At 33.4% G+C, this 72089-nt stretch overlaps 5 protein-coding genes and 2 long non-coding RNA genes across 24 annotated transcripts; 5 read left to right on the top strand and 2 right to left on the bottom strand.

Moving 5' to 3' along the window:
* The first annotated feature begins 18396 nt into the window (after nt 1-18396).
* LOC122280851 lies at nt 18397-19833 on the top strand. The gene is made up of 3 exons (XR_006230050.1): nt 18397-18768; nt 18890-18951; nt 19646-19833. It is a non-coding gene; the product is annotated as an uncharacterized LOC122280851 (long non-coding RNA).
* Nucleotides 19834-19956: 123 nt separating this feature from the next.
* Nucleotides 19957-22297, top strand: LOC122280665 (protein FAR1-RELATED SEQUENCE 5-like). The gene is made up of 2 exons (XM_043091642.1): nt 19957-20081; nt 20171-22297. The coding sequence occupies exons 1-2, from the start codon at nt 19992-19994 to the stop codon at nt 22295-22297; spliced, it is 2217 nt and encodes a 738-aa protein (XP_042947576.1). The 5' UTR covers nt 19957-19991.
* Nucleotides 22258-25846, bottom strand: LOC122280666. 8 transcript variants are annotated; one of them, XR_006229992.1, is made up of 4 exons: nt 23790-25846; nt 23074-23662; nt 22854-22996; nt 22258-22760 (listed from the first exon to the last, which is right to left on the bottom strand). XR_006229992.1 is itself a non-coding variant. In XM_043091643.1 (3 exons), the coding sequence occupies exons 1-3, from the start codon at nt 25315-25317 to the stop codon at nt 22497-22499; spliced, it is 861 nt and encodes a 286-aa protein (XP_042947577.1). In that variant the 5' UTR covers nt 25318-25815; the 3' UTR covers nt 22258-22496. The 8 variants fall into 8 exon arrangements, 2 of the variants coding, with proteins under 2 accessions (XP_042947577.1, XP_042947578.1); XR_006229987.1 differs by having other exon boundaries at nt 22854-23662; nt 23790-25845; XR_006229989.1 differs by having other exon boundaries at nt 22854-23662; nt 24067-25845.
* A 1150-nt stretch (nt 25847-26996) lies between these two features.
* LOC122282207 (BSD domain-containing protein 1-like) lies at nt 26997-27745 on the top strand. Its single transcript, XM_043094157.1, has 2 exons — nt 26997-27076; nt 27142-27745. The coding sequence occupies exons 1-2, from the start codon at nt 26997-26999 to the stop codon at nt 27743-27745; spliced, it is 684 nt and encodes a 227-aa protein (XP_042950091.1).
* Nucleotides 27746-33651: 5906 nt separating this feature from the next.
* On the bottom strand, nt 33652-51758 carry LOC122280991 (rust resistance kinase Lr10-like). 7 transcript variants are annotated; one of them, XM_043092164.1, is made up of 3 exons: nt 50995-51756; nt 35004-35036; nt 33652-34910 (listed from the first exon to the last, which is right to left on the bottom strand). In XM_043092164.1, exons 1-3 carry the CDS (start codon nt 51713-51715, stop codon nt 33799-33801), a joined length of 1866 nt encoding a protein of 621 aa, XP_042948098.1. In that variant the 5' UTR covers nt 51716-51756; the 3' UTR covers nt 33652-33798. The 7 variants fall into 7 exon arrangements, with proteins under 7 accessions (XP_042948098.1, XP_042948101.1, XP_042948099.1 ...); XM_043092167.1 differs by having other exon boundaries at nt 33652-34865; XM_043092165.1 differs by lacking the exon at nt 50995-51756 and adding an exon at nt 35997-36755.
* Nucleotides 37545-38452, top strand: LOC122280993. The gene is made up of 2 exons (XR_006230111.1): nt 37545-37924; nt 38137-38452. It is a non-coding gene; the product is annotated as an uncharacterized LOC122280993 (long non-coding RNA).
* On the top strand, nt 40126-67975 carry LOC122280990 (LEAF RUST 10 DISEASE-RESISTANCE LOCUS RECEPTOR-LIKE PROTEIN KINASE-like 2.2). 5 transcript variants are annotated; one of them, XM_043092160.1, is made up of 8 exons: nt 40126-40210; nt 63170-63925; nt 64083-64157; nt 64324-64356; nt 64817-64855; nt 65813-65875; nt 66179-66220; nt 66645-67975. In XM_043092160.1, the coding sequence occupies exons 1-8, from the start codon at nt 40183-40185 to the stop codon at nt 67691-67693; spliced, it is 2085 nt and encodes a 694-aa protein (XP_042948094.1). In that variant the 5' UTR covers nt 40126-40182; the 3' UTR covers nt 67694-67975. The 5 variants fall into 5 exon arrangements, with proteins under 5 accessions (XP_042948094.1, XP_042948093.1, XP_042948095.1 ...); XM_043092159.1 differs by lacking the exon at nt 40126-40210 and having other exon boundaries at nt 62989-63925; XM_043092161.1 differs by lacking the exons at nt 40126-40210; nt 65813-65875 and having other exon boundaries at nt 62989-63925.
* Nucleotides 67976-72089: the final 4114 nt, after the last annotated feature.

Genomic DNA, 72089 nt, shown 5'->3' with positions numbered 1-72089 from the left:
CTTGTAAAACTCTAGAATGGTTGGAGTCCAATTGAAACCCCAAAATCTTGGTTGAAACCAAAACCTAAAGTTGGCCTTCAAACCTTTTTTTATTCGATTTTTAGCATTGTATTTAATTACTTGATTAAATCACTTCCACATGCTATTAATTTCTCAAATTCTTGTTATGACATCATTATCCAACCTTTTTGTTGCCCAGATGACTAACACAAGAGGGGGGGTGAATTGAGTTGTATTAAAAAAATAACAATTATAAATCAAATATATAATATAAAATATAAACAAAATATGAAATAACAATAAATATAAAGAGTAAGGGTAAGAGAGAAGCAAACTCAGTATGTTAACGAGGTTTGGCCCCACTGCCTACGTCCTCGCCTCAAGCTACCCCTTGAGGATTCTCAAATTCACTATTCAACCTCCTTCAGGTGGATATAGAAACCTATTACACCTTTGAACAACACCGCTACAAAGAATCCGTGTAGAACACCCTCTACACTTGTAATCACCTTACACGTGGTGATTCAACTATTCCCTCGAATACTTTCTACACTCACAAGGGTTATACACACCCTTTTACTGATACAAGAGCTGATAGTGGGTAGGTTATCAGAAAACACTCCTCAATGAGTGAAATAAGAACAATACAGCGCAAATTATATCTTTCAAAATGAACAAGGATTAAGGCTCAATGCTTAGAGAAGAGAGAATGAAAGCTTTGAATGAATGTTGTATGCTCTTGGTGTTGTAAATGTGAAGCTCTCAAATGATCTATTTATAGGCATATAAGACTTCATATTCAAATTTAAAAAGATTCACATGTCAAAGACAACATCATTCACTTTTTCAATAAATTCAAATAAAAGGCTCTTCTTTTTCAATTGTCAAAGACAACATTATTTATTTTTCAAAAACTTCAAACCTAATCTTTTACTTTTGGCATATGACAAAAGGAGCACACTTTACTTTTCAAATATTTCAAACCTAATCTTTTACTTTTTGCATATGACAAAAGGAGCACACTTTACTTTTCAAATATTTCAAACCTAATCTTTTTACTTTTTGCATATGACAAAAGGAGCACACTTTACTTTTTAAATATTTCAAACAAAAACATCTACCTCTTGCATAAGTCAAAAAAAGCATTAATCACTTTTGAAAACATTCAAATAAAACATGCACATGTGAAAGATGACAATCAATCATCTTTAATATTTTCAAAGTTCAACCCTTTAATCAAGGCATGCACATGTAAAAGATGACAATCAATCATCTTTCAAAATTTTCAAATTTATTTTTCAAAAATATTCATGCACATGTGGAAAATGTATTTTAATGCTTTATGATAAAATATTAATTTTGAGCATTAATCCTAATTTCGAATTTTGAAGAGATTTACAACATTACTCTATAACTTTAACGTGAACTTGTTCCCTTCTTGCTCATGCTTGTTTCCTTGATGTGCTTGACTCCATTGTGTAGACAACTTGAGATTGAGACTTCTTTATTCTTTGAATTCATTTGTTATCATCAAAATTCATGTGTAGATATATAATTACACAAAACTTGAAACATTGGGTTCAACACTTTTAAATCTTGAAAATTTGATTAGATTAAGAAAATTTAGATTTGGGCTTGATAGTATCTTTAAACCCTAACCAAAACCCCTTTAAACTCCAAATTGAAGCTCATTTGGTTGAGACCACGAATTTGGCCACCTTGGCCAAGCTTATTGAAGAAGTTCCCCCTGGCTCCCCAAACATGGCAGGCCATCCACTACCCTTGGCTGCATCCAATAGTATTTTGATGTAAAGGAGAAATCCACCTTATCAACCTCCATACCTCACAGCTGCTACAGGCAATCCTTACCCCTCACTATTCTCCACTTTATGTCACATAGCCACCTCCAATCAATGATCATTTAAGCCCATACCTCCACCATCCAGAAGTTTGAAGTAGTGCAAGACACATTTCACTTCCTTTCATCACGTCTTCACCCCGTTTTTAGAGAAAAACTCAAAAGAGCTCTCTCAGACAGATTTCTAGGATTTTAAGCATGGAGATTTTTTACCTTTTTAAGTATTTTGGCATGATAACTCCTTCATAAAAGTTGTTCCTCTTTGAGTGTAGTTTCCGTTGATAACTTAATCGTCTCATTTAGTGGTCATTTGATTGGTCAAAAGTATTTTTAACCATAGAAAGGTCTTGATGGGAGTAAAACTGGAAAGTATGTTATGTTTTGAAGTTTTTGACCAAGCTAATGGACATATCTTGGTCCAAAAATTTAATGGAGTGTTGTTAGCATATTTTTATGAATTTTCATTGAGTTTTTATTGCATGAATAAAGCTTTTGATGATAGATTTCCTTATATGTAAAAACTTGAAAATTGGAAGTGAAAAAATAGTTTTTGTTTTGAGAAAGTTTGAGTATTTCATGGTTTAATCTTACTCCAAAGGTTTTGATATTTTTATGTGATGATCCTAAGTCTCTTACTTGCATGTTAGGATGTTAGTTGGAAGATATTTAGTATTAGTTTCAAAGATATTATTTTTCTATGCAAGAGGATTTTGGTTAGGCCTAAGATTTGATTTTTTTGGGTTAGATCCATGTTTTATTAATTTTTAGGCATGTGATTTGAAGTTTGATAGTTGAGTCTTCTTTAGGACAAATTTTGAAATCATTTGATGTTTTAGTTTAAAGATCTCATCTTTTTAAGCCATGGATCAAGAGACTGACCAAAACTAGTTAAGAAAAAAGTTTCTGTTTTTGGGCCAAGTGTAAAACCAAAAACTCCAAGTGTTAGTTTGTGATTTTTGGTGACTTTTGTTTGACAGTTTAAAGTATGTTTGATCTTAGGATGATGTTATAGATATGTTAGAAGTAAGACTTTATTTTTTGAAATTCTTGGAGATGTTTTGATTCAGGGTCAAAGCTTCTGATTCAAGGGTATAAGCTTGTGATTCAAGGGTATGCTATTTGTTAAAAAGTTTGATGTTGATGATTAGATTTTTCTAAATGGGTGTTTTACGTATAGTTTTAAACTTAGGATAGGAAGATCTTTGTTGTAAAATTTTGGTTTAATCATGGGTTTTGAAGTTGGAAGAAATTGCAACCAAAATCAAGAGAAGTGGCCTATGAATGTTTCGGCCATAGTGAGTTTCCTATAGTTTTGAATTATTTTAAATTTTTCTGAGTTGATATTTGAATTTAGAACAAAATTTACATAAGGAATGTAAATTTTGGTAATTTTTGGAATTAAGGTGTGAAATCCTTAAGTTAGGAGTAAAATTGTCATTTTTCAACATGTAGAGGGTAAAATGTTAATTTTACACTAACTTGTCTTTTTTCACATTTATAATTGTTAGTAATTAAATTTCTAATTTTTAGAATACCCTCTTACTTTTTTTCGTGTTTCGCGCTTTATTCTCGTAGAACACGACTATCGAGGTAAGTTAGCTCTTAATTTACAATCAGTTTACTGTGTATGTGTGATGGGTAAGGGAACTACAGTTTATGTCTGTATGTTGTTATATATGCCATGCCATATCATGTCATCACTTGTTTATCTATTACACGAATTATTCTATCACGAAATACTTATGTGTTACATAATATATTTTGTCACATGTTGCTATCTATGGCAAGTATGTCATATTACGTATACCATTTGTTACATGTATCATGTATGTCATGTCACATAATATTCACCGTCACATTTATGTTATGTTATGAAATATTGTTTATTACATGTATGCCATGTTATGTAATATTGTCTGTTATATTTATGTCTCAAAGTATGTCATGTCTGTAATCTTACATTCATATCACATTATGCTACGTCAAGACTTATGTCCTTTCATATTCATGTCACATATCGTCTCGAATACAGTTTGTATATCTTGAAAACAGTCTTGTTAAGTTATTCATGTCAATCTTGACCATAAGCGCTAGGATGGAGTAATATCCTAATAGAACTCATTTTTTCATGCTAGAGTGTCTAAATAGGTGTGAAATTCTCTGAGTTGACAAAGTACAGTCAACAGGTTGCGAAAAGGGCCTAACTAGCAGGTTACCGGAGCACGCCAGGCATTAACGTCGATAAAGTTATACTTTATTTTACGTGTGTCTATAACAATTGTGGCATAAGCAATTCATGGGGCTATAACAACTGTGGAGCATGAAGTATGGGGCCACAATAACTGTGGAGCATACATTACGTGAGACACAGCAATTGTGACAGGTAAAATACTTGGGGCCACAACAATTATGGAGTACATATTAACACACTCACAACTAGTGTAGATACCTGTGTTGTGATGTGATAATCGACAGGGACACACTGCTTAAGGGGATTTGTGTAACACCCGTATGGTCACTATATTAATTAAGTATATTGAACAAGATTCCAAATTTATGTATCTCAAGTTCAAGTCATGTTTCACATTATGTTATGTTCAAGTATATGTTCATGTCAAGCTTCAAGTTCACGTCCATGTTATATTTTAAGTTCACGTCCATATTATGTTTCAAGTTCATATCATGTCAAACAAAGTTTCAGTTTCAGTTCAAGTTATGTCAGCTCATGCCATGTTATGCCAGATCACGTTATGTTTATTATTTCTTGTCATGTTATGTCAAGATACGTTATACTTATTATTTCTTGTCATGTTACGTCTAGTTATGTTACGCTTACTTTTGACTTTAATTGTGCATTCATACATTTACTACCATGCATGCACATTTAATCTGTATGAGAGTTTCCTATTAACTTGCTGATATTTGTTGTCAAATCTCACCGTGGTAGTCCCAACTACCATTCCCCCCAAATGGTAGGCGATGTGTCAAGATCAGAGCAGGGAGCGGACATGGGCAGATTGAAGGAGGTTGACTAAATGTCGCAGACGCAATGCGGAGGTTACAACCTCCATAATTAGGTTTTTGGTCAGTATTTTGGCATCGTTAGTCGAGTTATGCAAGTTACTCGATGAACTAGCCCAATAATATATTTTGGTAATATAATTATGGAGTCCGGTCTCCCATGTTTTGAGATTACAGTTGTCTGAGACCTGTACTGTAATCATGGATGTTCATTTTATTAAGTATGCATGGATTATGTTTTAATTGTTTGAGATATTATAAGTTTGGTGCATAGTATTTCTAAAATAAAAATTATTATCCGCTGTGAATATTGTATAATGCTAGATGCATGTTAGGAACATTGCATCTTATATGTTATAAATGGGGACAGATGTCCGTTCGATCCCAAGAAGAATCTGGGGGCGTCACACGATATCATGACCACTTTAAGAAACTTGAAACGTTGGAAGAGACTGCTCATTCTCCTTTTTAGAAAATGAAGTTAGACAATTGGAGGAAGTATTATGATCTTTTTGCAAGTTCAAATTATCAGGTATTCTAGATTTACATCATATAATTATTTACATTTATATTCATTCTATATTATATATATTGTTGCGCAGATGACTAACACAAGAGGGAGGGTGAATTGAGTTGTATTTAAAAAAAATAACAATTATAAATCAAATATACAATATAAAATATAAACAAAATACGAAACAACAATAAATATAAAGAGTAAGGGTAAGAGAGAAGCAAACTCAGTATGTTAATGAGATTCGGTCTCACTGCTTACGACCTCGCCTCAAGCTACCCTTTGAGGATCCCCAAATTCACTATTCAACCTTCTTCAAGTGGAGATAGAACCTATTATACCTTTGAACAACACCGCTATAAAAAGATTCGTGTAGAACACCCTCTACACTTGCAATCACCTTACACTTGGTGATTCAACTATTCCCTATGTAGAACACTTTCTACACACACAAGGGGTTATACACAACCTTTTACTGATACAAGAGCTAATAGTGGGTAGGTTATCAGAAAACACTACTCAATGAGTGAAATAAGAACAATACAGCACAAACTATATCTCTCTCAAAATAAATAAGGTTTAAGACTCAATGCTTATAGAAGAGAGAATAAAATCTTTAAATGAATGTTGTATGCTCTTGGTGTTGTGAATGTGAAGCTCTCAAATGATCTATTTATAGGCATATGAGACTTTATATTTAAATTTAAAAAGATTCACATGTCAAAAACAACATCATTCACTTTTTCAAAAAATTCAAATAAAAGATTCTTGTTTTTCAATTGTCAAAGACAACATCATTCATTTTTCAAAAATTTCAAACCTAATCTTTTACTTTTGGCATATGACAAAAGAAGCACACTTTACTTTTCAACAATTCAAACATAATATTTTTACTTTTTGCATATGACAAAAGGAGCACACTTTATTTTTCAAATTTTTCAAACAAATCATCTACCTTTTGCATAAGTCAAAAAAAGCATTAATCACTTTTGAAAATATTCATATAAAATATGCACATGTGAAAGATGACAATCAATTATCTTTCAAAATTTTCAAATTTAATTTTCAAAATATTCATGCACATGTGGAAAATTTATTTTAATACTTTATGATAAAATATTAATTTTGAGTCTTAATCCTAATTTCAAATTTTTAAGAGATTTATAATATTACTCTATGACTTTAATGTGAACTCGTTCCCTTCTTGCTCATGCTTGGTTCCTTGATATGCTTAACTCCATTGTATAGACAAATTAAGGTTGAGACTCCTTTATTTTTTGAATTCATTTGTTATCATCAAAATCCATGTGTAGATATATAATTACACGAAACTTGAAACCTTGGGTTCAACAATCTCCCACTTTTTAATGATGACATGGATTTAATAACCTTGATAGAACCTGAAACCTGTATTTAATACTTAAGCTCCCCTGAGAATGTGCGTTAATTTTTCAAGCAAAAGTATAAATATAATTTCAAGCATATAAAACAAGTTTAGCAATTCAAACAATCTTAATGTTCTAGTCTAACATTTCTCCCCCTTTTGGAATCATTAAAAAGGATCCGCACCAAGTAAATGGACTGAAGAAAAAAATGTGTGTTAGTAAAAAAAAAACTGTAGATAGTTGAAAAATTAGAGCCGCTCGTGACCCGACAAGTGTGACTGGAGATTTTAAAAATTGATTGATGTTGTTGAAAAAATGATCATTTTCATCTATTGGATACCAAAAAGAAATCATATTGCTCGTTGACTTAGATAACAACTTGTCTTGTTCATTATGCTATCTCTATAAAATCAATCTTAAACTTCATCCAATTTGCATCAAATTTTCTTCTCATCTCTATAACTCATTTGCATTCCTTAAGCATTATTGCTTTAAACTTTCAATTCTTTTCTCAATGGCTCATTTTTCTAACATTCTTCTAGATTCATCCATGAGGTATTATACACCTCAATCTCTTGTCCTTTCTGCAGCTGCCATTAGTGCCATGTTGCAACAAGAAAATAATAATTTGGCTAATAAATCAGATTCCGATGCTATCTACGACTTGGTGAGTCTCGGAACTCGCTATTCCTCCTCTATAGTTGCTTTTTCCCAGCGGTTACAAATCAGAAACCATGAGCTTGAAAAGCTTAAAGAATAAATTGTTGTACTTCAACGAATCGTTCAAGAGTCTCATACAAGGAAAGGAATCTTTCGGCATAAAAATAAACAGTTGAAATCTCTATTAGATTCTTCATTCTGCTTGCCAGTTCCCATGGATAAGGATGACATGATATTGTATGAAGAGAATGAGCGTCTCAAACATGAGGCTAACAACCTCAAATTTATGTAAAAGCATTTATAAAAATTCTCTCTATTTTTATTGACTCTGGTCTATTTTTTTAAGAGATATTCATAACATGCATCATACCTATTTCTCTTCTAATCATACATAATCTATCTTCTGGTAAAGGTTTTGTAAAAATATCTGCTAACTTATCGTGTGTGTTTGTGAACTCTAGTGCTATATCGCCCTCCTGCACATGTTCTCGAAGAAAATGATATCTTATTTCAATATGCTTAGTTCTAAAATGTTATATTGGATTCTTTGAAAGATTTATGGCACTTGTATTATCATATTTGGTTAGAATGTGATTATACATGAGTTTAAAATCTTCAAGTTGTTGCTTCATGTAAAGAACTTGAGTACAAGAACTACCCGCAGCAACATATTCTGCCTCAGCAGTAGATAACGCAACAGAATTTTACTTTTTACTAAACTAGGAAAATTTTTTGTATGTGAGATAATTGGTTTAGAGATCGGGAGGAGTTGTTATTAGGCATGACACCCATTGTGGAGAAGTATGAGATGCTTGTAAATGGGTAACCTCAAGACCCATGCAGTGTCCACATATGTGAGGAAGTTACAAGTAGTTAATTAACTCTCCACATTTCACAGATTATCAACTTTTAGGGAAGTTAATTAACCACCCTCATAAGGAGACTCTTAGAACAAGGAGTCTTATGTACATTAGTGTGTGGAAAAAGTAAGTTAACATACAAATAAAGACATCTTCTTTCTGTACAATTTCCTAAAGCAGCCATCTTCAACTCTTGATCTTGTAGTCTAGGAGCATTTTGGAAGACTCTAGTAGCCTCCGCAATGACATAAAGGTGCAATCACAATAATTTGACGTAGACTATATAACAAGCAAAGATCAAGGCTTGTGGAAATTCCACTTCACTTGAGGTAATTCTGATTATTAATATTCAAGATTTCATTGAACAAAAAAAAAACCATTTATTTGAGTTCTCTGTGGGGTGACGTTCCTCCATAAAGAGCCTGATGAGGATCCGTGGTGTCAAGGATGCCAGTCGATCAGCAGCACCCCAATTGTTACAAGTGGTCTAGGGCATAATTTTGAATCGAATACACGGTAAGCAAAATATGTCATAGTAGAATAAGGCCTAGTTTGTTTTCACAATCCCTCTCAACTCATTTCATCTCATCTCATCTAATTATTACAATTTTCTCAAATTCTCTTACAAAATATAATAAATAATTCAACTTTTTTCAAATTTTAAAACAAAAATAATATTAAAAAAATATATTCTAACAATCTTTTATTTAACTTTTAACTTTAATCTCAACTTATCTGATTTGCGAAAACAAACCAGGCCTTAATAAAGGTTTAATCAGAGGCTAAACACTACTTGTACCAAAGGTTTAAACTGGTAAAAAGTGCATCAGTAATAATAATAATAATAATATCCATGTGTCATTGTTATTTCCCAAATAATTTTATACACCACAAACTGTTTATCACTTATATCCAAGTACAACGAACTGACGTCACCTGACTAAAAAGTACATATTAATAAAATACAAATAACTATTAACGGAGACGGGCCTCTGTTTTTATGACTCGGGCGGGATAAGTTCTTCTTCCTCAAGAAATTCCTCTTCGGCTACGTCTGTTTCAAGATCTATGGTCCCTGTAAATGAAATTGAAAGTAGGTTAAACATATGTGATAGTACTATTAATGAGAGAAAATGCAAATGAATATACATGCACTATTTCATGTAAAATGTCTTGTAAACGCATATATTTATGCGTGGCCAGGAATCACCCTCCAACAAAAACACATGTATTCATAGTTAACACAAGTATATAAGTAGGGTGAGAAATCACCCTCTGATCAAATCTCATGTATGCATAGTTATTATCAAGGTAAGAAACCATCCTCTTATCAAAACATGTAAAATCCATTATATCTCATCATATAAATTCCGAGTAGGCAACCACTCTATCCGATAATGTCCAAGTTGATTAATCAATTTCAAATCATCCGATACAAGGACTCACTCAACCCGGTCAACATACTTGAAGACAACACACATGATTAACCCAGGAAGTCACTTTACCAGGTCAACCTACTCGAAGACATCATACATGATCCACCCAGAAAATCTCTCTACCTGTTTATAAACTGAGGCCAATACAAAGACATTCCACCCCAATCATAACAGGGACTCTCTCTACCCATATAAAACTCACCTCAATGTGTCGTATGAATGGCACGGGACTCTTCTACCTGTCCACAATGATCAACATATGGTAAGACTCACACACCCACTCGGAAATCACAAACATCACTCATTCGCATCATTCAAACTTATCATCTCAAATCATAGCATAAAGATAGTTCATAAATATAATGAAGAAGATGTATTATTTTCATGTAGAAAATGGGAGAGTTATAGAATATGCAACGCCTATTCTTACAACATACTCACAACCATTTGCTCCAAATTTCTAGTATGGTCTTAGGAGCTAACCTTCCTAAACATTATTTAAAATACTATGGTGGCACTACAAGGAAGCTCAAACACTTTACGATCTTAAAAGTGAAACTTTGTCACTTGCCTAATGCCTTTTATAGCGTGGAATCACCAGTCTCCCTTTTGACGTGCTTCTGAATCCTACTATGCTTGAATAGGAGCCCTTCGATCTCAGTCGTTCATTTGTCCTCTGGATTTGAAGAGTTGTAGAGACCGAGTAACTATTGGGACAAGGCATGTACATTCTTGCGGCTTGCCTGTCCAATCCTACAGTCCTTCCCCTGATAACGATCTCCGACATGGCACCAGGCCATAACTCTGAGATTAGACAATATGGCCTATAGGTGCGTCATTCTTTTTCCTTAGGTTGACTCCAAACGTGACTTCTCTAGGGATTATGAGCCTCTATGTATGAAACTTGTCATTCTGAGTATCTCCTTAATATCCTAGAGAGTCCTCACGTCCGTATCGGTCTCATCTTTGACCGATACTTACCCTTGCCTGTAGCTCGCCCTTTGCTGCAGACCATCCTTTTGCACAACTATTATCATCTTCAGCTATTTGTTATCGCCTTAGTAGGGCCAACTTGATACTTGCTCACAGGTTACAGGATAAAGGTCATTTATCACTTGGTGCGGGATCATGTCAACTAAGGCTTTCTACATAGTGTCACTCACCCTTCGAACTAGCTACACTTTGCATGACCCGCTGCCTCATTGATTCATTCCAATTTACCTGGCATTCTTTGGTTTTGGGTGACTTGGTTCCTCAACAACTATATCATGTCCATAACAATAATTGCCCAGAAAAAAAAAAAAAAAAAAAAATCTCATTAGCTTTGTTTGAGTTTGCGTAATGTATAGGTTGAGGTTGAGGGTTGAGGATTTCCTTGATCCACAATTTGATGGGATTAGAAGGAAACATGCGAATGTTGATAGGCCATTACGATTTCCTAGAAAGAACTTGTGATAAATGACATCTAGGAACAAGTGCTCAAGGGTCTTTAGGGGCAAAGCTACACAAAGGACACAACTTGTTATCCTTGGGCTTACGGATCTGGCAATAGAGATCTCAATAGACCATGCCAATTTCCAATTAACAAATTAGTCTTTCATGGATATGGGCTGCCCACAGGATATTCCAATCTTTAGGCTCTTGTGGGTTGTTGTTTTGAAAGTGATCTTTCTGGACAAGATGGTATGCCAATTTGATGGATAAGTGTCCTCTCTAACTAGATGCCCATTTTAATTCACCTCTAGTAGTGGGCTGGGGAAGAGAATTTTTTGGGACATTTCTTACAGACTCATTGTCAAAGTATTGTTTGGTCTTGGTGTTTTCCCATTGTCTTGGTCCGAGAGAAAGAGTTTCACTACTTTATCCCCAAGATTTTGGATAGCGTGGTCATTCACTGGTACCAAGGGTTTTTCCATACTTTCAATGAGCTTCATCAATGACTCTATACCATGTACCTTTTTGGATTAGATCAATGCATCCTGTAATGCTCCTCCATATCTATGATACTCTTGTTGTTCTATGAGCATTAAGGAATGGCTCCCTTCCCAAAATACTTATGTCTTAAGGCTTGGACCCATAGAAGGTTGGGTTCATTTACTATTTTTCATCCCAGCTTCGCAATATGAACCCCTTGTTAACATCGTATATTCTCTTAAATTTCAGTCCACCTTTATCTTTCAGGAGGTAGATTGTGTCCAAAGACTTGCAAGTAAAGGCTTCTCTTCTTAGAGAAGCCCTACAAGAAAATTCTATAGCATGGAATCAGGTTTGTATACATATGCAATACAATTATCTCAAAGTTTAGAGTAAAAAACTATAAATTACTTGTCAATTAACAAGGACATTCACATTTGGGATTTTTAGAACCTCATATGGTGAAGCATTGTAGGAAAACCATCTTAATTTCTTGTATCAGTCTTCTCTACAAAAAGGATTTTCCAATACATCATACAATACTAGGAAAAAGTAGCCTCACTGTATAAAAATGGCACCTGCATGGTAAATATCAACAATGACGGGTCAAGAATCCCATATAATATATATATATATATATATAGGACCCTGCTACTCTGCCGCCTGTAGCTTACCGCTGCAAGTTACCACACATTATTTTTATTATATTTTTTTAATATATTTAAATATTTTTAAAAAATAAAAAAATACATCAATACACTTAAAATCACTTTCTTAATCATTAAGATAAAAAAAAAAAAAAAAAAAAAAAAAAAAAAAAAAAAAAAAAAATTGTGACCAACTTTTAGGGGGCAAGTGGATAGGGCATAATGGTGTTTTCTATATAAATATATATCTTCTATATATAAAAAGTGGCTATGAAACGGATTTTTGTTGTTTTAATAGTTTTTGTTGTTTTTCCGTTAAAATTAACGCCGTTTGTCTAAATCCGTTAGTCTAAAACAATATTTATTGAGAGCTAGATATTGAGGCCGAGGACACTGAGACACTTTGGGAGCTCGATCGACTCGTCAGCAATTGGAAGAGGATGGTCAGAAAATTCAAGCGCCAAACTCTCATGGGAAACTACTGCAAAAACAATGGGGTAGAGAAATTCAACAAATTCTAGAATATGAGCATTTGTTTAATTTTGATCCAAAATTTTGGGCATTTTATGCTAACTTTGCTTGCTAATTATTGTGTATGTGTAGGAGCTTGTGGTCATGGGTTGGGATTTTTACGAGTTCTATTGGACTTGCTTTTCTTGAATTTGGGTATGTCTAGATAGTTTTGCATTTTAGGTTTTTGGGTTTAGAGGATAACGATATCTGATACCCAAAGTGGTTCAAATTAGTTCCAGAAGGAGAGAGAGAGAGAGAGAGAGAGAGAGAGAGAGAGAGAGAGAGAGAGAGAGAGTGGAGAAGAAAATGTCGACTCCGTCGTCTGGGGAAATGGTGTTTGTGGAGCACACTAAGGGTGTGAATGGCCTCCCAAAGGTCATTCTTCGTTAGGTTCATGGCTGTTCTGCTGAGGAACCATTCAACCGTTCATTCAAACGCGCTCTCTCTCTCTCCCCCTCTCTCTCGAGCTGTTTATTTCCTTTGTTGCATTAATGCATTGGTATTGTATTGTGTGTTTCCGTTAATAATTTCATTTTTCTTGCATTTCAATTTCTGTTTATTTTGTGTTATCTTTGGTGATTCACGCAATACAATACATCAAGATTTCCGACCAGCATTAAATCTATCTATGTATGTATGTTGGATTGATTTCTTTTTCTTCTTCTATTTTGGTAAAAAAAATTGGTTTGGCAAATTTCTCTATCATTGTGTCCATTTGCAAGATGTGCTCATTCTATGTGGGTAACGGATGTGCTTTATACCTGATTTTTGCGAGAGTGTTTGGCAACAAGGCTCCTTTGTGAGTGTTTATATTATATTCTTGCGGTGCCATGCGTCCAATCAACCTATCTTGAATAGATATGGAGATATTATCTGATCTCGAGTTAATAAAAATCTTGCAATACAATCAAAGATTTCCTGAGAGTTTCACATTCTAATCTCTTTTGTTCAAGAAAATGTGTGGAAAATTTGTTATAAATTCTTAAAACTTTTTTACTTGATTGTGAAAGAAACCAGTATCATTTGAAAATAGTAGGCAATAAGTAACTGTAACAACTGTTAACTAGCCCAGTTCAATGACCATAACAAACAAACTAAACTTATAATTTTGGATTGCATTACTGCCTTGATAAAGATTGAAGTTAGGCTTCTTCATTAGTTTCGATTATTAACAAGTATGCTCCTCCTTCTACTGTTGTAGTTTCTGATTCCAGTGACAAATCAAAAGAGAAATCAGGGGATCAGAAGGTAATATGATTCGAATAATATTTATTCAGATAATGTCAGTTCGACATTATTGTATATTTACTATTGTGTTTGAAATGAAAATTTTACAAACATTATGCGGGCTTGCTCAAAATTGTGAAGCTGCTAGAAAGAGCCGATTAAGGAAAAAAGTAGGCCCTCGTGTTATTTTTTCTTGAATATTGTTTCATTTTCATGCTACAGTGTTTTTTTTTTTTTTAACAAATCTGCATATGATGGAAAGCAACTTGCTCTTCTTATAGTATATTGTTTATAATGTTTGCCGCCTTCTCCTTTTTATAGGCATATGTACAACAGCTTGAGAGTAGCTGGCTAAAGCTAACTCAAAGCTAACTCAACTAGAACAAGAGCTGCAGCGAGCCTGCCAGCAGGTTTGAATATGATCATTCTACTATAGGCATAATCTATTCTCTACTTTTAGCTTTTTCCTTTTCAATATGAAGATTTTGGATGTTGACTTTCTTATGGCTTCATTGATTTATACTCGTGTAGGGCATATTTATTTCAAGCTCTGGAGAGCAATCCCATTCAATGAGTGGAAATGGTAGTTACCTTATTTTCTCTTTTTGATATATATGGTTTTTGTGCCTGGAGTTGAAAATTGATCAAAGAATCTTTTTCTGATTGCTTTAGAATCAGCTTCCTTAATATTTTGCATTGCCGTTAAAATATTTTTTGAGGCCCAATTTTACTTGGGCAGCTCAAGTGGTTGCTTATTTTAACTCTCGTGTACAATGTGTATGCGGAGTACACATTTTGAGTTTTTTAATGAAATTTTTGTTACTTATTACAAAAAGTATGCTGAGTTGTGTCCATGCTTATTTCATTTATAGCTCATTCAATTTGCTTTGGCAGACTACATGAGATGAACTCAAGCCTAATTGCAGCTTTATTTCTAGAAGAGTTTCTTAAATAGGTTGTTGGCTTGCCCACTTGAAATAAGGTTTACACGTATGTTCATTTATACTTGGTTTTGCCTTATTGGGTTCCTCCAAAGGAGCAAAGTTGGCAACCTTATTCTATCATTGGCCAAACCATGTTATATGGCATTATTCTCCAAGCATCTATGTTGATTTCAGTTTGTCCAATATTCACGACCTTAATGAGTAATTTAGTGGTGGTCTTTGTGAAGTAGTTTTCTTTTTCAAGTAGTGAATTTTCAGTTTAGCGGCCTCAAGAAGAGAGAGAGAGAGAGAGTCCAAGCCACATATGAGCCTGGAGTGTTTCCGTTCATGCAACCTGAGCTCAATTTATAGGCACCTTATGGTTTCATGTGTAGATATGTGAATTTATACGTGTATATGCTTGTATAAACCTGTTTGTTAACATACAAATGCAACTCAATTAGAGTGCGGCTGCTAGAAGGAAAAGAGGTATTTTCTTGATTAGATTTTTATAGTTGAACTTTTCTGATTGTTTCCTTTTATAATGCTGACAAAGTGATGGATACTGCTTATTTAGACTTAGTTGTGCTATTTATGAGTTTATCATTTTTGTAATAGGTATATTGGTTTGGGGCTCAAGTTACCTCTTGGAAGAATGAGCATGGGGAAGAATTACTTTTTCTTAGTAGTAAGGTATGGCAATGTGTTATATTTGTAAAAAGTTGTTTCTCTACTCATCGTCAATGATATCAACAAGTTAGTTTATTTTAGCAAATTTGACATGCTTTTTGAATTGCTTAAGAATACCAAGATTTTAAGGTGAGCCAGGCTATCTTGTGTTTACAGTGTTAATCCTGATAATATTTCTCTTAAACTAAAGATTTTTTTTTCTTTCTAATTAGCAGTTTTTGGGCTGGAGTGTTCACTCGAAAGGATCAACATGTGCTTTCAGTAGCTCTACATATTGCTAAGATGATCCTGGAAAAGCTTTCTGATATTTTCCTGAGTTCATTTATCAAGGAAGGTGTCCTTTTTGCTATTGATGCATTGTCATTTAATTAACTATTACGTTTCCTTCTTTCCTTTTATTTATTTAATTTTTAATTAAACTTGTATCGAAGATTGTTTACCTTGATGGTGTTGGGTTGATCCAGTATTGGTAAAAGCACAAAACCCCAAGGACAAAGCAAAGCAAATTTATAAATATTTGCTTAAAATGCACTTTTGAGTGATCTTAAAGTACAAAAAAGCATAATGTTTTAAATTTTTAATGAAGAAAATAGAAACTCTCTATTCAAGACCTAGAAAATAAATATTCTAAAGTGTTGATATTGAAAATCATTTGTCTTATGATGCCACATTTTTTCATGTGTTATGCTTTGACCCTACTTCAACACAAAAATATGTGTTGTGCTTTGAACTCAATATAATAGATCGAAATGGCTTTTTAGATGTATTGATATTTTTCTTGCTTATGTTGATATAGATGGATTATTTTTGTAGAAAATCATTTTTTTTTAATTAAAAACTTATATCACCTAACTAAGCAAACGTGTTTTGTACGTTATTCCGACCGTGTATATATATATATATATATATTCCCAACAATGAAAATTGAAGTGGGCACGAACTACTTACCTACAATCACTAATTTTGTCGATGCTCCTGTAAAAGATTTATATACATACAAAAGAATAAACAATATTTAATTATTAAAATCCGAACTATTCGGCTCCTGCTAAAATCAAACCAAAAGGATCATTACTTTTCGGTTATTCAAGCCCAGAAGACTTATAATTTCATCCACCGGCTGGATGAAAATTTCGGTTATAAAATTCTATTTATAATTTTTTAAAAATATTTAAGAATATATTAACAATACATTAAAAATAAGTAAAACTTACACTTGTTCCGACTTAAATTAGTGTAATTATATTTTTTTGTAAATATTTTTTAAAGTTTTGAAAAAATAGCATATTTGGGTACGAAAAAGTTTGGGTACGAAAAAGTTTTGAAAAGAGGGCATCTTGAATTTATTTTCAAGAGAAATAATATTAATTAATTGTGATGTTTAATCATAAATTGATGTATTGTGGTCTTGAGAGATCTTTTTCATTTTTAAGGTGTAATTTAAATAGCGAGATTAGATAAAATGATTTTAAATAAAAATTAAAATTTGAATAAAATATTATTAAAATATTATTTTTTAATATTATTATTATTTTAAATTTTAAAAAAAATTAAATTATTTATTATATTTTATATAAAAATTTAAAAAAATTATAATAATAAAATAATATAAGATAAAATATTTTCTTTTAATTTAAAAAAAATTAAAGGAAATGAGGAGAAAGAGAAGTGAGAGTTATGTTCGACTGGAAAGTACTCCCTTGAGCCGACGTAGGCGTGTATGCTTTAGCAGTCCACTCCTCCTTTTCTTGGTAGGCTCGATTATGTCGGTAGACGTGTACAATAAATAGGTAGGTCGGGCTTAGATTGTGTTTAGTTGTTAAGAATATATTAATATTTTAAATATATTTTTTTATTATTTATTATTTTTTTATTATTATTTATTTATTTAATATTTTTTATTTATTTTTTATTACTACTCACAATATATCTTAATAGTTCTCAACCTCCAAATCCAATCTTATTTCCTTGGTGACCTTGACTGGGAACAACTCTCCCTCGATGACCTTGACTTGGAACAAGCTACCAGTAATTCCCTTGCAAATACATTCAACAAAGACATTTATTATTTTCTAATCAACATAGATATTTATTTATTCGTAATAGGTTGGCACAATCACAAATCAATTTACATGCGCTCAACCCACGCCATAAGGCACGCCTTTGAATTATCCATTACTTTAACTTCTTTATATTCAATGATTCTTTCTTACGTTAGCCAACAGTCAAGGAAGCTGCTCTCTCTCTCTCTCTCTCTCTAAAATGGCAAGAGGAATGAGCTTCCCTGCAGTAGTACTCAGCCCTTTTCGTTCTTTCACTACTCCATCAAACTTGCAGTGTTAAGGATATTTTTTTCAATTATTTTTTATATATATCTAAATATTTTAGAAAAAATTAAAAAAAAAAATACCACTACACCTATAAATACTTTTTTAATTAATAAGTAAAAAATTATAAAAAAAAAATCAATCTATTTTATCCAAAGAAATTATCAATTGAAATAATATTTTCCTCTTTAGAAATAGAGATGAATAAGAGACGTGGCAGATGTTGTCGAGTGAAAAGTCCCCCAAGGCAACGTAAACGTGTATGGCTTAGCACTCAGCATTGTGGTCCTCCTGAGTTTGGCCAGGGGTGTGGGGAGTTGGGCCAAGTCTCCCTCGGTGACCTTGACTTGGAACAAGTTTAAGTAATTTCCTTGCAAACACATTAATCAAAGATATTTATTATTTTCTAATCAATAAAGATATTTATTTATCAATAGTGCTACGTACAACAATTGTGCGTAACCATTGCGCACCCAACGCTGAGGTGGCGTTGTCAGACGGTTTGTATTAAAAAAAAAAAAAAAAAAAAAATTGAGGGAAATCGAAATAGAAAGACATACCCGTACCGTACTGCTTTTCTGCTTTTCACTTCTGGTTCCTTCTTCTGCAAGCCGAATGCATTTTGGAGGTTGTTTTGAATTCTCGTTGACGCAGAACTGGTTGTTTCTGTGTTTTTTTTTTTTTTTTTTCCCTTCATCTCCCCCAAATCTCTTCCTCTACCTGTTGGCCGGTTTGCTCTACACCGACCAAGTCCTCTGCACACGACATTATCCTCTGCTTCATACGGTCTCAGGTAGTGTTTGCTGATTTCTAAGTGAGTAGATATTTGTGTATCAAGTATTTAAGGATATCTAGATTTATATTTTTTTTGTATCCAGCAATCCATTGAATGCATTTGCTTTTGTTTATACTAGATAAAGTCATTAACAGATATAACCGGACGTTGGACCCGACTTCATGAACGAATGGTTCTGAGGTAGTGTTTGTTTCCTACAATATATCTCTATTAAGTTGTCTTAGCCCGAAATAAATATATGTAAAATTTCGTGAAGTTTTAATGTCCATGAAATATTCTCAAAAATACATGTTCTGAATGTGATTTAAATAAGGAAAATTCTGTGGGTAATCATCATTTTTAGGCAAATGATGATTCTTCCACTATTTTTAATTTTTTTTGGTTCAGAATTTGATTGGTCAATAATTCGTTACAGTACAATATAAGTATGAAGAAATAGTTGTTTTAATATTTTTGTCAACTATTCCTAAGTATGAAGAAAAATGATCACTCCCATGTCCAAAAAAATGTACTGGTTAGAGAGATGTTGTATTCCAACCACTATGGTTTTGTTAAATTGGATTGTGATGAGCATTGTTTTACTAGATACTAGACTGGTGATTATATATACTTAGGTATTCCATATAAGATAAAACCAATGCCCATGGTTTCTAAATGTAGCATAGTTCAGATGCTTTTGGCCTAAATCGAGTTGTAATAATCAGTTGGAAAAAAAAAAAACTGAAATATTGGTTCTAACTTATTAAAGTCGTTTTCTTTCTTGATGTTATATATCATGTGAGTAATTTAATTTAATTGAGTTGCTTTTTTGACATATTTTTTGTCATTCTTAAAAGTTATGATTTGTTCTAAAATACAAGTAAATATCATGTAGATGGAGAAAGGGAAAGGGAAAGAGCATGCATCTCCTATAACGCCTCTTGCCACTAATCCATCAATTAATCCATCAACTCAGGTATGAGGAGTTTCTCACCTCTTTCAGTTTTTTTACTCATTATAATGACATGGTTGTTGACATCTTAGGTGATACCGAGACCATTTTTTACATATTTGTCAACACCTCCTACCACAAATGCATCTATCAATCCAGCAACCCAGGTACTTTAAATATTAATTTGACACTAATGTCTATATTTATGACTACATCTTTACTTAATTTTCATTATTGATCTATATGTTAGGTCATACCAATATCAGTTTATCCAGATTTCTCAAGTTATATGCATGGGGGCCATGCACCAATGCCACATGCTCTGTTACCACCTTTCTTACCTTGTCCTAATGCCAACCCATCGTCATGGACTTGTCAGGTGATTAATATATTTTTCGAACTAGGGTGTGTATTTATAAAAATGTTTATATTGATTTAAATATTGGTTTTTATTGTTATAAACTGTAGGAAAACCTTATGCCAGAATTTCAGTCATCAGCTCCCCCCTCTTTGATTGGTACTCCATCTGCAAGCTCCAGCCGTGTTGAAGAAATTCAAGAGCCCACACCTGACTCGAGGGAGGTTGAAATATTCTCTACATCCTCTGAATCCGAAGATAACAATGAGGCCGAGAGGGAAAATACAGTGCATAATGAGGGGGCCGATATCATTGAGGAGCCGAAAGTGGGGATGGTCTTCAAATCTCAAGACGAGTTAGTGGCATATTATAAAGGTTATGGGAAACAATGCGGTTTTGGGATAATGACTCAAAGGAGTCATAGGTTTGAGGATGGGAGCCTCAGATATATCACGCTTTGTTGTTCTCGTGGTGGGAAGGCACGGAACCGTACGACAAATGTTGCGAGGCCGCGTCCGACGTCAAAGACTGACTGTAAGGCAAAGATAAATGCTACGTTCATGGATGGAGTTTTCAAGTTGTTGAGTGTTCACAATTCCCACAATCACAGCGTAAGTCCACAGAAGTCCAGATTCTTTCGCTGTAATAGAGAAGTGAGCGAGTCTGTTAAGAGAGTATTAGATACAAATGATCAAGCTGGCATTAGACTAAACAAGAGTTTTGCAGCACTTGTGCAAGAAGCGGGTGGGTTTGAGAACTTGCCTTTCAGTGAGAAAGATTGCAGAAATTATATTGATAAGGCACGCCACCTTCGACTTGGGAAAGGTGGCGCTGAAGCCCTTCGTCAGTATTTTGCTAGGATGCAGTACAAAAATGATGGATTCTTTTCAGACATCGACCACGATGATGATGGAAGGTTGAAGAATGTCTTCTGGGCAGATGCACGGAGCAGGGCAGCCTATAAATATTGGGGTGATGTTGTGACATTTGACACCACATACCTGACAAATAGGTATGGAATGCCGTTTGCACCGTTTGTTGGTGTAAACCACCATGGTCAGTCAATCCTTCTGGGGGCAGGATTGATTTCTAACGAGGATACGGAAACATTTGCATGGCTGTTTCAGACTTGGCTAAACTGTATGGATGGGGAAGCGCCAAAGGCCATTATCACAGATCAAGATAGAGCTATGAAGAATGCAATTGCTCTTGTCTTCCCCAATACAAGACACAGATATTGTTTGTGGCATATTCTTAAAAAAGTACCTGAGAAACTTGGTTCCCATCATGCATACAAAACTGGGTTGAAAACTAGTTTGATGAAGTGTGTGTATGACTCTCAAACCATTGTGGAATTTGAAAATAGTTGGAATGTGTTAATTACCACTTACAATTTGCAAGAAAATGCTTGGTTGCATAGTTTATATGATGAGCGTGAGTTCTGGGTACCAGTATTCTTGAAAGAAATCTTTTGGGCTGGGATGAGTACAACACAACGAAGCGAGAGCATGAATGCTTTCTTTGATGGCTACGTACACTCAAGGACAAACTTAAAAGAGTTTGTCGATCAATTTGATAATGCATTGAGAAAGAAGATTGAAAATGAAAATGGGGCGGACTTCCATTCATTCCACGTCACAATTCCCGTCGTCTCGATCTCTCCTCTTGAAAAGATATTTCAGAACATATACACAAATGCTAAATTTAGAGAAGTTCAAAAAGAGATAATCGGGATGGTTGGTGTTCTTCCAAGTCTACATCGAAAAGATGGTGTAATCGCAACGTATCATGTAGAAGATGAAGTTGCTGTTGATGATTTCATCAAAGAGGTGACCCAAACAGTGTACTTCAATGAGGCTGAATGTGATGTAAAGTGTTCATGCGCACTGTTTGAAATGAGAGGCATATTGTGTCGACATGTATTGGCTATTATGAGAGTTAACAAAGTGAAAAGAGTGCCAGAAAAATACATATTAGATCGATGGAGAAAGGACATTAAACGGACATACACTCTTATTCGAAGTTCTTATGACTCAGTTGATGCGAGGCCAGAAGTGAGTAGATATTCACGAATCATGAAGGTATGCTACGAGGTTGCCACAAATGCAGCGTCATCTGATAAGAATGCCGAGGATATGATACATAAGTTACATGAAATGAACCTCGGCTACCTCACCAACAAGTTGCCCCTTCAAACTTCTTCCAACGTTGCAGTTACACCTGCTATATATAAATAATCCACAATACATACAAATCTGGACAGCTAATCTGTAACTCCAGGTAGATAATCCAGTTCCCAGCTACATTCAGAAGGTTACAACATACTAAGGTCACTATGGTGACTACATACACATGGATCTAATATATACATGTGATGAGCTTTTGTCCAACTACATTAATATGTATATCAATCACCCATTATCAGACCAGTATTCACTATGGTCGTACGAAGTACATTACAATTAAAATTAAAATCACACAATAGCTACGAAGAAGTGTGCGTTCATGTCGGATGTCTGCTCGTTGCTTTTGAATATCCAGTCGATCATTGTGGACTTCCAACTCCCTCTTCAAAATCTCTTCCTCTCTTCTTCGAAGCTCTTGCTCATTTCTTAACCTCAGAATTTCGATCTTCATACGTTCTATTTCAATTTCCTCACTGATATCTGCCCATTTGAAGTAGTTGCAATGTGGTAATCCCTGATAAAACCAAAAAATTAAGTATGTAAATCAAAGATATCAAACCACATGCTCTGTAAAAAAATACAAACTTTAGTTTATTTAACTTTCCACCTGTTTATTATACTTTGGACACCCAAAGAATGATCGTCCCGGATTTGTCATCGTAGTTGAAGTTCTAAGTGAAGCGGGTTGGCCACAAGTGCATATTGGGTTGTTCACCAAAGTACGGTTACCAAGAGAAGATGAAGAATTTGCTGTTGACATCCTATCAACTAAAATGAGCAATAATAAAAGAGCTGACTTGATTACTTGGGTCAGTTTATTTTCTTACCATTATAACTAGCTGCAGCTGGGAGCTGATTTGATGGAGAAAAGCATTCATGAGAGATCAACAAAAATTATCTACGTTCATGTAAGTGAGTATATATACAGTTATAAGTTGCAGCTTAATGGGCAGCAAAAATATGAGCAAAAAACATACTGAAAAAATCTCAATGTAGGAAGTGTGACAAATTATCACACTTCTCTGGTCTGGTCTTGTTAAGGTCGGGTAAAATCTGCGGTTTTTTTTTTTTTTTTTCGAAACCCGTTTCCAGCCCCTTTGTCAGTAAACATTACATCCCAGGCCATCTTACATTCCATAGCCATCCATAACATAAACAATAAAAAATAAACATGAATATAATGACTACATATATTATGATCCATAGAAAATAATACAGCCCTTTTAAACAAATTCATGAACTAAAAATAAACATGAATATACCATCCAGCCTTTCTCACAAATCCATTCATCTATCCACTACATTACATCCCATAGGCCATCCATAACATAAACAATAAACAATATAGAATGTGTAGACCATAAGCCTTAAGTCACTCATCATCAACATAAATAAAGCTTGATTGGGGATCAAATTCTGGAAAAAAAGGAAAAAAAGATTATTAAATTATATAAAAATAAACATTATGAAATATAAGCTGTACTGTTTATAACAATGGAAGACAAAAACAACAAAACTAAAAATGGGGTCATGATACTCGAACCTCTATCACAACAGAAACCTGTTATGTTTGATGTGGATTGACCAAAATCAAATCTTGTTATGCTATGAATTCAAATTGATAACCCAAATCTCATAATGATGATTACATTAATTGTATCTTATTAATTTGGTTTTGATACCAATTTAATTAATAAGTACAGAACAGAACATTAAGGTAAAGCAATTAATAGGAGTAATTAATTATTAAGAATTCCTGTAATGCATTTATTTTCTAATCCTAACTTATACCATTCAGATTCTAAAGATATAACTTATACCATTCCTGAAATGAATCATGCTATCATTTTCATTCTTAAAGACAAAATGGAGAAGTGGGTAGCTCGCTGTTCATGGCAGAAATAAGTACCCTAGGATATTTACTTAAACCCAATCCAATGCATCTGTCCTCCAAAAGAAGTATGAGTTGTAGAGTATGAAGTAAGCAGCAAGAACCCTTCAATTCAAGAAATCATTCACCCAAATCTTTGTGCAATTACATCCTATAAGAAAAAAAACCCCCCACATCCATTTAGGTCTCTAAATTTAATACTGCAAATTGGCCTTAAATTATTCCCTCTGCCAGGAATATTCCAGCCATTAACCAAAAGAATGTATAAAACAAAGCAATGGGGAAAAATTCAGCAACCCTCCAAAAAGGACGATACTTTCCAAAAACACTTCACATTAATCTTAACCAATAATGGCGAAAATTCAGCAACCATCCAAAAAGAAAAAACCCAACATCCTTTTTAACCAATTCTTATACTAATAATAATATCTCAGGGCATAATAGAAAGGCTGAAGAGGAAAATCGATAAAACTTGAGCTCCTCAGTTACAGATTTTCCATTTTTAGGAAACATTATCAAAGAAAACTAGAAAATGATTAAGATTTTCTTATCACCAGCGCAATTACAGCCCAACAAATCCGAATATAAAAATACACACAACAGAAGGTTATTTGCTAGCAAATGATATTATTAATTTCTGTGTAGGTCTGTATTGGGGTTATGAATCATGATGCACAGGTATGGCCTTGTGAATAAATTATGAGTTGATCTGAAGGGTTTTATGAAAAGGAACATACCTCCGTCTTGGAGAGTCGAGACCCACGCCGAAGTTGATCTTGGAGCTGTGGCCGAAGAGAGATAGTGAGAGTGAGAGAGAGAGAGACCCACGCCACCGTCTGTGAGAGAGAGAGAGAGAGAGAGAGCGAGAGAAATAGAGACCCACGGTGGTGAGAGAGAGGTCGAGAGAGTGAGAGAGAGAGGGGCTAGGTTGAAGACGGAGGGATTTGGGAGAATGGTGCGGAATGGATGAAGAAGAAGAAAAATCTAAACAAAATATATGAAAGGGAAGGGGAAGGGGAAGGGGAAGGAGAAGGGAGGAGAACGAGAAGGAGAAAGGGAAGGGTTCGGGAGGGGGAGAGGAAGGGGAAGGGAGGAGAGAAAGGGTAGGGTTCGGGAGGGGGAGAGGAAGGGGAAGGGAGGAGAGAAGGGGAACGCATATCTGCTTCTTTATTAAACGCATAGTTTTGATTTAATGAATTCAAAATTTTCGCTTACCGCTTATTAAAGTCAAGACTGACTTTTGACTTGCCACGTCAGATTGGTGCGCGATGGTTGCGCGGGGATGGTTACTCACAGCATTAATGTTTTTCAATCTTAATTGATTGGCACAATCACAAGTCAATTTACATACTTTCAAGTTTCAACCCACAAGACACGCCTCTAAATTAACTATTATTTTAACTTACTCCTTTAGGATAAGATTAGTATCTTTCATTTTTTCAAAGATTCTACAAATCCACCAGACCACTGGATGAGGCTAAAGCATTAATTGCAAGCCCGGGGGTGTTGGGGGCGTGCATCTGTACCATAAATTGGTAGGTTGGGCCAAGTCTCCCTCCTGACCTTCACTTGGAACAAGCTGCCAGTAATTTTCTTGCAAACACATTCAATAAAGATATTTATTATTTTCTAATCCACAAAGATATTTATTTATAGAAAAATATAATTACAAACATAATTATACACTAATCTTTACATTAATATAATATGATTAGTCAAAAAATAAATTTTATTAAAAACAGTGTTAATTTAAATTTTAAATATGAATAAATCAATATTGGTACATAAATTAATGTATAACTATGCTTGTATGTAACAAAACTCTTTATTTATTTATCTTAATTGGTTGGCACGATCACAAGTCAATTTCTACTGTCAAGTCTCAACCCACACCACAAGGCACGTCAAGGAAGCTTCTCTCTCTATTTCTGGCAAGAGGAATGAGTCTCCCTGCAGTCCTCTCACTACTGTTTCCGTGTACCGTTTTGAATTATTTATACATCATATATAAACATTTATACCTATATATAAATTAATAATTAATAGAATAAATATCTTTATATATAAAAAGTGGCTATCAAACAGATTTTTCTTATTTTAACAGATTTTAATATTTTCTATTAAAGTTAACGCCATCCATATACTGTAAATAGTAAATACAGCTTCTTAACTCGAGACTCTTTAATTCCTTATAAACCAAAACGGCATGAACCGAATACAAAGAGTTAGATTTTCGACTATTTAGAATTTTCCTCAATTTTTCAACTTCAAGTAGTCAAACGTCTGCTTAAAAAAAAAATGCGAAAACGGAAAGAACCCAGACTCTAAACTGGTTTGCAGAAAACCAGAGAAATTGGTTTGTAGAGAAGCAAATGGAATTCATGTATAAATTTATTTTATACCTTAGTTTTTCTTTCATTTGCTCGTAGTTTTACCAATGCTATTGTTATTGCTGTACAGAACAAGAGTTTGCAAACAAAAGGGCTTAGTTGCAACGTCGAATGATGGTATCTGGAAGCGTGGGTGGCGGCTGAGAGATAGGAGAAACGGAGGGAGAACGAAAATAGAGAGAGATCAGAGGGATGCTCACCGTGACACAGCAGGGTGGTGGCAAGCGGCTGGGTTTCCACACCTGAGTGGGTTTTTGTGATTGGAGAGAGAAGAAAAACATGGGTGGAGTGCTGCGGCGAGAAGATGCAAAGGGAAGCATGGCCACACGGAGCTAAGGTTGTGGCGAACAACTCACGGGCGGCACACCAAGGGAAGAGATAGACAACCGGAATCACAACGGCTTGGAGCTTCGGTGGGTTAATTAACACGGTCGTGCGCAACCTCGAGGAGTCCGGTTTGAAGAAAGAAATGTCGCCTCTCGCGCAGCCAAGGAGCTACCAGCTTCGCTCGTCGTTTGCACCTCCGCCACTCAGGAGTCCTTTGAATCGGTAGGCCATAGACGACGTCGGTAGCTCTGTCTGGAAATCCACGGCCGAGATCATCTCTCAAGTAGGGACGCATTTCTAGCCCCTGACCCAGATTCGGATTCCTCTGAAAATAATGATAACAATAATAGTAGAATTATCAATAATAGCCAGGGTTCATGCTATAGTAGGTTCAATGCGCAGGTGCGCGCAATTCAAGGTGATAAGAATACGTATTTGGAGGAACCAGAGGATTTGGAGAGGTACAATGAGTGGAAATTGGGGTTTGTGTTGGACAAGAAGGGGGAGAAGATTGAGAATCTGATTGGAGAGAATGGGGTAATTGATGAGATTTATGGGAAGGTTATCCCAAGTAGAATTGATAAGGAGAGCTTTTGGGGAAGGTATTTTTATAGGGTGCATAAGCTGAAGCAAGCGGAGGATGCAAGAGCTAAACTTGTGAAACAAGCTATTTCCGAGGAAGAAGAGGAGGATTTGAGTTGGGATTTTGATGACGAAGGTGAAGAGAATAATGCGTCGGATTCAAAGGTTGAATCAAGCGGCCATGACAATCTTGAAGTTGGATCAAAAAAAAAAAAAAAAGATGAGACTGGCGGTGACATTAAGCTGGAAGAGAGATCGAATGAGAAGGGTGTTACAGGGGAAGACACAGCGTGGAATGTGAGAGAGTAAATTAAAGATTAGTTACGTAATAATAAGTAATTAAAGATTAGTTATTATATTTTTCTCTTTCTCCTTAACATATACACGTGTATTAGGTGCATAACACGTGAATCCCTAAGTATAATATATTTGTATTATACGTGTCATTAACTCATATTATTAAGTATTCCAAACTTAAAAATCTCATATAACACAAGTGTTTAATCAAAGGTTTTTTTTTTTTTTTAATTTTATTTACGTAGCTTTCGCTAAATCATATTCCACACGTGGGCTTGCTAGGATGGGCTTGTAACAAGGGCCGTGATCCTTGAACTAATCAAAATAGAGTAAATTCGGCCAATAACTTTAAAATATATTTTCAGATTTATATATATGCTATATATATAAAATATTGTAGTATAAATTTTACAAAAAAAAACTAGATGATTTAACTTTATGTTGACCCTGACCAACTCAACCACCAGTAGCACAAGAATTTCAACGTCGTTTCTATTGATCCTGAACAGGATGACACAAATTGATGAATTATAATACAAACATCAAATGACATATTTTGAATTATCATTTGTGTTGGACTTTTATTAAACTTTTCGCAAATATCTTTGTTAAAATTATGAATGTTATAAATATGTATTGGATTATATGATATTTTGAACTAATGTTTTTATTTTCTCCAATATGCTTTAAATTATTATGTGAAATCAATAGTTTTTATAAAATATATATTATTTTTTACAAATAACCATTTCATAAAATTAAACAAACGTGCTTTGCACGTTACTCCCACCTAGTATATATATAAGTGTGTATTATGTATGTGTATATATATATATATATAAAAAAAATTAAAAATTTCTAAAATGAATATATATTGAAAAAAATCATAAACTTAAGATGAGACTAAAGTTTTGACTGACCATTCCAATTAAGGTACTAGAACGAAATATTTTAGTACCGGTATATTTCAGTATACCATTTCGGAATTAATTATATATTATATATAAATATTTATATGTATATATAAACTAACAACTAATAAAATAAATACATATATATATATATATATATTTGTAAGTGTGTATCATGTATATGTGTATATATATATATATAGAAGAATTGAATATTTATAAAATGAATATATGTTGAAAAAATACAAACTTGAGGTAAAACATAAAAATAAAGAAAAAAATAAAATAATAGATAAATTATTAAAAATAATGATATTTAAAAAAATAGAGAATGAGGGGACATATTTAAAGTTATAAAAAAAATTAAAATTATATAACTATATTTTATATTTCAAAATTAATTAAATACTGTTTGGATTTAAAATTTATAAAAATACTATCTAAGTATAAGAAAATTACAAAAACAGACCAAAACGAAATGGGGGACTGAAACGCTCAATTCTGACGAAAATGGCTGGAATTTGACTGGAATGGCCAAAACGGGATCGAAATGACCGGAATTTAAAGCGAAACGAAATGGGTGGTAAAGTGTACTGGACACTACAACTGAACGACAAATTCCGACCAGAACGGAATAAAATTCAAAACCTTGGCTCAGACACAAAAAAAAAAAAAAAAAATACCACTACACCTATAAATACTTTTTTAATTAATAAGTAAAAAATTATAAAAAAAAAATCAATCTATTTTATCAAAAGAAATTATCAATTGAAATAATATTTTCCTCTTTAGAAATAGAGATGAATAAGAGACGTGGCAGATGTTGTCGAGTGAAAAGTCCCCCAAGGCAACGTAAACGTGTATGGCTTAGCACTCAGCATTGTGGTCCTCCTGAGTTTGGCCAGGGGTGTGGGGAGTTGGGCCAAGTATCCCTCGGTGACCTCGACTTGGAACAAGTTTCCAGTAATTTCCTTGCAAACACATTAATCAAAGATATTTATTATTTTCTAATCAATAAAGATATTTATTTATTTGCCTTAATTGATTGGCACAATCACAAGTCAATTTACATACTTTCAAGTTTCAACCCACAAGACACGTCTCTAAATTATCCATTATTTTAACTTACTCCTTTAGGATAAGATTAGTATCTTTTATTTTTTCAAAGATTCTACAAATCCACTAGACCACTGGATGAGGCTAAAGCATTAATTGCAAGCCTGGCGGGTTGGGGGCGTGCATCTGTACAATAAATTGGTAGGTTGGGCCAAGACTCCCTCGGTTACCTTGACTTGGAACAAGCTGCCAGTAATTTCCTTGCAAACACATTCAATAAAGATATTTATTATTTTCTAATCCACAAAGTTATTTATTTATTTGTCTTAATTGGTTGGCATGATCACAAGTCAATTTCTACTTTCAAGTTTCAACCCACACCACAAGGCACGTCAAGGAAGCTTCTCTCTCTATTTCTGGCAAGAGGGATGAGTCTCCCTGCAGTCCTCTCACTACTGTTTCCGTGTACCGTTTTGAATTATTTATATATCATATATAAACATTTATACCTATATATAAATTAATAATTAATAAAATAAATACATATATATATTTGTAAGTATGTATCATGTATATGTATATATATATATATAGACAAATTGAATATTTATAAAATGAATATATGTTGAAAAAAAATACAAACTTGAGATAATACATAAAAATAAAGAAAAATAATAAAATAATAGATAAATTATTAAAAATAATAATATTTAAAATAAATAAAGAATGAGGGGAGATATTTAAAGTTATAAAAAAATTAAAATTATAGAAATATATTTTATATTTTAGAATTAATTAAATACTGTTTGGATTTAAAATTTATAAAAATGTCATCTAAGTATAAGAAAATTACAAAAACAGTCCAAAACGGAATGGAGACTGAAATGCTCAATTCTAGCCAAAAGGGCTGAAATTTGACCGGAATAGCCAAAACGGGGGCCGTAATGACCAAAATTTGAATCGAAACAAGATGGGTGGTAAAGTGTACCGGACACTATAATGGAATGGCAAATTCCGGTCAGAACGGAACGGAATTCAAAATCTTGGTTGAGACACAAAAATAAAAAATAAAAAATAAAAGTGTTGATGTCGTATTTCGTACGCTTTTGGTTCAAGCCCTTAGCAGCTCGAGTCTTCAATCGTAGCGGCTAAAAACACAAAGAAAGTCTCAAGGACGGTAGCCGTGATGGTGGCTAGAAGACCCTCCGATACCAAAGTTAGGGATGTTTTTCAAGAAGGAAGTTGTGGTAAGAGTATCTAGAGTCTAACCTCTATTCTGGTGTTTGGGAGTCGTTTTGTTTTTATAGCTACGTTTGGGATCAGAGGCCACGCCTTGCTGACACGAGTAGCGTGTTTCTCGCCGATTTCCAAGCCATGCCCATTTAACTCGGTGTGGACCTTTGGAGAAGCATTTAATGCGGCGTGACCTCTATCTCGTCTAACTATCGTAGGCATGATGCATCGGATTGCCTCTCTCCCCCCTGCTTGTTGATAGAGGATTATGTTCTTTGGTCCTGTACGGGCCATCTGTCAATCTTACTCCTTTCGGATCGGGCAGTATGGCAGGGACCCGAGCATCTTTTATTCTTTTCTCTTTGGGCTCGAAAGGCCTCCTTGGGCCAGGGTTTTCCAGGACTGCCTAGGATCCCCTTGTTTGAGCCCATATTCCTGGGCTCTAAGCCTCGGGCAAAACTCCCCCCAACAATTACCTTGTCAATTCCTACGGGACTAGTTTGGTGGGAATTTTCCTAGATTCTCCTTCCGTCGTCCCCTCACCTAGTTGCTCGTTATCATCCTTCTTCTTCAGAACTGCTACTATGCTCTTCCCTTGGTTTCCCCTATGTGTCTTGTTGCGATTGGCCTTCGTCCGATCCCTTTGTCTTTTGAAGTGCAGAGCAACGGTTCCCACTCTCGCCTTTCTGGCAGGTTTCGAGGGTTACCTTCAAGTACTTGATGGCGCACATTATGTTCTATCTGCTTTAATGGCTTCGGGTGGCTCCTGCCACGTTCTCTCCTTGTGCTCTGGGTTTGCAGTCTTTGTGCAGCGTGCAAACTCCCACAATCCCCAAATTCGAACTGTCCTTCCAAGTTTATATAATCCCTAGAAGGTAAGACATTCCACACTACCTTCCCACATTGTCGTGTGTCATCAACTTCTTCCCTCATTTGATGCTTCTCGTATGTGTTTTCCTTCCTTTTACCCTCCAATTGCTCCCAAGAACCCCTCTTGTGTGGCCCCGAAAGGTGCCAATGACTCCAAACCCGCTAGGCCCTCGAGTCCACCTACCACCCTTACGGATGTAGAGTTCACATAGGTTCCCATGGCGGGTTAGGGATACGCAGGCTCCATCCAGGCTTTGGCCCACTTGGAGTCGAAGTATGATAAGCAATCTTCTCGGTTGAAATGTTTCCTTTTCGTGTCGAGTGACAGGTGGGAGTATCCACCTGGATAGGCTGTTCAACAAGATTTTCCTATACGGGCGAACTAAAGGGTCATACAGGCAGAGGCACTCGTGAAATTGTCGGCGACCCAGGAGGAGGTCTGCCGAATTGAGGTCGTGCGAGCTTGGGTGGCTACCCCCCAACTTGAAGTTTTTACGGAGGCACTGCTTAGTTCCGACAGCTTGTAACAGCACCTGTCCCCTCATATTGCGTTGCGCTGCCTGGGAAGTTCCATCCCCCTGGTGCTGACTAGTTGTTTAAAGCATAAGCATCCTACTAGCCAGCCAGCAGAGGAGAAGGGAAAGAAACCCAAGAGCAGCTCGGCAGTTGAGCATGATTTTGATGATGACATAGTTTGCACTCCTAGCACAGTTTTTGGTACCGTACCGTACCGGTCACCAGGCCGGTACAGGTAAGGTACCTGTTTCGTACCGGCTGAAATACCGGCCGGTACCGGCCGTACCGGCCTGTACCGACCGGTATTTCGGTATTTCGGCCTTCATGTTTTTTTTTTTTTTTTTCATTTTTTTAAGTTATAATCTTATTTTTTTACCCCAATTCATATTAGACTATTTATAATTTATATATACATATGTATTCATGTATAATTTATTCATATATAAATTATTATTTTGAAATATAATTTATATATATAATTTATTTATATATCGACTATCCTGAAACGGTACACGAAACGGTACCGGTACCGAAATATTTCGTTCCAATGCCTTGACCGGTACGCCATCCGGTACGGTATTCAAAACATTGACTCCTAGACAATCCATTTTCTTAACCCTTGAGTTGGAATAATATTTCCTATTGGTTCTCTATTAATCAAAACATAAAAGGATGTTGACTTTATGCAATTAACAAGGACATTCACATTTGAGGTTTTTAGAACTTCGTATGTTTAAGTATTGTAGGAAAACCATCTCAATTTCTTGTATCAGTCTTCTCTACAAAAATGATTTTCCAATGCATCGATAAGATAGTAGAAAAAAGTAGCCTCATCCGATAAGTTTGAAAAACATTTTGCAACACAAATCTTAATTATGAAGATTTATTCCAACATTTTTTTAGATCCACAACAATCAAATAATTTAAGTTATTTGATGGTTTGTTCTTGAACTTGCTGATGATGGTAATTTTTTGTACAAATATCAGTGGTAGATAAAACAAGAACTCGTGTGACATTCTCCATTCATCAGGAATGGTTGATTGAATGTTCTTCTTAGTTTCAAAATGAATTTATATCTATTTTGACATGAGGCTGAGTATAGTCTCGTCATCTACAATGGGTTGATTTTATATTTCCTTTTCTTTTCCTTAGGTTTATAATAGAATTTTATATGAAATGTTTCTTCAATAAGAGTTTCTACAGTTTTTATCTTGGTGAATACATAAAAGTATAATTCTTCAAAAGTGGTTAATTGTGCAAGTCAGGAGATCATATCACTTTTAGGTGGATATCATAGTACAAGGTATTGGCAGCAAAAAAGAAAATAAAAGTAGAAACTTCAACAGCTTATGTTTTTTTCTTATTTTGATGTAAGAAACAACTCAAATCCAACATAATTGAGTCCATATCAATTATACTAATGCTAAAGCGTAATAGGATTGCAACATCTTTATAGCATATTCTACATTCACATGTCTTTATTCTGATTCTGGTATGACTTCTAACTCTTGGCCAACATTCATTGCCGGTATCCTTGCATTGGTTCTGGTAGTATTTGTAGAGGCAAAGGGATTAGGAGGCATGGTCAAATTGTCCCCTCCTTGCAACATTTGAACTGCAACTTTCATTGAGGGACGATTCATTGGATGCCACTGGATGCACCAGAGTCCTACAATTGAAAGTTTCTTCGCAATCAAAGCATCTCCATCATCTTCAATGAAGACTCGTAAGTCTTCTTTTTTTTCTAAAAAATTATAGATCCATTCTGGAAAATAAACTTGGCTAATGTTCTCTGTTGTAACCTCTACATTTTTCCTGCCTCCGACCATTTCTAGCAACAACATTCCGAAACTATAGACATCTACTTTATAAGTCACATTTCCAAAATTTCTAGAGAACACTTCTGGTGCAATGTAACCCATGGTTCCTCTGGCTGTGGTCATGGATACTACACTTTGGTCTTTAGAGCACAACTTAGCAAGACCAAAATCAGAAATTTTTGGATTGAAGTTTTGGTCTAGCAAAATATTATGAGGTTTGATGTCAAAATGAAGTATTCGTTGGTCGCACCCTTGGTGAAGATACTCAATTCCTTTTGCAATACCAATGGCAATGTCTTGTAGCTTGTCCCAACCAAGAAATTGATTCTTAACATCTGCCGAAGATATGAACTTGTCTAGAGAGTTATTTGATAAAAATTCATAAACTAAGGCTCTTCTAAATCCATCGGCACAAAAACCAACCAAGCGAACAACATTGACATGGTGAATCGTACCCATTGTTCCCACTTCATTTAAGAATTCCTCCCCATTTCCCTTGGAAATGTTTAGAATCTTGACCGCAACATAGATTTCGTTGGAAAGCTTTCCTTTGAACACTGTTCCATAAGCTCCTTGGCCCAACTTATCAGCAAATTCATTTGTAATCCTTCTAATATCAGAATACGCGTATCTTGTGGGTTTTAAGTTTCTATAATCTTCCAAAAACGTTTTGATCTTTGCTTGATTTTCTTTCTCAACTTTATCGTACCTATAGACACGATAACCTGCAAAGACCACCAGTACCAATAAAAATGAACCTAAAATGGCACCTGCATGGTAAAGATCATCAACATTGATGGATCAGGAATCCCACATATACATATCCCCAACAATGAAAATTGAAGTGGGCACGAACTACTTACCAATTACAATCAGTACTAATTTTTTGGAAGCCCCTGTAAAAGATTTGAACATCATTAATTAGCTTCTTAAGATCGAACATATAATTGTGTGCACAAAATTTCTTTTCCTAAGCTCTTTATTCAATCGTTAGATCAAGAGTTTCAGCTTAGAACTTTAAAGTCTAGAGTGAGATGGAGATATATAAAATCGACTCCCAGATATATATATATATATATATATATAGTTGCTGGCATGAATTTCTAAGACAGTACTAAAGGTTAAGTAAATTGTAGAGTACACTTTATATAAGTGTCTAATACCTCTCTTCCATCCCCAAACTCTTGGGATTCAAATCCCAATAATTATAATAAGTGTAACTATAATCTCTTGCTTCGATTCCAATTTAAGATCCTCCCGTACAAAGGCAACATGGGGTAATTCAATTGGTCCTAAAGTCACGGCCTCATGTAGTTTGAACCAAACGGGAAAGCTTGCCATTGTCAATATGCATCTTAACCAAATATTAACTTAAAATTCTTTTCTAAGTTTTTGTAAATACAAGAATTTTAATTTAAAGCTCAAAACCTGATAAAAAATATTAAAAACCAAAAGTTGTATTTTTCTCTTTCTAAGTTTCAATTTCTAATTAAAGAGATAAGTGCATACAACTACCCCATCAACACATCTTCCTGTAATGATAACATACAGTTATCTTCCTATAATGATAACATACAGGTTTGTATCTTTGTGTTATATTTATATGCATTTACATACAGACAAAAGAATAAATAATATTTAATTATTAAAATCTGAACTATTCGGTTATTCAAGCCCAGAAGACTTATAATTTCATCCACCGGCTGAATGAAAACTTTCCGTTATAAAATAATAACCGCCGCTGCCAAATCTTTTATTCTATTTCTTTTCGAGAAGAACGAATCAGAAGCGCAAAAGTAGCATTTTTTGTTTGTGTATGGAAAGGCAACAATTTGATAATGCATACACAATTATACCTTTGGGGAAGCGCTCAGTTTTTGATTCATCAGTGCTATTATTTTTCTTCAAAATTCTACAATTCTTGCCTCTCCGTTCACAGCGCCTGCAGTCTGGACTGGACCACTTCAAGCGAAGAATGTTAACGTCGCCCCACACTACATCTTCAGGAACATAGCGAATATTATACATCTTTGTACAAGACAATATGGGCAACTCCCATAACGAATGAGAATCATAGAAATCCAAGGCGTAAACTTGGTGGGTATGGCCACTCAGACAAGAGATCCTGTGGATGTCATTTCTCTCATGAACTGTTTCTGAACAATTGAATAAGCCATAGCCTTCAGGAGGGTAGTAGTCGTAATTGTAAGGGAGTTCTTCGAATTGGAAAGGCGAATAAGATAGATTGAGTCTACTAAGCTGATGATCTCTTGGGAAGCAGTGATTTGGGTCATAAAGTTGAATAACCTGAGTTGTATAGTTAATCATCTCGACAAAGAGCTTTACTGAAATAGGTAGTTCGAGCAGTGTTTGGTTTGAATGAGTGCAGGAAAGAGTAAACTCAGGAAAGCCACAGTGGTCAGGTTGTCTCATATCTTTAAGCCGGAAAGGAAATCGGATGGCTGGGCCGTTGCCTCCACAACGTAATTCTTCACTCACATTTTCGCCTCCTACGTGGTGGTCCATCATCGTGAAAACCATGAACAGGAAGAAGGAACACGAGATCGCCATTTCTGACCCTCTCTGATCAGTAATGTATACTCTATAAACTATAAATAAATAAATAAAAGGGACGACTCGAAGTCTAGTCAATAATTCGTTGTAACAGACCGAAGTTGATAACGATATTTTGTCTTCCTTTTCTTTTTCTTTTTCTTTTTCTTTTTTTTTTCATCCTACCCCGAATTATCGACCGAAACTTATAAAATGCTGATACTCAGTGCTCTCAGTTTGTCTTCTCAAATTTATAATTAGTGTAATTATATATTTTTTAAAAATAAAAAATAAATAACTTTATTAATAATTATTTTGTTAATTATTAAGAATAAATAAAACAAAATATTGAAGATAACCTTGAAGAAGCAAGCTCATAGAAAGTCATTTTTCTTAAAAAAAAAAAAAAAAAAAAAAAAATTCAGAAGAGACAAAATACATTATCAAATGCGTGCTCCCGGAAATTGATCGAGTGTCAAACAAAATTTCTTGTTTAGGATATTTATTTATGAGTTTTGCTACATATAAAAACAGTCGCGCACTAATCTGTGTGCCAACACTAATTTATTCATACTTAAAATTTAAATTAATACTATTTTTAATAAAATCTACTTTTTAACCAATCATATCACATTAGTGCACAGATTAGTGCACAATTATACTTACAACTATACTATCATTGGCCAAACCATGTTATAAGGCATTATTCTCCAAGCATCTATGTTGATTTCAGTTTGTCCAATATTCACGACCTTAATGAGTAATTTAGTGGTGGTCTTTGTGAAGTAGTTTTCTTTTTCAAGTAGTGAATTTTCAGTTTAGCGGCCTCAAGAAGAGAGAGAGAGAGAGAGTCCAAGCCACATATGAGCCTGAAGTGTTTCCGTTCATGCAACCTGAGCTCAATTTATAGGCACCTTATGGTTTCATGTGTAGATATGTGAATTTATACGTGTATATGCTTGTATAAACCTGTTTGTTAACATACAAATGCAACTCAATTAGAGTGCGGCTGCTAGAAGGAAAAGAGGTATTTTCTTGATTAGATTTTTATAGTTGAACTTTTCTGATTGTTTCCTTTTATAATGCTGACAAAGTGATGGATACTGCTTATTTAGACTTAGTTGTGCTATTTATGAGTTTATCATTTTTGTAATAGGTATATTGGTTTGGGGCTCAAGTTACCTCTTGGAAGAATGAGCATGGGGAAGAATTACTTTTTCTTAGTAGTAAGGTATGGCAATGTGTTATATTTGTAAAAAGTTGTTTCTCTACTCATCGTCAATGATATCAACAAGTTAGTTTATTTTAGCAAATTTGACATGCTTTTTGAATTGCTTAAGAATACCAAGATTTTAAGGTGAGCCAGGCTATCTTGTGTTTACAGTGTTAATCCTGATAATATTTCTCTTAAACTAAAGATTTTTTTTTCTTTCTAATTAGCAGTTTTTGGGCTGGAGTGTTCACTCGAAAGGATCAACATGTGCTTTCAGTAGCTCTACATATTGCTGAGATGATCCTGGAAAAGCTTTCTGATATTTTCCTGAGTTCATTTATCAAGGAAGGTGTCCTTTTTGCTATTGATGCATTGTCATTTAATTAACTATTACGTTTCCTTCTTTCCTTTTATTTATTTAATTTTTAATTAAACTTGTATCGAAGATTGTTTACCTTGATGGTGTTGGGTTGATCCAGTATTGGTAAAAGCACAAAACCCCAAGGACAAAGCAAAGCAAATTTATAAATATTTGCTTAAAATGCACTTTTGAGTGATCTTAAAGTACAAAAAAGCATAATTTTTTAAATTTTTAATGAAGAAATTAGAAACTCTCTATTCAAGACCTAGAAAATAAATATTCTAAAGTGTTGATATTGAAAATCATTTGTCTTATGATGCCACATTTTTTCATGTGTTATGCTTTGACCCTACTTCAACATAAAAATATGTGTTGTGCTTTGAACTCAATATAATAGATCGAAATGGCTTTTTAGATGTATTGATATTTTTCTTGCTTATGTTGACATAGATGGATTATTTTTGTAGAAAATCATTTTTTTTTTAATTAAAAACTTATATCACCTAACTAAGCAAACGTGTTTTGCACGTTATTCCGACCGTGTATATATATATATATATATTCCCAACAATGAAAATTGAAGTGGGCACGAACTACTTACCTACAATCACTAATTTTGTCGATGCTCCTGTAAAAGATTTATATACATACAAAAGAATAAACAATATTTAATTATTAAAATCCGAACTATTCGGTTCCTGCTAAAATCAAACCAAAAGGATCATTACTTTTCGGTTATTCAAGCCCAGAAGACTTATAATTTCAGCCACCGGCTGGATGAAAATTTCGGTTATAAAATTCTATTTATAATTTTTTAAAAATATTTAAGAATATATTAACAATACATTAAAAATAAGTAAAACTTACACTTGTTCCGACTTAAATTAGTGTAATTATATTTTTTTGTAAATATTTTTTAAAGTTTTGAAAAAATAGCATATTTGGGTACGAAAAAGTTTGGGTACGAAAAAGTTTTGAAAAGAGGGCATCTTGAATTTATTTTCAAGAGAAATAATATTAATTAATTGTGATGTTTAATCATAAATTGATGTATTGTGGTCTTGAGAGATCTTTTTCATTTTTAAGGTGTAATTTAAATAGCGAGATTAGATAAAATGATTTTAAATAAAAATTAAAAGTTGAATAAAATATTATTTTTTAATATTATTATTATTTTAAATTTTAAAAGAAATTAAATTATTTATTATATTTTATATAAAAATTTAAAAAAATTATAATAATAAAATAATATAAGATAAAATATTTTCTTTTAATTTAAAAAAAATTAAAGGAAATGAGGAGAAAGAGAAGTGAGAGTTATGTTCGACTGAAAAGTACTCCCTTGAGCCGACGTAGGCGTGTATGCTTTAGCAGTCCACTCCTCCTTTTCTTGGTAGGCTCGATTATGTCGGTAGACGTGCAAAATAAATAGGTAGGTCGGGCTTAGATTGTGTTCAGTTGTTAAGAATATATTAATATTTTAAATATATTTTTTTATTATTTATTATTTTATTATTATTATTATTTATTTATTTAATATTTTTTATTTATTTTTTATTACTACTCACAATATCTCTTAATAGTTCTCAACCTCCAAATCCAATCTTATTTTCTTGGTGACCTTGACTTGGAACAAGTCTCCCTCGATGACCTTGACTTGGAACAAGCTACCAGTAATTCCCTTGCAAATACATTCAACAAACACATTTATTATTTTCTAATCAACATAGATATTTATTTATTCGTAATAGGTTGGCACAATCACAAATCAATTTACATGCTCTCAACCCACGCCATAAGGCACGCCTTTGAATTATCCATTACTTTAACTTCTTTATATTCAATGATTCTTTCTTACGTTAGCCAACAGTCAAGGAAGCTGCTCTCTCTGTCTCTCTCTCTCTCTCTCTCTAAAATGGCAAGAGGAATGAGCTTCCCTGCAGTTTAAGTAATTTCCTTGCAAACACATTAATCAAAGATATTTATTATTTTCTAATCAATAAAGATATTTATTTATTTACCTTAATTGATTGGCACAATCACAAGTCAATTTACATACTTTCAAGTTTCAACCCACAAGACACGCTTCTAAATTAACTATTATTTTAACTTACTCCTTTAGGATAAGATTAGTATCTTTTATTTTTTCAAAGATTCTACAAATCCACCAGACCACTGGATGAGGCTAAAGCATTAATTGCAAGCCTGGGGGTGTTGGCGGCGTGCATCTGTACCATAAATTGGTAGGTTGGGCCAAGTCTCCCCCCTGACCTTCACTTGGAACAAGCTGTCAGTAATTTCCTTGTAAACACATTTAATAAAAATATTTATTATTTTCTAATCCACAAAGATATTTATTTATGAAAAAATATGGTTATAAGCATAATTATGTACTAATTTATGCATTAATATGATGTGATTAGTTAAAAAGTAAATTTTATTAAAAACAATATTAATTTAAATTTTAAATATGAATAAATCAATATTGATATATAAATTAGTGCACAACTGTACTTATATATAACAAAACTCTTTATTTATTTATCTTATCTGGTTGGCACGATCACAAGTCAATTTCTACTTTCAAGTCTCAACCCACACCACAAGGCACGTCAAGGAAGCTTCTCTCTCTATTTCTGGCAAGAGGAATGAGTCTCCCTGCAGTCCTCTCACTACTGTTTCCGTGTACCGTTTTGAATTATTTATACATCATATATAAACATTTATACCTACATATAAATTAATAATTAATAGAATAAATATATATATATATATATAAGTGTGTATTATGTGTGTGTATATATATATATATATATATATGAAAGAATTGAAAATTTCTAAAATGAATATATATTGAAAAAAATCATAAACTTAAGATGAGACTAAAGTTTTGACTGACCATTCCAATTAAGGTACTAGAACGAAATATTTTAGTACCGGTATATTTCAGTATACTATTTCGGAATTAATTATATATTATATATAAATATTTATATGTATATATAAACTAACAACTAATAAAATAAATACATATATATATATATATATATATTTGTAAGTGTGTATCATGTATATCTGTATATATATATATAGAAGAATTAAATATTTATAAAATGAATATATGTTGAAAAAATACAAACTTGAGGTAAAACCTAAAAATAAAGAAAAAAAATAAAATAATAGATAAATTATTAAAAATAATGATATTTAAAAAAATAGAGAATGAGGGGACATATTTAAAGTTATAAAAAAATTAAAATTATATAAATATATTTTATATTTCAAAATTAATTAAATACTGTTTGGATTTAAAATTTATAAAAATACCATCTAAGTATAAGAAAATTACAAAAACAGACCAAAACGAAATGGGGGACTGAAACGCTCAATTCTGGCGAAAATGGCTGGAATTTGACTGGAATGGCCAAAACGGGATCGAAATGACCGAAAATTAAAGCGAAACGAAATGGGTGGTAAAGTGTACCGGACACTACAACTGAACGACAAATTCCGATCAGAACGGAATGAAATTCAAAACCTTGGTTCAGACACAAAAATAAAGAAAAAACAATAAAAGTGTTGATGTCGTGTGTCATATGCTTTTGGGTCGAGCCCTTAGCAACTCGAGTCTTCGATCTTGGCGCCTGAAAACATAAAGAAAACCTCAAGGATGGTGGCCAAAGGACCCTCCGATACCAAATTTAGTGATGTTTTTCAAGAAGGAAGTGGTAAGAGTATCTAGAGTCTAACCTCTATTTTGGTGTTTGGGAGTCATTTTGTTTTTATAGCTACGTTTGGGATCAGAGGCCACGCCCTGCTGACGGGAGTGGCGTGTTCCTCGCTGTTTTCTCAGCCATGCCCATTTAATACGGCGTGGCCCTTTGGAGAAGTATTTAATGCGGCATGTCTATCCCATCTAACTATCACTGGCATGATGCGTCGGATTGCCTCTCTCCCCTCTGCTTGTTGACAAAGGATTATGTTCTTTGGTCCTGTACGGGCCATCTGCCAATCTTACTCCTTTCAGATCGAGCAGTATGGCGGCGACTTGAGCATCCTTTATTTTTTTCTCTTTGGGCTCGAAGGGCCTCCTTCCAGGGCTCCCCTTGTTTGGGCCCATATTCCTGGGCTCTAGGCCTCGAGCAAAACTCCCCCCAACAGTTACATTGCCAATTCTTACCGAACTAGTTCGGTGGGGATTTTCCTAGATTCTCCTTCCCTCGTCCCGTCACCTAGCTGCCTGTTATCATCCTTCTTCTTCAGAACTGCTACTATGCTCGTCCCTTGGTTTCCCTTATGTGTCTTGTCGCGATTGGCCTTCGCCTGATCCCTTTGTCTTTTGAAGTGCAGAGCGACAGTTCCCACTCCTACCTTTCTAGCAGGTTTCGATGGTTTTCTTCAGGTACTTGATGGCGCACATTATGTCATATCTGCTTTAATGGCTTCGGGTGGCTCCTGCCATGTTCTCTCTTTGTGCTTCGAGTTTGCAGTCTTTGTGCAGCATACAAACTCCCACGATCTCCAAATTCAAACCGTCCTTCCAAGTTTATATAATCCCTGGAAGGTAAGACATTCTAAGGGTAGCAATATGTTACACGACTCGTTAACTCAACACGAACACGACACGATAATAACGGGTTAGGGTTTAGTCTTAACGGGTTTGAGTCAAAACGGGTTGACCCATTAAGACACGATTGCTTAACAGGTTGATAACGGGTCAACCCGTTATGACACGTTAAGAAAGTTAAAATTATAATTATACCCTTATACCTAAAAGTAAAATTGTTAGAATTTCAATTTCGATATTTTTATTGTTTGAATTGTAATTTTAGACTTGTAGTTAGTTTTATAATTTTTATAAATACTGTGATTTTAAAATTTATATAACATTATGCTAAATTTAATCAAGTCAAACTAGTTAATTTCAGACATATTCAACTCATTTACATAAACAGTTTGAAATTGGTCGAATTGTATCGTGTTATATTTCATAATATTCACTAATGGGTCAAAACGGGTTGACACGACATAACCCGTTATGTTAATGGGTCATGTTAGGATTTGAGATTTTGACGCGATAAGCTTAATAGATTGGGTTAGGATTGAGCTATATAGTATAATATACATGCTTTGACACAACACGAACACGACCCGTTAACACGATTTGACACCCCTAAGACATTCCACACTACCTTCCCATGTTCTGCCGTGTGTCATCAACTTCTTCCCTCATTGATGCTTCCTGTAACAGCCCGCTAGAAATTCAATTGTGAAATTTCTATTAACTTTAGGAACCTCGTGAAAACCCCATAAGTTTTCACAAATCCATTAATCGTATAGGTTTTTGTCTAACTACATAGTTAGTGTTATTATTTACTATGGTATCATAAATGTGTTTTTGATTATTGGAGATAGTTAGAAGTGTCAAAATGTAATATGGTTTGTGCCATTAGACTCGGAGGGCTATTTAAAGTCTTATGGCGCAATAACATTTTTTCATATTTTCGGACAAAACGTCTGTTCAAAAACTATAGATATTATTGGATAAAAAGAAATATCTTGAGATAATTTTCATGAATATTATTGGGTAAAAATATTTTGAGTTGATTTTTATAGATATTATTAGATAAAAATATCTTAAGTTGATTTTTTTGTAGATACTATTGGATAGAATATTATGAGATAATCTTTTATAGATATTTTGGGTAGGAGAAAACTACACTCAACTCTCAACTCCAGCCTCATCTCTTCCATATCTCATCCATAATTATCTCCAGCCACCTCTCCCCACGAAATTATCTTCATTTACACTTTCCATTGAAAGAATATCAAACACTCTCTCTCGGACAGCTTTTAGGAGGTGTTTTGCACGCCAATTTCGAAGCTGTTGTAAGTGTTTTATCATAAAGTCTCCTTCATATACGTTGTTCCTTTTTGAGTCTAGTTTACATGGATATATTATTTGCCCCATTTGAAGATCATTTGATCAGTCAAATATTGTGTAAACTATAGAAAGGTCATTCTGGGAGATAAACTGGAGAATATGTTATAGTTTGGAGTTTTTGACCAAGCTAATGGATAGATATTGGTCAGAAATTTTTATGGAGTATTGTTAACATGTATATATGACTATTGGTTGAGGATTTTTGCATGATTAAAGGTTTTGATGAAAGATGTTCTTAGATTTAGAAACTTAGAAACTGGAAGAGAAAAAAAACAGTTTCTGTTTTGAGAAAGTTTAACTCTTTGGTGGTCTAAACCTATTCTAATGACTTTAATAATTTTATTGGAGGATCCTAAGCATCTTATATACATGTTATATTATTATTTTGAAGATATTTGTTGTTAGTTTCAAAGATATGAAATTTTATGTAAAGAGATATTCAAATAAGCCAAAGTGTGGATATTCTTGGCCAAATTTATGTTTTGGTTAATTTCTAACCATGTGATCTTGAATTTGAAGCTTATATATGTTTTAGGACATCTTTTTAAACCATGTGATGGTTTGGTTTGAAGATCATATATTTATAAGTCATAGATCAAGAGATTTATCAAAACTAGTTGAGGAAAAAGTTTCTGTTTTTGGACTAAGTGTAAAACCAAAAACTCCAAATGTTATTTTGTGATTTTGGTGACTTTGGTTTGATGATTTAAAGCATGGTTGATGTTAGGATGATATTATGAATATGTTAGAAGTAAGATTTGATTTTTGAAACTCTTGGAGATGTTTTGATTTAAGGTCAAAACTTGTGATTCAAGTGCTTGGATCTTTTTACAAAAAAGTTTGGTGTTGATTATTAGTTTTTTTCTAAATGAATGTTTTAAGTATGGTTTTGAACTTAGGATTGGAAGATGTTTGTTGCAAAATTTTGGTTTAAGCATGAGTTTTGAAGTTGGAAGGAATTGCAACAAAAATAAAGGAAAATGACCTATGGATGTTTCGACCATAGTGTGTTCTTCATAGTTGTGTTTCGTTTTAAATTTTTCTGAGTTGATATTTAAGTTTAAGACAAAATTTACATGAGGAATGTAAATTTTAGTAACTTTTGGAATTAGTATGCAAAATCCTTAAGTTATGGGTAAAACGGTCATTTTCCCACATGTAGAGAGTAAAATGAAAATTTTACTATTTAAGTTAGTCTTTTCCATATTGCAAATTATTAGTGATTTAGTTCTAACTTGTAGAATCACTAATTACAGTTCCTCGTTATCGCACTTGAAGTTTTATAAGAAACGCGGAGATCGAGGTAAGTTAGCTTTTAACTTACTAGCAGTCTACTGTGTATGTGTGCTAAGTAAAGGAACTACAGTGTAGGTATATGTGTTATTATATATGTCATGCCATGCTAAGTTATCACGTAATTGTCTGTTGTACAGAATTTATTCTGTCATCAGTTTTTATCTGTTACATAATATATTCTGTCATGTATTATTGTACGTTACAAGTACGTCATGCTAAGTATGCCATCTATTACATGTATGTCAAGTCATGTAATATTCACTGTTGCAAGTATGTCATGTTAAATATGTTGTTTATTATATGTTATGCCATGTTACGAAATGTTTTTATCTCAAGTTGGTCATGTATTTCAAGTTATGTTCAAGTCAAGTTTGTGTAAAATACATGGGGCCACAACAACTGTGGAGTATGTATTTTTCATGTTAAGTCAAGTTAGTGTAAAATACATGGGGCCACAATAACTGTGGAGTATGTATTTTTCATGTTAAGTCAAGTTTATGTAGAATACATGGGGCCACAACAACTGTGGAGTATGTATTTAACTGCATAGTGATGTGTAGAATACATGGGGCCACAACAACTGTGGAGTATGTATTTTTAATGTTAAGTCAAGTTTGTGTAGAATACATAGGGCCACAACAACTGTGGAGTATGTATTTGCACGTAGAATACATGGGGCCACAACAACTGTGGAGTATGTATTTTTCATGTTAATTCAAGTTTCAGAGCAAGTTCATGCTAAGTTAAGTTTCAGATCAAGTTCAGTTCATGTTTCAATTTAAGTTATGTCAATTATGCTATGTTGTATGCCAAGTTATGCTTTAATTACTTACGAATTTGATTATGCATTTATGCTTTTACTGTCATCCATGCATCATTAGTCTGTGTGGAAGTTTTTTGTTAACTTGCTGAGATTTGTAATCAAATCTCACTGTGGTAGTCCCAACTACCATTCCCCCCGAATGGTAGATCTTGTTACAGGACCTGAAGGAGGATCAGGAGCTGACCAACTAGACACAGTCGACTGAACGACGGTGCGTCGTTAATGTTAATATAGTAGTTAAATTACTACTTGTACGATGGAGTTGCATCTCCAGTACTTTTGGATCATAACTATTTTGGAATAGTGCTGTGATCTTAGTTATTCAATGGATCTTTATGTATGAAGTATGTTTTAAGTATTTGAGATATTTTCAGTTTGGTGCATAGTATTGCTAAAGAAAAAAATTATCCGCTGCGAATGTTGCATAATGTTAGATGCATGTTAGGATTATTGCATCTTATATGTCATGAAAGGGGGCAGGTAACCTTGTGTTGCATGTCTCGATGCTTCAAATGTCCGTTCGATCCCAAACGGAATTTGGGGGCGTCACAGGGTGGTATCAGAGCAATACGTCTCTGGGCAGTAAATCCACATGTCCTTAGGAAATGCACCAAATATTAGGCTTGAAATTTTAGTCGTCATTATGCTTGAATTTCTTAAAGGAATGAAATGTAGTATGTGGTTTTAATACATATACCCATGTGTTTCAAGAAGGGACATATAACTCGTGGTAGAATACCTCGGAATCCTAAGGGACATTATTTTAGATCCCGCAACAATCAAATAATTCAAGTTATTTCCATATATTTTGTGCCACGTGAAATCAGATTAGTTCTCATTTGAATCTCCTGCCTAGTTGTAGACTACTAGCTCCAACAAGATTGGTTTGTGCTTGAACTTGCTAATGATGGTAATTTTTTGTACAAATATAAGAGGTAGATAAAACAAGAACTCTTGTGGAATTTTCCATTCATCAGGAATGGTTGGTTGAATGATCTTCTTAGTCTTCAGAATAAATTTATATCTATTTTGACCTGAGGCCGAGACTGATCTATTTTGACATGAGGCTGAGTACAGTCTCGTCATCTACAATGGGTTGATTTTATATTTCCTTTTCTTTTCCTTAGGTTTATAATAGAATTTTATATGAAATGTTTCTACAATAAGAGTTTCTAGAGTTTTTATCTTGGTGAATACATAAAAATATAATTCTTCGAAAGTGGTTAATTGTGCAAGTCAGGAGATCATATCACTTTTAGGTGGATATCATAGTACAAGGAATTGGCAGCAAAAAAAAATAAAAGTAGAAACTTCAACAGCTTATGTTTTTTCCTTTGAAAAAAAAAAAAAAAAAACTCAAACTCACCCTGCACATATTTTGAGGTAAGAAACAATTCAAATCCAACATAATTGAATCCATATCAATTATGCTAATGCTAAAGCGTAATAGGATTGCAACATCTTTATAGCATATTCTACATTCACATGTCATTATTCTAATTCTGGTATGACTTCTAACTATTGGCCAACATTCATTGCCGGTATCCTTGCATTGGTTCTGGTAGTATTTGTAGAGGCAAAGGGATTAGGAGGCATGGTCAAATTGTCCCCTCCTTGCAACATTTGAACTGCAACTTTTATTGAGGGACGATTCATTGGATGCCATTGGATGCACCAGAGTCCTATAATTGCAAGTTTCTTCGCAATCTGAGCATCTCCATCATCTTCAATGAAGACTCGTAAGTCTTTTTTTTGTTCTAAACAATTATAGATCCATTCTGGAAAATAAACTTGGCTAATGTTCTCTGTTGTAACCTCTACATTTTTCCTGCCTCCGACCATTTCTAGCAACAACATTCCAAAACTATAGACATCTACTTTATAAGTCACATTTCCAAAATTTCTAGAGAACACTTCTGGTGCAATGTAACCCATGGTTCCTCTGGTTGTGGTCATGGATACTACACTTTGGTCTTTAGAGCACAACTTAGCAAGACCAAAATCAGAAATTTTTGGATTGAAGTTTTGGTCTAGCAAAATATTATGAGGTTTGATGTCAAAATGAAGAATTTGTTGGTCGCACCCTTGGTGAAGATACTCAATTCCTTTTGCAATACCAATGGCAATGTCTTGTAGCTTGTCCCAACCAAGAAATTGATTCTTAACATTTGCCGAAGATATGAACTTGTCTAGAGAGTTATTTGATAAAAATTCATAAACTAAGGCTCTTCTAAATCCATCGGCACAAAAACCAACCAAGCGAACAACATTGACATGGTGAATCGTACCCATTGTTCCCACTTCATTTAAGAATTCCTCCCCATTTTCCTTGGAAATGTTCAGAATCTTGACCGCAACATAGATTTCGTTGGAAAGCTTTCCTTTGAACACTGTTCCATAAGCTCCTTGGCCCAACTTATCAGCAAATTCATTTGTAATCCTTCTAATATCAGAATACGCGTATCTTGTGGGTTTTAAGTTTCTATAATCTTCCAAAAACGTTTTGATCTTTGCTTGATTTTCTTTCTCAATTTTATCGTACCTATAGACACGATAACCTGCAAAGACCACCAGTACCAATAAAAATGAACCTAAAATGGCACCTGCATGGTAAAGATCAACAATGATGGATCAGGAATCCCACACACACACACACACACACATATATATATATATATATATATATGTCCCCAACAATGAAAATTGAAGTGGGCACGAACTACTTACCAATTACAATCAGTACTAATTTTGTCGAAGACCCTGTAAAAGATTTGAACATCATTAATTAGCTTCTTAAGATCGAACATATAATTGTGTGCACAAAATTTCTTTTCCTAAGCTCTTCATTCAATCATTAGATCAAGAGTTTCAGCTTAGAAATTTAAAGTCTAGAGTGAGATGGAGATATATATATATATATATATATATACTAGGTGGGAGCAACGTGCAAAGCACGTTTGTCTAATTTTATGAAATGATTATTTGTAAAAAATAATATATATTTTATAAAAATTATTGATGTCACTTAATAATTTAAGGCATATTAGAGAAAATAAAAAAATTAGTTCAAAATATCATATAATCCAATACATGTTTATAACATCTATAATTTTAGCAAAGATGTATACGAAAAATTTAATAAAAGTCTAACATAAACGGTAATTCAAAATATGTGTCGTTTGATGTTTGTATTATTATTCATCAATTTATGTCATCCTGTAGACGATCAATAGAGACAACATTGAAATTCTTATTTTGCTGTTGGTTGAGTCGATCAGGGACAACATAAAGTTAAAATATAATCTTTTTATAAAATTTGTGGTATAATATTTTCTATATATAGCATATATATAAATCCTAAAATATATTTTGAAGTTGTTGGCTGAATTTACTCTTTCTTGATTAGCTCAAGGATCACGGCTTTTGTCACGTACCCATCATAGTAAGCCTACGTGTGGAATATGACTTAGCGGAAGTTACGTCTTACTACCATGGGAAAAGAAAAAACAATTTGATTAAACACACTTGTATTATATATTATATGATATTTTTAAATTTGAAATATTCAATAATCTGAATTAATGAAACGTATAATACACGTATATTATACTTAAGAATTTACGTCTTATGCACCTAATACACGTGTATATGTTAAGGAAAATGAGAAAAATATAATAACTAATCTTTAATTACTTATTATTATATAAACTATTAAGTATTATTATTATTGTGATTAATAAATCATATAACAACATTGAATGCTATCTCTCTCAATATTTATGTCTTCATTTTATATGTCAAACCGTTAAAACAAACGGTGTTAATTTTAACGGAAAAACAAGAAAAACCGTTAAAACAAGATTTTATATATAGAAGATATATATGTATATATAGTTGCTGGCATGAATTTCTAAGACAGTATTAAAGGTTTAAGTAAATTGTAGAGTACGCTTTATATAAGTGTCTAATACCTCTCTTCCATCCCCAAACTCTTGGGATTCAAATCCCAATAATTATAATAAATGTAACTATAATCTCTTGCTTCGATTCCAATTTAAGATCCTCCCGTACAAAGGCAACATGGGGTAATTCAATTGGTCCTAAAGTCACGGCCTCGTGTAGTTTTAACCAAACGGGAAAGCTTGCCATTGTCAATATGCATCTTAACCAAACATTAACTTAAAATTCTTTTCTAAGTTTTTGTAAATACAAGAATTTTAATTTAAAGCTCAAAACCTGATAAAAAATATTAAAAACCAAAAGTTGTATTTTTCTCTTTCTAAGTTTCAATTTCTAATTAAAGAGATAAGTGCATACAACTACCCCATCTACACATCTTCCTGTAATGATAACATACAGTTATCTTCCTATAATGATAACATACAGTTTTGTATCTTTGTGTTATATTTATATGCATTTACATACAGACAAAAGAATAAATAATATTTAATTATTAAAATCTGAACTATTCGGTTATTCAAGCCCAGAAGACTTATAATTTCATCCACCGGCTGAATGAAAACTTTCCGTTATAAAATACTAACTGCCGCTGCCAAATCTTTTATTCTATTTCTTTTCGAGAAGAACGAATCAGAAGAGCAAAATTAGCATTTTTTGTTTGTGGATGGAAAGGCAACAATTTGATAATGCATACACAATTATACCTTTGGCATGATTTCTTTGTCTGGGGAAGCACTCAGTTTTTGATTTATCAGTGCTATTATTTTTCTTCAAAATTCTACAATTCTTGCCTCTCCGTTCACAGCGCCTGCAGTCTGGACTGGACCACTTGAAGCGAAGAATGTTAACGTCGCCCCTCACTGCACCTTCGGGAACGTCCCCATCAATATTATACATCTTTGTACAAGACGATATGGGCAACTCAGACAAGAGATCACCGAAATACAAGGCGTAAACTTGGTGGGTAGGGCCACTCAGACAAGAGATCCTGTGGGTGTTATTTCTCTCATGATCTGTTTCTGAGCAATTGAATAAGCCATAGCCACGATGGTGGTCGTAGTAATTGTCAAGGAGTATTTCGGATTGGAAAGGCGAAGAAGATAGATTGCGTCCCCTAAGCTCTCTGGGGAAGCAGTGATTTGGGTCATAAAGTTGAATAACCTGAGTTGTATAGTCAATCATCTCGACAAAGAGCTTTACTGAAGTAGGTAGTTCGAGCAGTGTTTGGTTTGAATGAGTGCAGGAAAGAGTAAACCCAGGAAAGCCACAGTGGTCAGGTTGTCTCATATCTTTAAGCCGGAAAGGAAATCGGATGGCTGGGCCGTTGCCTCCACAACGTAATTCTTCACACACATTTTCGCCTCCTACGTGGTGGTCCATCATCGAGAAAACCATGAACAGGAAGAAGGAACACGAGATCGCCATTTCTGACCCTCTCTGATCAGTAATGTATACTATATAAACTATAAATAAATAAATAAAGGGGACGACTCGAAGTCTAGTCAATAATTCGGTGTAACAGAGCGAAGTTGATAACGATATTTTGTCTTCCTTTTTTTTTTTACCCCGAATTATCGACCGAAACTTATAAAATGCTGATACTCAGTGCTATCAGTTTGTCTTCTCAAATTTATAATTAGTGTAATTATATATTTTTTAAAAATAAAAAATAAATAACTTTATTAATAATTATTTTCCTAATTAATAAGAATAAATAAAACAAAATATTGAAGATAACCTTTGAAGAAGCAAGCTCATAGAAAGTCATTTTTCTTAAAAATAAGAAAAAAAAATTCAGAAGAGACAAAATACATTATCAAATGCGTGCTCCCGGAAGTTGATCGACTGTCAACGGCATATTTGGGCGCGAAAAGTTTTATAAAGAGGGCAATGGGCATCTTGAATTTATTTACAAGAGAAATGACATTCATTAATTGTGAAGTTTTTTTTTACCCCCCAAAGCAAGCGATTAAACTTTATTAGAAAAATATAAAAAATTATACATGAAGAAATGATAGAGTTTTTCAATAAACACTCTAGATTAAGAATAACAATACAAAAAGATGGATAAAAAGAAAAAAAAATTTATAATTAATTTCTTGATCTTCATACATGTCCTACCAAAAATACGTTGGCTTAAAAGATAGTGATAAGATGTTCACAAAAAGTTAAGAACAATAGAACCATTGCTGGTGGCGATGGAACTTCCACTGAAAGCAGTGATAATAGTAGGTGCACTGTTATTTTTATCTTGAAATGATTTTTGAAGAGATCTGCAGTCCCTTCTTCGAGATCATCAATTAGGAAAAATAATAATATAGTAAAAAGCACGGCATCGAGTGGACTGATTTGCTACTAGTGATCATCTGCGTTCCTGTGTTCTTGTTATGGCGCTAAAAAGTCATGTACTGATGGAAAGGAGACGAGGTGGCCCAAATCTTGAATATCTCAGCAAGACGAAATTGTTGGTACAACCCTATAGCCATCAGAGGGCGGTGAGTGAAGGCCACATGTGACAACAAGCTGTACATGAGGACAATGCGCCAAAGCTCCGTCCTAGTAGATCGGCGGTTGTAGGATGGGATGGTATGGTGTGTGTAGGCGAATGGCAGCAGCAAAGCAGCATATTTGACTAAAATCGAATAGTTGGAGGGAGGAGAAAAAATACATTACCTTAAAAGTATATACACAGTGCGGAAATGGAAAGAAGAAGGAGAGGCTCCTCTCTGGCAACGGCTCTCACTGAAATGAGATTTTCTATAAAAATAGAAGACTATTTCTCTCTAAAGGAAGATTGAAGAATTTTAGTTTTTTTAATGAGTGATCTACATCTCTCGGGAATATAGCTCGAATACCTACTTAGTAAGGTAAAATAACTTCTTAATTTATTTATTTATTTTTATATTCTCAACTATTTTTCAAAAATAATTTTTTTTAATACTATTAAAAAATATTTTCATAATTATTAAGTAAAAAAAATATTGAGAATACAAATTTGAAACCCAAATTCAGGTTGCAAAGCATTTTCTTTTTTTATTGTGAACTTAATTGATTTTGGTCCTGAGGGATCTTCATCTTTTTAAAAAGGAGGGAAAGAGAACTGAGAGTTATGGTCGAGTGGAAGTCTCCTGAACCGATGTAGGCGGGTATGCTGGTTTGGCGCTAAAGAATTTATATTTTAAATTTAAAATTTTCATTTTATTATTACACATTTTCTAAATCTTTATATAAAATATAATAAATAATTCAATTTTTTTAAATCTCAATATAATTTTTTTAAATTCTAAAATAATATTATTACTAAAAATAATATTTTAAACTATTATCTCAAATTCAAAATTCTTATCTCCACCTCTAAACCTCTTCTTAGTAATGCACTCGGACCACTCCTACTTTTCTTTAGTAGACTCGATTATGCCCGTAGACGTGTATGCCTTTTTTGCGAGATTTGAGTTAGAATGAATTAAAAATTAAAATAGACTTTTCCTCTTGATTTATCACTGTTTTTTTTATTATTATTTTTTAGAAGGTTTTATAAATGTACGAATAATTTTTTTTATTATCTTAATTTTTATTATTTTATAATTTAATATTAGATGATTATAAATTAATTATTATATTTTACTTAAAAATTTATCATTTAATATTACATCACAAAATAATAAAAAGAAGATATAAAATAAAATAAAAAATAGATTTTTTTCTAAATCTAATAATGAGTTGGTTGAATTTAGATGTTGAGTTGAATTAAAATAAAAATTAAATAAAATATTATTTTATAATATTATTATATTAAATTTTAAAAATATTAAATTATTTATTATATTTTATTTTAAAATTTAATAAAATTATAATTAAAATAAAAATTAAATAAAATATTATTTTATAATATTATTATATTAAATTTTAAAAATATTAAATTATTTATTATATTTTATTTTAAAATTTAATAAAATTATAATAATTAAATAAGATGAATTAAAATGTGATTTTGAGTGATTTGGAATCCAAACCTCATAAATTTTCGAAAAAATCCTCACAATCTCTCAATACTCCATATTCTATATTTTTTTTAATTTTTATTATTTTATCTTTTATCAAATATTTAATATATAAATAATAAATAAAAGAATTAAATTAATTTAAAAAAAATAAATTCAAAAAAATATATTAAAAAATTATTAAAAAATTTAAAAAAAATAAAATATAGAGTATTAAAAGGTTGCGTAGCATTCCTCTAAATTTTCAATTGCAAGGCAGTGCGCTGGGATGCATTTGAATTCTGTACGATGAATTGGTAGCTGCCGGGGGTGGGTAGTAGCTACTAGCTAGGCCGGCCAAGTTTCCTGGATGATCTTGACTTGGAACAAGCTACCAGTACCATGCAAACGCGTTAACCAAAGATATTTATTCTTGTTTAGGATATTTATTTATTTAAGAATGCCGTTCTCTTTTTTTTTTTTTTTGGGAGCGAATGCCGTTCTTCATTTTCATCTCATGTATTTAATTTTTCTTTTAACTTTTTATACTTAATCAAAGTAATTTTTAATTATTAATATATTATTTTTTAATATTATTATTATTATAAAATTAAAAAAAATTAAATTATTTATTATATTTTATATAAAAAATTTTAAAAATAATAATAAAATAAAATAAAATAAGATAAAATATTTTTATTATTCGAACTTTTCTCTTATTTTTTTTGGTAGCCTGGATTATGTCGGTAGACGTGTATGCCTTGACACATTATCTGTTTTTTTTTTTTTTTTTGTTAATATATATAAAGGGACCATCGAACCCTTTCCCTTGGAGATTTTGCTAAATTTGAGTTAGAATGCATTAAAAATTAATATAGCTTTTTCTCTTAATTTATAACGATTTATTATTATTATTATTATTATTATTATTATTATTATGATCATCATCATCATCTAGAAGGTTTTATAAATCCACTAGATGAGTGTAAGCTTCTGTTTGGTTGAAAGATTTAGTTATGATTAAGTTAATTTAATTTAATTTAATTTTAAATTAAGTCTAATATTTAAATATTTAATTTTTAAATTATTAAATTTATTTTAATTCAAAATTTCTTTTATACGTATAAAATATATAATACTTTCAATTCAATACATTTTACCCGTGAGATTAAAGATAAGGGTAGTGATAGACTTACTACTCATCTACTACTCATCTATCACTCATGTGTATTTCAAGTTTTTTTTATTTTTTTTTTATTTTCTTTTAAGTATTTTTTTAACATTCTTAATCATTAAGAAAAAATTAAAAAAATATATAATTTTACTATTACTAACTTTCTTAATCATTAAGTAAAATAAAAAATTATAAAAAAAATTAAATAAAAAAATAATAATAAATAAGTAGTAATAGAGTAGTAATCTTATTATTTTCTTAAAGATAATAAGAGACGTGAGAGATGTGGTCGAGTGAAAAGTCCCTTGAGGCGACGTAGACGTGTGTGGCTAAGCACCATGGTCCTCCTCGGTTTGACTGTTACGATAAGATTAGTATCTTTTATTTTATCAAGGAGTTTTGCTATAAATCAATCACTATTCACATCACACTTTATATTTATAGCTTTTTATAAGATATGAGAGTATTTTTTAATATTTTTTATAAAATATATAAATTTTTTTATAAGATGTGAGGTGTGAATGGTAAATAGTGGCTGATGAGAAGAATTATTATTTATCAAGATCCTAAAGAAAAACCTTGAGGCCGGTCGGGTGTGAAATTAATTTTCACGCCGGTCAATCATAAAGTGCCACGGTAGGCATCTCAAAGCAATTGAATTAATTTTTTTCCTGCTTCCTTTTTTTTTTTTAAACATTTGGTCAAAATTTTTTTTTTACTGCTTCTTTTGTTTATTTATTTATCAATGGTGTTTTTTTTTTTTTGGCTGCTTCCTTTTATTTTTAACCATTTGGTCTCTTTCTTTTTTTTTTTTTTTTTTGTGGCTACTTGCTTTGTTTATTTATTTACTAATGGTGTAATTAATTTAGATAAAAATTAATAGATCAAAATGTGGATTTACTTTTGTAAAACTTTTGACAGTATAAAAATTTTGAAAAGTTTTCAAAATTTTGATTTTCAGTTGAGAAAGCAAACGATGTGATTTCTTTTATAAGTGATTTCTTTTAAATTAAGTCTAATATTTAAATATTTAATTTTTAAATTATTAAATTTATTTTAATTCAAAAGTTCTTTTAAACGTATAAAATATATAATATTTTTTAATTCAATATATTTTACCCGTGAGATCAAAGATAATAGGATAAAGCTATTTTGCCACCCGGGTGGTACCGTTTAAGTATACTGTTTAAAAAAAAAAATAATTTTTTTTTATTTAATGATTAAGAAATAGATTTTAAGTGTATTAATATATTTTTTTTTATGTAATAATTAAAATATTGTAAAAAAAATTATAAAAAAAAAAATTTACACTGATCGGTAAACTTAACGGTAAGCGTGGGGCGGCCGCCGCCCCAAGATAATAATAGACGTGAGAGATGTGGTCGAGGCGACGTAGACGTGTATGGCTTAGCACCATGGTCCTCCTCAGTTTGACTGTTAGATAAGATTAGTATCTTTTATTTTATCAAATATTCTACAAATGCACTGGACCACAGGATGAGGCTAAAGCATTAATTGCAAGCATGGGGGTAGGGGGCGTACGTCTGTACAATAAATTGGTGGGCCAAGTATTCCTCGATGACCTTGACTTGGAACAAGTTCCCAGTAATCACGTTACAAACACATTCAACAAAGATATTTATTATTGTTATATAACTATCGAAATAAGGGAGAAATAGAGTCGACAGAAGTTATGAAACTTATGAATTTTTTAAAAAATTTAACGATATATATAGGCGTACAAAGGAAACTATACTAGCTTACTATACTGGCACTGTGCATATGTCGGTCATTTACTATGCCAGTTACTATGCAGTACTATACTAGCACTATGCACTGTGCTATGTCGGCCATTTACTATGCCAGTTACTATGCAGTACTATGCTGGCATTATGCGTACTGTGCATATGTCGGCCATTCACTATACCAATACTATGCAGTACTATGCTGGTACTATGCACACTGTGCATATGTTGGCCATTCACTATGCCAGTATTATGCTAGCACTATGCTAGTACTATGCACTGTGCATTTGACGGCTAGCTCAAGGTGGTCATACAATTTTACAATGTTATTTTACAACACTCCCCCTTTGGATGACCACATATAATGAATATGCCTCGTTAAAACATTGCCAAGGAAAAACCCTGTGGGAAAAAACCAATGGCGAAGAAAAAAGAGTACAATCAGCATAAGTTTTCAAGACATTACTCCCCCTGAAAAGTGCATGATAAAAGGTCTTCAAATCTCCGCATTCCAATGTTCTGCATAATCTTCTTAAATGTTGCAGTTGGTAGTGCATGATAACAGGTCTTCAAACCTCCGCATTCCACTGTTCTGCATAATCTTCTTAAATGTTGCAGTTGGTAATGCTTTAGTGAATAAATCTGCCAGATTTTTACTTGACCGTACCTTCTTGATATCAATTTCAACTTTCTTCTCATGAATTGTAATGATCTTTTTGTGTGTATCTGAAAGATAATTCGCATATGTACATCCAACTAACTGTGGACTTGATCCATGTTGATAAAATAATCACAACTGGATCTTTCTGCTCATTACTACTCTTCTGGAGTTGTACTCTTCTGGAGTTCTTGTAATTAACACAGTTAGTGGAGAATTCATCAACATTAAACCGCTAATCTCATTTTTTAATAAAAACGGTGGCCAGCCTTTTAAGATCAGACAAGCACCGCGGATTTTCAACTCCTCTGTAGGTGTCAGGCGTGCTGTTAAGCACCGCAGCTGTCAGACGTGCTATCAGGCGCCGCAGAGCTATGAAGCTATATTTCGTCTCTTTTCTCTTGCTTCACGAGAGATGCTGTATCATAATTTTCTCTATAAAAGAGATATTCAGTTCATCTTCATTCGCATCTCATCTTCTTCAATTTTCTATAATCATACTGCATTTTTATTCTGCAATCTCTTTCTGCATTCTTATCCTACAATGGCTCAGCGATCTTCTCGTGGCCAATATATGAGGTACTCTGCACCTAGTTCATCAGCTGTACCTGCTACTACCACAGGTGCTATCATGCAATATAATGATCTGACTCATAGGTCAGATAATGAAGCTATCTATGAGCTTGTGAGTCTCGATACCCGATACTCATCATCCATTGTCACATTTTCTCAGCGACTGCAATCCAGAACTTGTGGAGTTGACAATCTCCACGAGAATATTGCTATACTTCAGCGACTTCTTCTGGAGTCCAACATGAAGATAGAATCAATAAAGCAAGAGATTAGGAATTTAAAATCTTTGCTTAAATCTTCTTTTTGATTGCCCACCCCTTTAGATAGGGATGTCATGCAGATTCTTGAAGAACAAGAGCGTTTAAAGAATGAGGCAAAGTGCCTCAAATTTCTGTAATTCTTGCTTCAAGATAATAAAATAATATTTCACAAATATTCATATTTGTGTTTCTATCTTCTGGTAGATTTCTGTGTGCTCATTTTTTATCTCTTCTTTAATAATGCACACTTCATATTAAACCCATAATATGAATTTGAAATACTAATTGTATTCAAAAGATGGTATTTCAAAACTAATAATATCATCCATCTTCCCCTTGAAGCCGCAAGGGTTTCAGATTTATATTTCAAATATGTTCAGTTTTCATGAGCTCTTCTGGAGTCTCAATGACATTTAAATCATATATATAAACTGCAATAATAACTTGTTCCCCTTTGCGTTTGGATTGCTTTAGATCATATAAGGATCTTTGAAACTTGATAGAATACATATTTCTTGATGCATTCAGATTAGAAGTTTCAGGCATTTTTTATCCTTCAGGGATTTTCATATATATATATATATATATATCATGATCCAATGATCCATATAAATGTGCAGTTAATCATGCAATCCAAACTCTCGGTAACTTTCAAGTTAAAAAAATCTCAATATGATTTCAACCACTTTAAAAATATATCAATATTGTTTCTTCAAGAAACTAACTTGTGATTTCTATATCACATTTTCATTTAAAAGCTTCAGGCTTTTTATATCATGTATATAAATATCCACTGATATTTAACAAAAATCACCTCCTTAGGTGTTTGGACTTCAAGTCCATATTCATCACATTTTACTTAGTGATATCAATTCTGCAGGAATTGAGAAACTGACTCGTGATTTATATATCACACTTTTATTTCCTTTCTATAAATACCCACTGATATTCAACAAGCATCACCTCTTTTAGGTGTTTGGACTATAAGTCCCGATGCATCATATTTTACTAGTGAATCAATTCTGCAGGAATTGTTTCTTTCAAATTTAGCCAATATTTTACGTCGTATTATTCGACGATTCTTGATTCACTTTCATCATTACTTCTGGTAATGTCAATTGCCATCTCATATGGAAATACGTTGTCGACAACGATTTTATTTCTATCCATAATTTCTCCATTATTCATGAAATGTAACGAGATCTCGTTATTTTCAGGTACCTGTCCCTCTTCAAGGGAATACATTTTCATGAAAAACCTCTTCAGGAGGCACTCTTCAGGAGATTTATACTCTTCAAGAGTTTATATAGGAGAATTTTATACAGAAAATTTGGATGGACTTTATTGCTTGTTCTGTGGGTATGGCCTCTTCAGGAGCACCAAATTGTTTGTGCTTTTCTCTTTTGAGATGCTCTATCTTTTGTATCAATACGTCTCACATGCCTTTAAACATGTCTTTAGACTGCTGAATTTCTTAATTATCCTACAGGGACTTCAATCCTCGCTGGGATTTTAGCAGCTAGAATATGAAACATTTTTATCTTATTGCATCCAAAATTTAATTATCATCTGAACTTCTGGTTCACATATGATAATCAAGATAACGTCGAATTATTTCATCTTATTTGCTTCTGGCAAATTTTTCTTTCCACTTCTGATGGTAAGACTTTATAATAAAAGAATCTTCTGGTTCTTTTATGGACGTACATATGAAAATCATTCGACTTATCATAATTGATTTTAGATGATCAAGATAACCATTAAAAGATACAAATATTTTAAATCATATCACCTTTTGATGCATCATAATATTTGATTCAATAATTTGTATAATATCATCTCAAAGAGAAAGCTTACAGCTTTTCCAATACGAGCTTCTGGCCCAAAAAGATATTCATTATCACGTCCAATCTCTTAATTTCTTTGAATGAAACGCATCATTCTTTTTACTTCAGGGAATAGAATGATATAAATTCATTATCATTCACTTCAGGGAATGATATAGATCTAGTAAGACGTGACTAATGATTCTTATCAAAAACTCATTATTTTGCTCAGTCACTGAAAGACCTGACACAAATTTAGAATATATTGTGAACGTTTGCATTTCATATTACTACTTCAGGAGCATACTCGATATTGCTACTTCAGGAGCACATTCGAGACGTTCATTCAAATATATATTCTTTCCACAATTTCAATTATGCAACTTCAGGTGCATAAATCATAATGAGTTTTTGGTACAAGTATCATTCATATGAGATACTCAATAAAATTATTGATTTAGGGCGATCCTTCAGGGATGCTCCATTTCCATTCTCAGATAAATCATATCATCAATAATTTATAACAAGTATAAAAGAATAAATAAAACTTTCATTACTACAAAACATTGCAGAATATAAAAATATTTTATAATAAGATAAAGGAAATACATTAATTAAAAAGGAACACTTTCATGATCAACTCTACCACTAGAATCCTCAAAGAAATTATAAATATCAAGACTTATAATATCTTCTCCATTTATAGAATTTAAAGCATATGATCATTCAGCAAAATTTGTTTCAAATTTCTTTATTTTTTCTTTTATAGAAGATTGATATAAGTCAACCAAGTGCTTGGCTGTACGACAGGTACGAGCCCAATGTCCATTTATACCACATCCATGGCATCCATCTTCATCTTTCTTTAAAAATTTGTTTTGAGGACCTTTGCCATTCTCTGAGTTGAACCACTTCTGGTGGTACGGTGTATATCTATTATTATCCCTTTTAGTGTGGTCACTTCTAGGACCTCCACTTCTATAGTTTTTCTTACCACGTCCACGTCCTTTTTTTTTTGAAAAGATGCACCATTCGCTTCTGGGAATGATGTAAATCTAATACCATTCACTTCAGGGAATGATATAGAACCAGTAGAACGTGACTGGTGATTTCTTAATAAAAGCTCATTATTTTGCTCAGCTAATAGAAGACAAGATATAAGTTCAGAATATTTCTTGAACTTTCGCTCTCGATACTGCTGCTGCAAGAGCACATTCGAGGCATGAAAAGTAGTATAATTTCAAGTCATCATCAGTGACTTTTTCACCACATAATTTTAATAGCGAGCTAATTTTAAAGAGTGCAGAGTTATACTCACTAATACTCTTGAAGTCTTGCAACCTCAGGTGCATCCAATCATGACGAGCTTTTGGGAGGATTACAGTTTTCTGGTGTTCATATCTCTCCCTTAAATCATTCCACAAAATAAGTGGATCTTTCACCGTTAAATACTCAGTTTTTAATTCTTCATGAAGATGGTGCCGAAGGAAAATCATTGCCTTAGCACGGTCCTGCAGGGACCCTTGATTTCCTTCTTTAATTGTATCTCCCAGGTTCATTGCATCCAGATGGATCTCAGCATCAAGGATCTAAGATAAATAATTTTTTCCAGAAATGTCAAGAGCAACGAATTCCAATTTTGTAAGATTTGACATTTTTCTACATATATAAATCAGGAACATAAAAATATATTGAAAAACTTACTTGAAGTAGAGGACTACTAGCTTCAAAATCGTCAGAACTTTCGTGCTGATAACGTGTTATAAAACTATCGAAAGAAGAGAGAGATAGAGCTCAAAGAAGTTATGAAACTTATGAATTTCTTAAAAAATTCAACGATATATATAGGCGTACAAAGAGAACTATGCTAGCTTACTATGCAGTATTATGCTGGCACTGTGCATATGTCGGCCATTCATTATGTCAGTTACTATGCAGTACTATGCTGGTACTATGCACTGTGCTATGTCGGCCATTTACTATGCCAGTTACTATGCAGTACTATGCTGGCACTATGCGTACTGTGCATATGTCGGCCATTCACTATACCAGTACCATGCAGTACTATGCTGGTACTATGCGCACTGTATATATGTCGGCCATTCACTATGCCAGTACTATACTGATACTATGCACTGTATATTTGACGGCTAGCTCAAGGTGGTCATATAATTTTACAATGTTATTTTACAATAATTATTTTCTAATCAACAAAGATATTTAGTTATTTGCCTTAATTTGGTTGGCACAACCACAAGCCAATTTTACAAATGCACTGGACCACAGGATGAGGCTAAAGCATTAATTGCAAGCATGGGGGTAGGGGGCGTACGTCTGTACAATAAATTGGTGGGCCAAGTATTCCTCCATGACCTTGACTTGGAACAAGTTCCCAGTAATCACCTTACAAACACATTCAACAAAGATATTTATTATTTTCTAATCAACAAAGATATTTAGTTATTTGCCTTAATTTGGTTGGCACAACCACAAGTCAATTTACATGCTTTCAACTCACACCATAAGGCACGACTCTGAATTATCCATTATTTTAACTTACTCCTTCATATTCAATGATTCATTCTCACGCTAGGCAACGGTCAAGGAAGCTGCTCTCTCTCTCGCTCTCTCTAAAATGGCAAGAGGAATGAGCTTCACTGCAGTAGTACTCACAGCCCTTTTCGTTCTTTTGCTATTCCATCAAACTTGCAGTGTTACGGATATTCATCTTACCGAGGCAGGACGCGGTTGTTCTTCTTCATGTGGTAGTATCCAAAATATAACCTATCCATTTCGATTAACGGAGGATCTGCTAAACTGCGGCGACCATATGCATAACCTGTCATGTGAGAACAGCATTACTGTCTTATACTTATATGGTGTACAGTACTATGTGCGAGAAATCAATTACGGTGACTACACAATCCGAGTAGTAGACTCGGGTATTCAGAGGAATAATCTCTCTTCTATCACTAGTAATTTTCTAAACTATTATAGCGTATGGTATAATGATAATCATCCTACATATTCTACATCAGAATGGAGTACTATGGCTATCTTGAGCTGTGAAAAGCCAGTGCATTCGCCCTCTTATTTGAAAATTGCAACTAATTGCTTTAAGAATGGAGTATATTCTTCCAAGTACTCTTCATCATCTAATTCCGAGATGCATAGTTATGTTGCATATAATCTAACTCCATATCCGGGGGAGATAGAGGAATCTTGCCGACTAGAGCTGATGTCCGGAATATCGTGGGAATTCACCCATCGAGATACAAAGGCTCCTTCCTGCGAAGAGATCCACAACGAATTGTTATATGGTTTTAGGCTTGATTGGTTGCAAGCTGTTTGTCCTGAATATTGCGACTATTGCTACCTTGGTGAGGGGAACAAAATTCAGTGCGGCTCTAATAAAATAGGTAAGTGCACACGTAGAATAATGCATGCAGGAAAATTACGCAACACTTTCTGATAGTGGATCGAGATCATCTTCATGATCTACGTAGTACCTCTCGACTATTTCTATCTTTTTTAGAATTCTTCGATTTCTAACTTTATATAGGTTTGTTTTGGCAGTTTGTCCTGAATATTGCGTCGATTGCTACCTTGGTGAGGGGAACAAAATTCAATGCTCCTACCGGAATAAAATAGGTACGTGCACACGTAGAATAATGCATATAGGAAAATTACGCAACACTTTCTGATAGTGGATCGAGAACATCTTCATGATCTACGTAGTACCTCTCGACTATTTCTATCTTTTTTAGAATTCTTCGATTTCTAACTTTATATAGGTTTGTTTTGGCTGTCAAAACAGGATTCTTCACAAGACTAGAGGGAGTATACAATGGTGAGACTAATATCTGAAAAATTAAGTTGTTTGAAGTCAATATATTGTATACATATGATAGAAGTGAAAAATTAAGCATAATTGGTTCATTATGCTTTGGTTGTAACATGATGTATAATTGGAGGAATATTTAAATATTGAGAAAGAAATATTCTTCTCCGTCCTAAAATATTTTAACCTCAATTACACTTTTCTTGTGGCAGATATTACTTTTTTGAACGAGAAAAACAATAAGGCCTGAATGTACAAAATATTCATTACCAAATATTTATGAGCATGACATACTCTAATTGAATATTATACGAAATCAGAACCTTTATAGATCGAGTTGTTTTTAATTTCATTCATTAATTCTAAACATGACCATAAAGCAAATACAATTTTATTAATTGATCACATACTCTAATTATTTTAATCCCCTGTTTCTATTCATTAATGAATATTCTTGGTTATATTGTAGATGTTATGTACGGACTTGGGCGAGGATTGGAATACCTGAGTAAGAATTTATCTCCCTCCTTCGATTTTTTTTTTTTAATATTTTCACATTCATAAGCAAAGAGGTGATCCTCTCACCTGACTACATACTTCGATAATCATAGTGTTCAAATTGAATGTTGTGATATTGGAAGGTGTTTCCATGGTCACCTGCAACAACCATTTATTGGAAGAGCAGTCCTATTTCACCTTAACTTCGCTAGCTGCACATCTTCAGCTACAATTCTTTGGCATGTTTGTTGTATTCATTTTCCCATAAAAATTTAATAATAATAATAATAAGGTCAACATTTGGAAGAGAAAAGACAAAAGGACTATAATCTTTGGGTTGAGCAGACTTGTTCAATAATTCTAGGCCTGCTGGCCCATCAGGCATAAATGTTCTGGGCTACCGCATGTCTGGCAGTAACTCAAGTGATAATGCTACCATCGTTACATACTCTATGTTTAATCTTTTCTCTTTTTTATTTTGAAAAATTATACTCATTATTCTCAAATCATATATCATATATAATATTTTTAATTTTTAATTTTTTTCTATTATTAAATATGTGATGTATAAATAATGAATAGAAGAATTTAATTAGTTTAGAAATATTAAAATTCAATTAGTTTAGAAAGATTAAAACTAAAAAGAATTAAAATAATAAAAATAAGTGTAGTGTGAGAGAATGATGAATAGCAAAACTCTTTTATTTTTAATTTTAATAAGTACGTTACGTGCCATTTATAAACAGCTCTAGAGAACTCAAGAAATCATGCAAAAGAAGTTAGAACCATATAGCTATATTATACTATTGAGCATACAATATCCTTAGGAACATTAAAAGTTTTCTTTTTTACTTTTCATAATTACATCCCGACGATTATTTGTAACTTATAACTATATTTTCAATTCAGATAATGCTGAGTTTTAGTTAATTCTAAGTTCCTTACCCATATTCTTTTGTTGTCAAAGCACGAGGAAAGTTACCTCAACCCCTGTATTCATCGGTACAATACGAAAATTGGTGGAGTCCGGGTGAGTACGTTCAACTTTCAGAACATTTATTTTGTAACCTACTTGAAACTCTCATTTTATTCGTTATTCGTTATTAAAAAATTATATATTAATTTTCTAACGTTCATATTATTTCAATGAATAAAATTGTCTAACCTACTTGAACATAGGGTCATGAGTATTGCAGGCATGCACTCATCAATTATTTTGTAACCTACTTGAAACTCTCATTTTCAAGCATCAATCAAGTCGAACATTTATTTAATAAAGCCTCAATTAAGTCACCTTGTTGATTCATTTTTATGTTTCTATATTTTCTTGTAGATTCTTCACCCAAAAAGTTGATTATACTGGTGTTCTATCTCGGTAAGAAACTAACAATATCTCAATCCCCTTCGATTGTCATTTTTTTTCCTGGTTTTAGTATATATTGTTATTTAGACTGTGAAGCATGAATACTTGTTCTTAATTTGTTCTTAATTACTAGTTAGTATCTCCAAAGACTAATAACTGAGCTATAATAACTGAGTTGTAAATGTATCAAAGGGAAAAAACAGGGGAACTTTCATAATAGTGCAACAGTCTATTTGTTTTCAGAAATAACTATTATTTATTTTTATTTTCTTTCTATAATAAAAAGAATTCAAATATAAAATAGGAAATACAAAAAAATAAATCAAACAAAGATATAAAAAATAAAAATAAATTGATAATTTGTCTATCTATTATAGAAGAGGAGATTATTTGAAAAATGTAACCGATTCTTTCCTTTGGTGTTGTTTCTGCATAGGGCCATACCTTATACCAAAAATGGTAATGGGGACTCCAGTTGTGCTTGCATTCTTGATCTATAAATGGCGAAGGAGGCATTTGTCAATGTATGATGCTATTGAAGACTTTCTACAAAGTCACAACAACCTCGCCCCGATAAGATATTCATACCCACAAATTAGGAAGATGAGCAAGAATTTCAAGAACAAACTAGGTGAAGGAGGTTTTGGAACTGTATTCAAAGGAACACTTCGAAGTGGCAGACTTGTAGCAATAAAGGAATTAACTAAGAGCAAAGCTAATGGGCAAGACTTTATCAGTGAGGTTGCAACCATTGGAAGAATTCATCATGTTAATGTAGTGCAACTCATTGGTTTTTGTGTTGAAGGATCAAAGCGTGCTCTTGTATATGAGTTCATGTCTAAAGGGTCTCTTAATAACCATATTTTTATGAGTGAAGGAAGTATCCTCATAAGCTACAAGAAAATGCATGAAATTGCTCTAGGGGTGGCTCGTGGTATTGAATACTTGCATCAAGGTTGTGACATACGGATTTTGCACTTTGATATAAAGCCTCACAACATTCTTCTTGATGAAAATCTTAATCCCAAGCTTTCTGATTTTGGCTTAGCAAAATCATATCCAATAGCTGATAGCATTGTTTCATTGACTGCTGCAAGGGGAACATTTGGATATATGGCTCCTGAGTTTTTCTATAAAAATATTGGAGGCATCTCATACAAAGCTGATGTTTATAGTTTTGGAATGTTATTGATGGAAATGGCAGGTAGAAGAAAGAATTTGAATGCAGATGCAGAACATTCAAGCCAAATCTACTTTCCCACATGGGTCTACGACCAATTGCATGATGGAAATGACATAGAAATGGAGGAATATGCCACAAAGGAGGAAGAGGAAATATGTAAGTTGATGATCATAGTTGCTTTATGGTGTATACAGATGAAGCCTAGTGATCGTCCTTCAATGAACAAAGTCGTAGAAATGCTTGAAGGAGAAGTTGAATCCTTACAACTACCTCCTAAGCCTTTCTTTTCATTATCAGAGTGACAAATTGAGCATAATGTGGAGATTTCAAATCAAGATTGCTTACCAATGCATTCAAATGAATCAAGTCAATCCAGTACTCAATCATAGAATCTCTCAATGAATAACATAATTCTATCATCCATAGACAAGGAAGCTGGCAGGTCTTCTCATCTTTGATATAACTCAAAGATGTTTCATATTTCTATGCAATAATGAGTGTTGGTGTGGTATTTGATAACTCTACATATTCCTACTGTAGTTTTCTTATTTATTATATATTATCTTTACTCATACTTTGAATTATGGAATGATTGTCACTAGAAAAATGTTTTCAGGTAGTAATATTCAATCGATTTAGTCATCTTTTGTTAATTTATTGAATATGGAGATAATCAAGAAGAAAAATAAAGAACTAGAACTAGGAAAAGGAGGAGGACAATGGGGTTGCCTAAACTACCTAAGCGGGCTCGGGGCGGTGGACGGTGGGGTGGCAGTGGACAGTGCATTGCTTTGCCGCCCAGCCCTAAAACATGGCACTTATTTAAAGTTTTTTCTTCAAATTTGCTTATATATCATGTGTATTGTTATCTAATTCTAGCAAATAATATGAACCACAATGACTTGACAGAGCCCAGCTTGATTAATAGCTCAAGCAATACCTCTAAACTTGATTTGACATAGCCCAGCTTGATTAAATCTCCTCATGATTCAAGTTACTAGAAGAGATGGATGTTTTCTATTTCATGCAATTAATTGTATTAGACTCAATAATGTAGAGCATAGATTATCTAAGATCCTTTTAAAAATTAAAGGTTCTTTTTAAAATATATAATAGGGACCACATCAAGGACAAAGGCAGTCTAACTAATTCCAACTCTATGCACTCATGAAGGTGAAAGCAGAAGAAGATGGAGTGGGATAGGTATCTTACCACTAATTCAAACCAATATAACCTGCTAATTGTCTAACTTGGGTATTATAATAAGTTTTATCGTATATATATCAGGGTTAAAAAAAACTGAAAAACCAATCGGACCAGACTGAATTGATAGATTCGATCCAGGTTGTAAGTGGTCCGGTGTGGTACCGGTTCTTAATAATTGAAATCAATCATAAACCAGTGCGGTACTAATTTTTATATTTTAAAAATTGGTTTAAACCAAACCGGACCAATATATATTTATAATTTTTTATATTATATATCATTTTTTATATTATATTATATGTTAAATTGATAATTAATATAAGATAAAATTAACCTTATAATTTTTAATAAAACATTTGATATAACATATAACTTTTAGTCTTAAACATAAACATTAATATTAAGTTATTAATATAAACTTACTTTTGATATTATATATATATATCAAGGATAAATACATTTTTGGCATAATAAATTATAATATATATATATTCTTTTTGTAAATACACTTTTACACATTTGATCATATATACTCATATAAAAAGTCTAGAACTTATATAGACTATAGTTAAATTCAATATTATCCCAATATATGTTTGTTCATGTTCTGGAAATCACACAACAGACTAGAAGGAGAGAAATAGTCATTTCTAGTCCACTGAGGTGATACAGGCCTTGAACGTTGTGGTCTGATGCCCCCAGCAGTGGTCCGATGCTGCTTTATGATGACGATGCTTATATTCATGGTGGTGAAGGAAAAATAAATGTAGAGAAAGTGAAAATAGTGGACATACATGTTTACATGGTTTGGCATAATGCCTACATCCAAGAGCGTTCGAGAAATTCACTATAATATTCTTGTTTACAGTCTCTCATAGTCTCTCATTCCTCTCCGTACAATGATGACTTTGGATACATTTACTAAAGATGAATACCTATGTTGGAGCTCTCTATCCAAAGGTTGAAGATGGCGTTGAATAAGGAGAAGCCCGAGGGCCTTTTCATCTATCTAGAGGCTTTTTATACATATTCTTATTGCTTGCGCCAATCTGCAATGATATGACCCGACCTCTTTGCGTGTGCAAGCTTCTTTTCTTTTCTTACTTTCCCTTTAACCTGCTCTGAACTCTCATGTCACTTGTTTGCCCCATATCCCTCCTTGTGCCCCACGTTACCCCCTGGCAGCCTCCTACCTATCTCCTGACCCTCCAACCCCCCATGCCTCCTCACCCCTCTTGTTTTCTAGCACCCAATTAGGTGGGCTGGGCCTGGTCCTTGAGCCTGGGATTTTACCCCCTCATAATGTTAATTATTATAAAATAATGTACTTATATTATAATATAGTTATCTTTGTTACTAACATAGATAATTCGTAAAACCGAAAAAATCAAACCGGACCGAAATCGAAAAAATTGGAAGTTCTGGTTTCAATATTGAATCGGTCAAGTATCAGTTCTTAAATTTTCAAAATCGATGCATATTGATTCGGTTCTAAAAAATGTACAAAATCGGACCGAACCGGACCGGTTACACCCTTGTAATAATATATTTCATGTCACATGCAATATTAATGAAGCGATTGGCAATTTGTGTGATAACCTTGAAGTACATGGGAATTAATAGACCTTATCACATCGTTACAACTAGGAAACTTAAAAAGCTTGCTTCATATGACGAGTCAGCGGGAGGAAAGGAACATTGTGTTTTGGTGACAAAAAGAAACGATGCATGGCTTTCAACCCTCGGGGTTGTAGGGATGCTTATTTTCGCCACAAATCATGTACGTATCTTCGACTCTTTTCATGGCAAGTTATCCTTGCAATTTGATTTACTGCTTAATTTCAAAAAACTCAAAGCATAAACATTAAAAAAAACAATTAATAATTAGTAGGAAACATAAAGCTTTTCTTAAATAAAAGTTCGAAACTATTCTACTCAAGTGCCTGCATGCATCAACCTTCGCCTAGGTTTTAGAAAGAGAAGTTCTGACTTCTCTCTAGGAAAAGCAAATCTCTTCGTTCAGTTTTGCCAACCTTCCTATCCATCTCGCTTTCCTTTTCCGTTCCCTTTCCACTATCAATATGTGAATATGCTTATATGGTAATGTTTTTTCACCGTTTTGGATTTTCTCAGATCTGTAGTTTTCTAGCCATGAATAGTCAAAACACGCCCTAACGCCACGTTCCCCTCCCGCCAATCTACTGGAACGACGTGGAACCGAGTCCAAAATGTCGACGCGTGGCCCTCACACTCCGCTGCGCTCCGACAACTCCGCCATCTACACGCACCGTACCAATAGACCCCCCACCCTCCAATCATTTAGATTGGCATGACCTCTCCTTCTTTCCACTGGCACGTGGTGCTCACACGCCACTCCAGAGGCGCCGATTGGCTATTCCGCCACTGCATATCTGCCCTTCCGATGCCAGTCTATTAAGTTATTGATTTCCCTAACCGGTGATCTTGTGAAAGAGACTAAGGACCTCACTAACAAATACATCAAGGCTTCAACTACAGTGCTTCCGCTTGCACTGCCTCCAGCGGTGGCTTACCTTCAAAACGTTTTTTTAAGACGATACCCTCTTTGTAGGGCTTAGGTAGAGACAAAAAAATTGGTCTCGGAATCCTTTTTTTTTTTTTTTCCTTTTTTTCCACCTCGTTTGCATTGTGGTTGTTGCTTTGGGGTGTTTTTTTGGGGAACTCCACCCACTCTCACTTGTATCATCTTTTACTTTAATAAAATTTGCTTGTTTAAAAAAAAAAAAAAGGTGTGCCTACATGCATCTCTAATTACCTATTTTATCCATGAGAATACGATTTTACTTGCATTTCTCTTTGAAAACCCCATACGTTCGTAAAAATAAAGCAAAGTACTATTCTCAGGTCCCTAACTTCCATAGATATATTGGATGTATACACGTAGAGAGAGAGATCAAAGAGTTGGAAGATGCTGAAATGGGAGGATCTGAGAAAGAATGTGCTCTCTTTCTGAAAATATTCTTGTAGAAGGCCCAAAAGAATATCCTCTTTGAATGCTCTCAAGAAAAAAAGGGCCTCCCTTTTCCCCACTCATTTTCCTGTCATGTCTTTGAATCGTGAGCAATCATGAGCACCTTGTATATCCAATGAAAAATTCTAACATAAGCCCACATATACTTTTTTTTTCTCTTTCTTTTTTACCAAATATTTATTACATGAATAATGAGTAAAAAAATTTAATTAATTTAAAAAAAATAAATCTAAAAGAAATTAAAAAAAATTATGGTGTGTGAACTTATATGTAACAAAACTCATATCCAATATTGCCTAAAGAACCCTCGTACAAATTTGGAAAAACCGACAATGGGTATTCCTCCATCCTCTGAAAAGTATGCTTTACAAGTTTGAGAGAGTTTATTATTGGTTTGAATTATAGATTCTAATTAAACAGAAAGGCTAAAGTTCTACACATTGAATAACTATTGCAAAGTTTAGATTAACATGTCATATTTG

The sequence above is a fragment of the Carya illinoinensis genome, chromosome 11 (genome assembly GCF_018687715.1).
Source record: "Carya illinoinensis cultivar Pawnee chromosome 11, C.illinoinensisPawnee_v1, whole genome shotgun sequence".
Taxonomy (NCBI): domain Eukaryota; kingdom Viridiplantae; phylum Streptophyta; class Magnoliopsida; order Fagales; family Juglandaceae; genus Carya; species Carya illinoinensis.
This window is presented reverse-complemented; position numbering and strand designations above follow the sequence as displayed.

Bases quoted from the DNA above. Each gene is read 5' to 3' on its own strand.
- LOC122280991 (XM_043092164.1), bottom strand. From the start codon at position 51,715: ATGGCGATCTCGTGTTCCTTCTTCCTGTTCATGGTTTTCTCGATGATG. The intron at 35,037-50,994 runs GTATAATTGTGT...AATCTTTTACAG, and splicing joins ACAAAGAAATCATGCCAAAG to GGGCTTCCAAAAAATTAGTA. The intron at 34,911-35,003 runs GTAAGTAGTTCG...TTTACCATGCAG, and splicing joins ATTAGTACTGATTGTAATTG to GTGCCATTTTAGGTTCATTT.
- LOC122280665 (XM_043091642.1), top strand. From the start codon at position 19,992: ATGCATGGGGGCCATGCACCAATGCCACATGCTCTGTTACCACCTTTC. The intron at 20,082-20,170 runs GTGATTAATATA...TATAAACTGTAG, and splicing joins CATCGTCATGGACTTGTCAG to GAAAACCTTATGCCAGAATT.
- LOC122280666 (XM_043091643.1), bottom strand. From the start codon at position 25,317: ATGCGTTTAATAAAGAAGCAGATATGCGTTCCCCTTCTCTCCTCCCTT. The intron at 23,008-24,874 runs GTATGTTCCTTT...TTTAGTTGATAG, and splicing joins CTCGACTCTCCAAGACGGAG to GATGTCAACAGCAAATTCTT. The intron at 22,761-22,853 runs GTGGAAAGTTAA...TGGTTTTATCAG, and splicing joins GTCCAAAGTATAATAAACAG to GGATTACCACATTGCAACTA.
- LOC122280990 (XM_043092160.1), top strand. From the start codon at position 40,183: ATGGCAAGAGGAATGAGCTTCCCTGCAG. The intron at 64,158-64,323 runs GTACGTGCACAC...CTGTCAAAACAG, and splicing joins CTCCTACCGGAATAAAATAG to GATTCTTCACAAGACTAGAG. The intron at 66,221-66,644 runs GTAAGAAACTAA...GTTTCTGCATAG, and splicing joins TATACTGGTGTTCTATCTCG to GGCCATACCTTATACCAAAA.
- LOC122282207 (XM_043094157.1), top strand. From the start codon at position 26,997: ATGTCGCCTCTCGCGCAGCCAAGGAGCTACCAGCTTCGCTCGTCGTTT. The intron at 27,077-27,141 runs GTAGGCCATAGA...TCTCTCAAGTAG, and splicing joins CTCAGGAGTCCTTTGAATCG to GGACGCATTTCTAGCCCCTG.